Source organism: Ixodes scapularis, unplaced genomic scaffold, assembly GCF_016920785.2.
Source record: "Ixodes scapularis isolate PalLabHiFi unplaced genomic scaffold, ASM1692078v2 PGA_scaffold9__187_contigs__length_104089568, whole genome shotgun sequence".
Taxonomy (NCBI): domain Eukaryota; kingdom Metazoa; phylum Arthropoda; class Arachnida; order Ixodida; family Ixodidae; genus Ixodes; species Ixodes scapularis.
In genome coordinates, this window is record NW_024609884.1 from 788,831 (window position 1) to 860,586 (window position 71,756).

Genomic DNA, 71,756 nt, shown 5'->3' on the forward strand with positions numbered 1-71,756 from the left:
CGTCCAACACATTTCCCAGTTTGCTGAGGGTGCCAAACATTGGCGTCGAAGGTCCACTGCCCTCGAAGGGTATTTTTGAGAAATTTTTAAATCAAGACCAAGCATCTCAGTGAGAGCCAAGAAAGAAATTTGAGCATCATTAGGAGACAATGGCCAGAACAAGGGTTTGATCTGAGGATGCTTCTGTAGAATGGCACAACCTATATCCTGCCTTTTGGTTATCAAAAAAAGCCATTAGCCAAAAGAGTCAACACCCATACCTACTTTGTAAGGACAGCTCCAGTGTCTTTATTATTTCTAACTTTGGTCTCAGATAGATGACACCTGTTTGGTACAAAACAGATCAATTTAATGTTGCATCGGCAAAAGGGAACAGACGACGAGTGCGATTCTCCCATGCTGTCAGCTACTAGGACCGATCATTTGGTCGACTGAACTATGGAAGAAATTATAACTTTCTCTTACACTTTTGGACATTAGACTCGTTCCAACCGAGGGAGATTACAACTGGTCATCTGTACCTCTTGAATCCCACATGTTTCAAGCAGCCGTCTTCAGGTTCCTTCCAGATGTTTCACTTAGTAGTAGCAGGAGCGCACGCGGTGGAAAGGCACATGGTCCAAGTCTGCTGCCCGTTTGCGCCGGTAGTCCCAAAGGCAGAAGTCCACCAGAATTGAGTTGATCTCGCCAAGTGCTGCATCGCCCTGCAACCGCCGCTTCAGTTCCTCGCAGACAAGCTGAAAGTACAGCTGCAGGTCTTGTTCCAGCCTTTGCCAAAATCACCATCAAAGAGCCTCTCAGAAAGAACATCTCTGGTAAAAGAGACAGCTAGGCAGAGTGAGCCCCAACATTTGCTATGGTCTAGCTGCCATTGTTTATGAAGCTGTAGTTGCAGCAAAGCACCTCGTCAGTACAGTTCTTCCACTCTGCTCTGCAGGTGCTAGTTTAATGCTTTTATCTTCTGCTGCCAATTCACAACCTACTCGCTCAGAAACACTCGGAGAACATACATTATTGAGCTGGCGCTTTTATCTGCTGAACAATTAGAATAACACTTACCTCACAAGCATGAATGGTCGCACCTCGTATTTCCATTTCCTCCTTATCCCCATTTTGCAATAGGACACCTGGGGGGGGTTACAAAAAGGGAAAACAAATATGTATTCAATGGGGAAAATCTCTCGGGGTGCTTCATTGGTCCACAAACACCAAGCTTCCCACGCGTTCTTCAACAAATCCTAAAGAGCGGAAGAGAGGCACAACACAGCCCGTTTCTATGTGACCCGTTTCCTAGTGGCTACAGGCTCTGGGCCAACGAGACTTCTCCCAGTGTCTGGAGTGGTGGAGGACGACTTACCGCTTTGGAGCAGGCTCGAGAGCCGTTCCGAGTAGCGCAGTGCCCCAAAATGGGCTAGGACTTGCGGCACCCGGTAATCCGCAAACGCAGTCAGCGTTCCAATGTCTTCAAACTCCCCGAGCCCCTGTCCGCCAAAGCAAGCCCAGATGTCCGCCACAAGGATCTGGGCCCGCTTGTAGAAGGAAACTGCAATCAACCATACAACTTGTTTCCCTCATCCTTGCCAATGGTTCGTCCTAAATGGACAATTCAGACTAAAGTGCGGCATAAGCATAATTTAGAGTGCCTAAAAGAGAATGCCCTAGAGCAAATATGCAGGGGTCTCCTCTCGTCAGCTCTGGGTGCCCGCTGCTCTTGGTAGTGTGCGGATGAAATGTCAACTGTGCAACCAACATTTTATGCAAGGGGGGGGGGGGGGGGGGGCAAAGAGCCCCCACCCAACAAAATTCCAAATGTAGCCACTCATCTTTTATTTATTTAGAATACTACTGGCTCAAATCAAGGAGCCATAGTAGGAGTGGTTGCAACATAAATATAACAAAACGCTAGTCAAACCAAACAACAATCTAAAAAAATGCAAGTCAACTGCCGTAACAAACTGATCAAAAGTAGGTAAAATCACAATATCGTTAGAGAGTTCATTCCAATCGTGAATTGTCCGAGGAAAGAAAGAATATCAAAAACAGTTCCTTTTTTTCACCTGTACTGTGTCCTTGCCCTGGAATAGTTAAGTTAAGCTGTTGATGAGAATTTTAAATACAGTCTAAATTGCTTATAACAGACCTTGATAGCGACCAAGATTTCAGTCTGTTGTCAAAGGAGTATGCTGTATGCAGATACAAAGTGGAACCAATGGCACAGAACTAAAACTGCACAAAAAGCAGTATATGTTCTATCCAAATGTCTTTCTTGTAAACAGGTATGTTGCAACGAGTTCATACTGTAGTTGGAACTTTCTCCTTAAAGAGGGCCATTTAGAATATCATAGCCAATTTGTAATATATTAAATCTTTTCTCTCATTCCTAATGCAGTATGCAGCCCCGCTATTTCCATTACCGTAAAATACCGGGCAAATGCTTACTCAAAATTTGGAGATAATAGCAAAAAAAACTGGAAACGGGCACCTTATCCAGTTATCAATTTACATATAAATGTACTCTGCGCATTTTCTCAGATCTCACAAATTTCTGAATAGGCAGATGATTGGTATTCTACGGTAGCTCCGTGGCTGATGACTCGGTGCTGTAGTTATTAAAAATAAACAGAGCAGCAAGCTTTTGGAGCCTTTCTAGTTTATTAATGCCATCTTTCGTGACAAGGCACCACACCGAGTTTGCATATTCCAATATAGGTTTCAGCAAACTCTTATATGCAATAAGTTTAGTGTTCGAACCCACAAATTTTAATCTTCTTCTTAATGCAAACAATGTGCCTCTTGCTTTGGTTACTGTAGTTTCTAGATGTTGATTCCAGTTTAGTTTATTATTGAACAGAAGGCCTAAATACTTGTATTGTTCCACATGCTTGACATGTTACCGGTCTAGTGTATAATTAAAATGAATCGGGTTCTTTTTACATAAAATTGACATGGCAGCTGTTTTATCATAATTAAATTTCATCCAGGCCTTTCTTAAAAGGCAATGGAACTTCCGTAATGCCCACGCAAAGTGCTTATTGCAAAATCCCTATATCCAAGGGCCAGTGGTAGGCTGGAAAAAGGAAACTTCCTAATTATTAAATGAATGAGACCGTCTTGCTTGCACTAAATGCTTTTTTTTACTTACCCCTCAAGAAATGTTTTCATTTTTTGCCAGGCGATCCATTATGGTGCCAGAAGACTACCCAATCAATATTTTACTAAGGTGTCACAAATATTTTTAAAAAATTGAAAAAAAAAAATGCAATTGCTCGAAATTGAAACTGGATTGGGGAAGAAGGGGAAATAGGAGGGGGAGAAAGTTACTAAAATCACGTGGCTATGCAACTTTTTTCTTTTTTTTTCAATCAACATATTTGCAGTCTTTTAGAACCAGGAAAAAGTGAATATCATATTTTTCGCCTATTTTTAGCATTGACTGTGTGCCTTCGATGACCCGCAACTTTGATTATTCTTGGTGGTTGTGTCTAGACCATAGAAAACGGCATGTGACCACAAAGAAGAGAGTAAGCGCGATTCAAATCAGTCAGTTCTCGATTGGCGGTTTTCAGGCGGAAAGAAAACAAATTTTGAGCCGCAAATTGTCTTCTGCGTAGTTGGGCTCTCGTATGTCACGAACAAATAAAAACCTTGGCAAGCATAAATACCCTGTCAGTGTCCCTTTAAAGGGATACAGAAATTAAAATTTGAATCTACCTATCAAGTTCAGAAGTAAGTTAAACACAATTAGCAATATCTCCAAATAACAATTACACATTCATATTTTGAACAGATAACTAATTTTTATTTCTAGACGGCCCACTCTGGGGCAAGCACTCGGAGAGCAGCCATCGGAGAGCGTGATACATCACGGGATTTTCAACACGGCCAAGGCTACAGCAAGGCTGGCATGGCTACGAGCTTTGCAACTAGGTGGTGGCAACGCATTCTGGCCGTTTGAGATACACGAGGCCCAGGCTGGGTGACGCGAGGTGAAGAAGTGATTCCCCGGCATCTGAAAACTTCCTTGAGCTCCCCCCCTTGGCCTCTCCCCGTCCTCCTTTCTCCCAGCCGCAGGAGTTCTCAGGAGCGGGAGAGGAGGTCCCGCTCCAAGAAGCTTGGAGAACATCCACCAGGTGCAATTCGCTAATCCTTTGATTCATCTTAAATACAGCTTTCCTGTCTTTAGGAAAAAAACAATTGGTGTCTCTCTTGTGCTCCCTAGTCGCCATTCAAACATTTCCATAGACTGATGTCACTAAGCATTCAGCTTATGCATGACACTGCCATAACTCCCAGGAGGAAAAGGGCAGTGCACGAGAGAGCTCGTGCCATCTCGTGCATGCGCAGAGCTCCAGCGAGGTTGCCGCACATACACTTCCCTCAATGCATTGCGGCAACGTAGTTAAACTGGTTGCTCAGATTGGTCTATTGGTGCTAAGATTTTGTTGCCATACACCTTTAAACCCAGCAGTTGATAATAGTTTACGACATACACTTTAGTTTTTGCTCCAGGAGCTCACTGCTACGAAACACACGGAAGAAAATTGAGTAGCACTTTCCTCTGGCTTGTGGACAGAACAAGCAGCCGTGTGTTTTATTGCCCATTGGTGCCATCAATGCACTCGGGTTGGCAATGGTCGCAACGCATACTGCACCATGCACGTCTCAAAGTACAGCAATTTGTGTCACAGAACTGACTGACCACAAAGGTCAATCCCAATATCTGTCGACACATTGACCATGCCCAAGTGCGACCTGAATTGTGAGGCTCAGGTTTAATGCATCACCCAGACTCGGCTATCTATGTTGTCTCCTCGTTGGCTTCTACCCTTGTCTAGTTTTGTCATCCCATGCTGCTGAGAAAGCTTACTTTTGCTTCTTTCAACATTTCTTCTTTTTTTTTTTTTGGGGGGGGGGGGGGGGGGGGGGTTTGGGTAGTCATGAGGACACATTTAGATTTAATTGCTTTCGTGTAGAGCTCCAAAACTAGCGCTGGTTCTGGAGGCTGCCTGCAGGAGCTAGCTGGCAGAATACAAATGATCTGAAGCCTCAGGATGTTTTAGCATTTGAAAAGAGTCAAGTAATCCGGCTCACAAAATGCCACTACTCCAGTGACCATCTGTGACATCTACAGATCCTGAAATCCTTGAAACTAAAACAAGAGTACAGGTGAGCTAGTTCGAGAGACATATTATCTCAGGAGCAGGGGGAAAAAAAGGGCGACGGACAAAACTCCTTGGAATTGGATGTCATCCATCCCACTTTTTTTCCCTTACTCCTCGGATAAGATGTGCACATCCTTTACTAATTTTACATACATTTTCTTTGCAAAAGAGCGCTTTGTCCTGCTGTGTTCAAGCAGACTCCTCGACTAACTTCCGCAAAACAATTGAATGTAATTGCAGAGACAAGCTGGTGTACATTGAACATGACAAAATCCCCAAGACTGGAAAAAAAGCCCAGGCACTTTTGCTACCTTTTCAAATGCGGAAATAATCGAAGGAACCAAGCTGAAATTGAAACTCCCAGAAGCATGCCGTCAACAAAAGAGACGGTGTTTACTTCTCGCACTAGACCCGAGATTGAAGAACGCTGATTCCCATATGTTTCTGAAGACCAGTGGAGAAAAAAGAATGGTGCTAGCAGCACTAGGAGGCTTTCCCCACTTTGAAGGAGTCTCCAGGTGGGTCTGTCGGAATCCTGGTACCAAGGATTATCACCACACCAGACAACCAAAGTCCCGCTTGGGTCCACTAATTCCTGGGAGTTGTTCCCTTGTGAGGAGGAATGGCAGCAAGTGGAGAAGGTACCCACCTGGTACACCATTAAAAATTCCCTCGTCACGGAAGGATGGTACGTTGGTGACAAGCTCGTCCAAGAGCCTCTGGCAGCTCCGGTTGCTCCTCAAGATGCAGTTAGCAAATTCTCCGCCATAACTCTGGGCAAGGAGAAGCACAGAGTCTCAAGCACTGTGGCTGGCCCTAGACCTCCTTGCACCCTGTCCTAAGAACCGGTTACCAAGACACAAAACGGTTAAGACAAAGTAATCGATAGACTTGGAATAAGTGTCCAAGAGGTCAACTCACAGTGCACAGGACCTGACCACACTCCCTCAGTATCCGGTGGCGTTCTTCAAGGAGGGGAAACGGAACTGGCGTGCAAGACCGGAATATGTGCTCCACTTGCTCGTGCGAAATGTCCCGGCAAAACTGTGCATCAAGAAGCGGGATGCCTTCCTGCCACGTCAACCCGTGGTGCAATCAAAATGCGGAAATCTCCCATATCTGACAAACACTGGCGCCATCTATCGGGTAGCAGTGCAATCAATCCTTTCTTTATACATTGTAAGAGATCACAACTCACTGGTACACAAGTGTGTGAACCAGTCGTAACTGGGACTGCAGCTGGCCATGTGGGTGGCTTCATTTAGAGGAGGTTGTGAAAAGATTACAAAGAATACAACAGGTACTTGTGTGCACAAGGTACTATCAGCTGATTTGCAGTTTCAAGTCCGAGCCAGTGTCCAAGTCATCTGTTCTAAAGTGGAATGGGCTCAACTTGCCTGGATCGCTCGATTGACGGCAGCGCAGAGTGACCAGTAGCCGGTATGTCGCCTGCCATCAAACTCAATCTCACATTTTTCTTCACTATTCTGCGACCAGAAGCAGAAATTGAGTGCATCCACGAAAAATATCCATTGGACGGTTGAGTTGTCTAGTGCCTTGGGGTGCAGTGGGTGCTTCCGCCAGGAGTCCTTGCTAACTGTGCCCTGGCTGAAGCAATCCTGAACCTGGGAACACAAGTTGGCCCGCCAGGGTTTTTTGTTCCTTCAGTTGACTGCAATCTGGAAGACTTTTATGGCAGAGATCCTTCTACAAGCCAGGGCAAAGCAGAAAACACTGATTTGGTTTCAGGTAATGAAGCCAGCTTGGACGATTTCGACAAATACACCAAGTTAAGGTCTAGACGAAAACACTGTCACAACGCTTAGCTTTGTGTATTCATCTAAACTGTTCAAACTGTCCACATTAACGACGAAAGCAATAAAGCAACTAGCCCAACTAAAACCCATTGCATAAATCTTTTCTTGCTTCGAGAATGAGGGAAAGCACAGACCATGTACACGCTCTAAATAGGTGTTGCAGTTCAGGTATTCCGCAAGAAAACACTAATAAATGCATTCCAAATATTCGACTTGCAGACTGGTGAAGCAGATGGCCACCAAAAGCCACTGATAATCCAATTGGCATTAAGCTAGTATTGATCCCTGTCGATTCCTAGAATTTTTATGCAAGCACTATGTAGTTTGATATGAACACCGACATTAGACCTGTCCTTTCTGAGGACATGCAATCAGAAAGGCTTCACACATTCGATTCTGGAGCACTCTTGTCTGCCTAAGGTCTCTACGTGCTTTTATAGCTCACTTCATGCGTCATTATAGCCTCTGTACAGTGTTATACCTTACCAATCCTACCAAAAATAAATGATCAAGACCAGAAGCCCCAAAAAACATCATACATAAGATTCTATGTTATGGTTAATGATGGATTCCCTTGGTTTTAATGGGGCAAAGGCTGCCGAGGCCGTAGAATACCAGGAACTCTAAATTCTGCATTTTGAAAATTTGCTTAAAGGATATATGTAAAGGAAAAATTAATTTTGTTTTAAGCAGCCTAGATGGAAAAAGGATGTCATAAAACAAATTTACAACGAAGGAAAAAAATTTTTTTAGAGCTATATTTACGGCGCGAAAGCAATTTGTAGTTGGCACCTGCGGGAGCCTGCGGAAGTGTGGCCGCTATGGTCACAACAAGACTCAAAATTTCTGTTGGAGCATGTTGGTAAAATAAAGAATCAACAGGAAACTAGAAGCCATAAAAGATTTACTGTTTCTTCTTTCCTTCTGATGCATTGAGCTCTGCTGCAGTCGATTTTATGTTTTTAACTTAGGCACATTTGCTAACATATGTGCCATTAAAACTAAAAATATATCACTGGGAGTGAAAATTATTTGAGCGAAATTGCCGCAATACAATTATCAGCTGTATAATATGCTTTGAGAAAAGACAATTTTAAATGTGCAAGCAGAGCCACATTTCGCGAGGTCTGTTGATAAATTTCCTCAAATATATATTTTCTATGATTCTATTTTCCCTCCTTCTGCCCCAGCCTCAGGTAAAAAAAACCTGAGACTGGGGCACAAGGAGGGAAAAATATGCTTCCTGCTTCCCCCAGCTCGACTGCGCACTAACTTAATTTTTACAGTTGGCACTGCACATGTTCGTCTCCTCCTCCCCCCCCCTCCTCCCGGCGTCAACGTGTCCCGCATTTCGCTAGCAGGAAGGTGGTCACCCTACACAGAAGTGACGTAAGGACATCAGCACCGGTCGCTATGATACTGCCACATGGCGCCCGTTTTCGTTGCTCATGTGTCCCTGCTTAACTTGGCAGCGGCGGCGGCGCACAGGTCTACCACATGACCAGTGGCAGCTCCAGCGAGCACCAACTACAAATTCGTTTTGCAACATAAATATAGCTCTAAATTTTTTTTTGCTTGTTGTAAATTTATTTTATAGTGTCCTTTACCCGTACAGGCCGTTTAAAAATAAAAATTTTTTTTTCCTTTGCAGATGCCCTTTAGAAAGCTACTGAACCGAAAATTCGGGCTGCAATTATCTCGTCGTAGCAACTATAACGTATGTATATGCTGTACATGACGGTATTTCATAGAATAATGCATGAAAACAACACTTAAAGGCAAAAACCACAAAATATTGAATTGCGAGCTTCATGCATGTCGGTACGCGAAGGCTTACGCGCAGGATACGAAATACAAGGCCTGAAGGCAAGGAGGAAAGCAAACTTGCCTACATCACATCTCGAAGGCCGGCTGCAGGCCCAGCTCGATCACGATATTCTTTTCAAGAAATACAGGGTTTTGTTTGAGATACTGCAAGTGATTTTGCTTAAAAACATTTATTTATTAAGATATTAATGTTTAACAAGATCAAATGAAAGATCAGAGCTAAAATGAATAAAAAATCCCTAAGGTAAACTTGCAAGTTATAGCTTTGTTGCTTGTGGGCAACACCAGGCATAAAATAAGTCAAAGGTGGCTCCCTCGCGTAACCTCTGTGGATCATTATAAAATGTCCATAATAGCAATGCATGTGATAGCCTCAAGTAAACCTATCGCAAAACATTAGTGGCAAGAGAAAAACACTTTTTTCGCTTTTCTCAGTCGCTGCGTATTGCACGCCATCTTTTTCCTCGTCAACTATTTGTGTACCTTTTCAATAGATCGCACTGTAGTTTCTATCTTCAAGGCTGTTGCCAGACTACTAGACAAAAAAAGTGATAAAACAAACTATTCAACAATATTATGTTTGTTGCCCGTAGGCAAAAGTCGTCAAAAAAAAGCTAATAAACAGTTCCAACTAAAAAAAAAAAAAAATTAACCTTTTTTTTTTTATTTTTAGAATGAAAAGGTAGTTTTTAACCAGCTTGCCTGCAAACTTTTCTTTCTCGCTACCACTATTTGATTTTATGCTGATTTGTTGTGCATAGTTATGAGAGCAAATAGACACTTGAGCTCTATCAAAGCATTCTAATTCCTGGTCAGTTCTTTCTACAATTTTCACACACCACCTTCCTTGAAATTTTTTACTTTATGCCATGCCTCCCTTCCATGCTTGTTTTGACTCGAGACATCTGCTTTCGCTCATGAGACGATGGCAATCTTGCGTCACGTGGTTACTTATGCCAGCCAAAGGGTACAAAAGTCATTGAAAGATCTTTGAGACTTTGGCTTCGTACAGCCAAAAATGCATGTGACTTTTTCGATGAACTCAAGTACCGAAACAAGTTACTGGTGAGACAAAAGACGAACAGCATCACACTTGGAGACAAAGCATATTAGAAGGGCAGTGTGAGCAGAGCGAAGCCATCGTAACAAAACTCGAAAAGACATGTCCACTGTAGAGGGGAGGAGCAGAGGCCTGAATTTATATTTTTTTGCTCCAAGATCTCCCACTGGTTTGTGATTTCACCTAGAGCTACACCGGCTGAACACAACCCATCTGAGCCAAAGTAGACCGAGATATTACCCCAAGATTAGCTAGCATTTTCCACTCATGTTCTCCGAGTCTTCTGCTGCAGGGGGCAGTGACACTGGGTTTTGCAATGCTCCACGCTGCACATGTTGGCCTTTTCCAAGGGGTCCACCACCAATACTATGCTATCACTTGACAACCATGTAGGTATGTTTTTGACCAGGTCTGAGGAGGTATACGCCATGTACAACCGAAATTCGATGCCTTGAAGCTAGGCCTAATGCTCAGCGCTCCCCCTAACTGCCAAGAGCACCAAAGTGGATGCCACAACAAGCTTATCTACAGAATTTCTCCCCGTCCAACTGGAGACGAAATGAGCACAGATATGGCCACAAATGATTCAAACGGGTCAACCTCTCACTACAGTGACCTAGAATGGGGTAGTGGGCCCACCGCACCCACTTGCTGAGGTGGTTTCACGTCTAAATTTAGGGATGGCGCTCCGGTCGACTCCTCCTCAAGCTTTCCCGAGCGCTTCTGCGATCACGTGCATATGTGTGTCGGTGTTTTCTTTGTCAGATAGCTGGGAAGATTAGGAAGAATCGTAGGAACTGCATCTGCCGGAAGCATTGGCTTTTCACGCCGAGTGCGTACCTCTTCACCGTTGATGACGTGCACGTAACCTCTATTTATGTACTGAGGTTCAAAATGTAATTGGCACGCAGCAGAGGTTTCATCCAATGTCTTGTCCACTCGATGCAAGTTCTCATCCCACTGTTTTCGCCGCTCCTAGTCTTCGGGTACACCGAACAAAGGCAGATTAGGCATTCATATCACATGAGCGAATGACGTTTTAGCGAACAGCGCCCTTTGAGCGAATCGACGCTTATGCGAAGTAAGCGATTTAGCGAGCGACGAGAAGCGCCACGGAGATTTCTCACTGTCATTCGTCGCGTCGCTCGGTTTTTAGATTTCTAGAAAACGTCGCCCATCGTCTTGGTCGCTTGCTCCCGTCGCTTTTATGCGGTTTGCCTAGTCGCGCGGGTACCGAGCGACGGCGAAGCGGGTCACCATCGCTTGTCTCGTCGCTCGCCAAATCGCCTACATACGGTTCATACGGAGGTCACGTTAACCCACCCCCCGCGCTGCAATGCTCCACCGCGCGCAGTCTGCGGCGGCACGTTACAAAAATGTTAACCCACGTGGCCCACCCGAAAACGCCGCCTCGCGGTGGCCGACCATTCGCTAAAGGGTCTTTCGATGAGAAGTCGGCGTTCGCTAAAATGACGTTCGACCAACTGAGTGCCACCCCAACGATAAAAGATTGTCGCAGCTTTCCCCGATATTCTACGGTTTTGGTTCGCAGTTTTAGCGGTTTACCACTATGAAGTAAGAACGATTCATAAACGCACTTTCCACCCCAACTCACATGGTCCGCAACATTGCAAATTCCCACTGGATCAACAGTCACGTCCATCGCATTTTGAACGATAAATTCAGCTGATCTTCGTGGACTCAAGGCCTTCATGGTGGAACTTTTGGTCGGTGCGCTTATTAGACCGGGTAGTTGGTCCACTGGTTTTAGCGGTGCACACACCGCACACCAAGGAGGTTAGAAGCACACCACTGTTGCAATATTGATGAAGCCTAGTCATAAAAAGTTTAAACGATTTTGGGCCCAGCGTGACCGCAGATTTCTCTGGCGATTGGTGCGCGTGACATGTCACGTGTGAGATGGATGGTTGATTGTTGAAGGAGTCCTTGCAGGCTTGCGCGCGCTCCGTCCGGTAGGTTTTATCAGATCGAAGGCTAGACTGTGGTGTATTCTAGTACCCCACAGCAAGACGAAGGCGCGAGCGCCTATCCCACTGATCTCAATGACAATTGCTGGATCGCGTTTGCCCGCTCCGCGAATGCGGTCACTGGCGGCCATCTTTAGGTAGAGTTATATCACCTCTAGCCAATGTAAGCTGCTGCAGCCGCTATCATCCATCCATGGCAGATAGCGTTTTGGCAGGTGGGTTGGCAGGCTGCGGTCAAAATAGCGTGGGTGATATTGCGTGCTTGATTAAAATTATTTGACGAAACATGTTTTTGAAACCCGGCGTGAACAGTAGTCTGGTTTTTGAGGACCTGGTAAAAGTTTCACGAAATCGCAGCACCGGGAGAAAAGCAGCACAGCACGTATCGAAAGTCGCATCGAAAGGAGCATCGAAAGCAGACGACGGTACGGAGTCTGCTTTTGATGCGAGCTGCGCTGCTTTCCCCCGGTGCTGCGCTTTCGTAGAACTTTCGCCGGGTCCTCAAAGATGAGGCTACCGTTCACGCCGGGTTTCAAGAATCTGCTTCATCAAACAACTTCAATCAAGCACGAAATGTCACCCACGGTACAGTGTACTAGATCTACGGCTATTTTTATGGCAGCCTGCCGCCATTGCGCTGTCCGCCATATTACTATGATGGCTAGAGATGATATAACTCTACCTAAAGATGGCCGCCAGTGACCGCATTCCGGTCCATAGGAGGAGCTGGTCAAACGCGATCCAGCAAATAGACATAGAGATCAGTGGCCTATCCAGAGATCTGCCCGTGCCTAGATCTGGGGACAACGCCAGCGTAGGGAAAAGCGCCCGTAGGGAATCCGTTCGGGTGGTGGTGATGATGATGATAGCGTCACGTATGACTCGCACGCTGGCGCCGCCCTGGCCTCGCTGTTTTCAACGGTTCTCAGTTTGAACTTCGGATGTGGTTGCTCTGTTGCTTTTGTGAATGCTAGCGGCATAACGCCAACCCAGATAAGTACAAGTGCATGATTTGTGACAGGTGCTTCAAGAAAATCTACAACTTAAAGAGGCACCTAAAGGAGGTTGACTGCATTGACGGGACGCTGACACGAGCTGGATCACACTGTCCGCTGCCGCCTTGCATGCGATCTGTGTCCAACGGCTTTTGCGTTCCATTGGGGACTTGCTGCGCTACTTTGAAGCGAAACACGGGTTCGTCGCGAGGCGTGAGGAGTTAAAGTTCAATTTTTTGAAAGGTAAGTGCATTCGCTTACTTTTGTACAAAAGAAAAATCGATCACAATGTCTACCACTGTTACAAAACACGGTGTGGGCCGTGTTTTGTAACAGTGGTAAGGTGTCGGTAAGGTGGGTGTTTTGTAATTCAAGCTCTTGTTTAAAGACTAAAAAATCTGAAAAGAGACGACAATTCATTACCACAAATTTGCATCCGCACCAATGGTGACTATTGCGATTGCACAGAGGGATAAAATACACTCGTTCCTCTATTAGCACGAGTTGGCACATGAAATCCCAGCATATGTTGTCGTATAGGAAATTAATCAAAAGTATTGTTGGGCTAGTTTGATCATCTCGAAAACATTGCAAAATAAGAGGATAAGAACAGAAACGCAACGAGCGTTACCATCTAGTATCGGCCGACTGTTAAATGCGTGTTTAGAGAAGTACGAGAAGAAAGTTGGTCTGTTAATTTTCTTTCTTTCCTTTTTTTTCTTCTAGGGGGTTCGTTCATCTTTCTGGAGCATCAAAATGCTACATTGCCTTTCTTTGAATCTCAAAATGTTGCACTCTTTTCGATAGTAGCACTTGTCCTGTCCCTCTCGTCTTTTGTGCAAATTGTTTTCGAGATGCCTAAAACTTGCTGTGCGGTACGAGTTTATTCTTTCGTTCCCTTCTGAAAAGTGCTTTCAAAGTGGTAGTTTGTGACGTCGTATACAGAGCTCTTTTGTTCTGCAGGTGCACGGTCCTCAAAAAGTTTGCACACCAACTGCACTAATCAAGGCTATGCACGCTCAGCGTGCTCCCGGAGAGTTGGCAATCAGTTCATTGCATGACATTTCAGCGACACACGATGTTTCATCGACAGTTTAGATTAGCTTTTTTTCTGTAATAAGCTGCATGAGACTGTCGCCGCGACAGTCTCGTGCAGTGTCGGTAAGGTGGGTTAACATTTTTGTAATGAGCCGCTGCGAAGCGGCGTGAACGCAGGCAGGCAGGTGGGTGGGTGGGTTAATGCGTACCCCAGTGATACACGCAAGATGAAATGTCCCTACAGCGTGCAATTCGCATAACAAGCATCAATGAAACGATTGTGTCTACGAAACGCGTGTCCATGAAAAGTTGTCCACGAAACATAATTTTACGAAGCGAGTTTCAATGAAATGAAAGGGACCCCTTATGGAGTGGCATGCGCTGTGCAGAGCCGTATATTGAGAGAGTTTGGCCAGTGGGTGTGGCAACGAAGGCACCGAAAAGGAGAAAATTAAATGAAAGGAAGAGAGCGCCGAAGGAGCGAGAGAGAAAGAAGGGAGCAGAGAGGAGACCGCCATTTTTCCGCAACGCTGTCGGAGACTGCTCAGAGAAGAGCACTGCTGAGGCTATGCGTCGTCTGCTACGGGCCAACTTTTTCTTCTTCGCCTGAATAAACGTTTGTGGCCTTACGGTGAGAAAACTTCATTTATTAGCTTTTTAACCCACTGAGGAATAACAGTATATCATTTTCTTGCCAGAGCCAGCGATGTAAAAGGAAATAATCGTGATATAGATGCCGATCCCATGCATTCCGCCGGGAGATTGAACGAAAATGGCGGCCCTCCCCGCTCAGCTGGGAGCAGCCGGAAGTTCACATGCATGCGCTCATGCCTCTCGCTCTGCGCCGTGTGCTGATTGGCTCACTTGGGAGGAGGGCGTTACGGCGGCGAGATCATAGACTGACCAAACTCTCCCCATATACGGCTCTGACGCAGTGTAGCCGAAAACTTATATTTGACGTCGTAATTGGTGAATGGGAAACATGGGTATCTTGCATTTGCCAATAATTTTTCACCAAATAATTCTCATATTTGAATTCATGGGGTAAAACCAGGCGAGAATTCACCTCCAACTATATTTTTAGGAACCATTTCAGCTTTCTTTAAGCCATGTTACTTTACAAACACGACTTTCACATCAGGACATCAACAGGATCACCTCCTAAAGCACACCTGTGCATGGGAATAGCCATACTTCCAGCATATATACCTACCTTATAACGTCCTGGAGGAGGATTTTACCACATGCAATTGATTTAGCACTGAATTGTTTGTGCGGTAACATACTTCCTCGTTACGTTACGGTATGGTAGGTCAAGAAAGAGTTGAATGAACGTCTGAGCCCTTTCTAATACAAAATCTAATGTAAATTTTTATTCCTTCAGCTAGTGCATGTTCTCGTGCACCGACGCTAAAGCTTGTGGATAGGACATAAGCTTCAGCACAAACCTGGCACACCTGATTGTAGCGGCTTTGGCTGTTGCTACAGACATGTATGATGGAAGTATGGCTACCTGGGGAGTGGAGCAGAGGGGTCATAGTGTTACCCTAATATCCCGAGAGATAGCCCACCTAAAATCAATAAAAAATTGGCTCAAAATAAGGAGTGTGCTCACTTGCAGTGTGAAGCAATAATGGCTTTATTTGCCAGTCGGCAACGGTTCATTATGTCCCGCCATAGCTAACTCGACACTATAACTAGACACTTTATATCCCGCCATAGCTAACTAAAAGAAAAAAAGCAAATGAAGCCAAAAACTGGGGTGGCTTACCTTTCGGGGCCGGGGCATCTCAGAATTTTACGGTAAGCATATATCTCGCGTCTACAGTTTACATGGTACCAACATACTGGGGTTTTTCAGCTGCTCTTGTGACTGCCACTATGATGGGACTTGACTCTTTTCTAGGGGTGTATGAAAACTTTAATATTTGAATACAAATTGAATAGTAAGCTCTAGGATAATTCGATTCGCGAATAAAATTCGTAGTGTTTGGTTAACCGAAGATTTAATATGTTCTGTGAAAGATGCGCTGTCGACACGGAGCCAATGAAACTTGTGCTCCCTCTCCGTTGTAGTGCGCACTTGCATTGAACTTATGAATGTGCAAAACATTTTTTGTTTTGTTTTCCCGTCACTTGCATAGCAGGTGCACTTGCAAACACCACACATGTGGAGTGCAGTGAACTTGTTCTTGCAGACCGTAGTGTTTTGGAGTGCACCTACTATGTGGGCATTAAGAGCACGAAAAAACCATGGACCGCATGCTACAGCTAAAAGTCTGATCGGGATGTACATTTAGTGAAACAAACATGAAGATGTTTTAAAGCAGGGGAATATATGATGTGACTGACATACCACTCTTAATTCAGGCCATTTCATTTAAGCTTTCTTTCTTCTCTGCCTGCCAGAATTCAGTGACTGGAGGGAGGCTGAGGAAGGCAGAGAGCACGTTCACTTCGTTCTTCACGACGGGCCCAAGGGACGAGATGAGGGTGTCCTGAAAATGTATTGCTACTGCCACCGCTCTGGATCATTTCAGAGCAAGAGGTAAACGACAACTGAGAGCCCAGGGCACTTGTAAGACTAATGTGCAATGCTTAGCCACAATTCAAGCAACAGAGAAAGATGGCAAGGTGACAGTAGAGTACCAGGCAGAACACTACGGCCACTTGAAGGAACTGAAGCACCAGCGCCTCTTTACGACTGAGAAGGAGGCTTTAGCTGATAAACTAAAGCAAGGCATCCCCGCCCGTAAAGTTCTGGTAGACGCACATTCTTCCCCTGGCAGTGAGGTGGGCAGGCTACATTTGCTCTCAATGAAAGACATTGGCAACATCTCCGTCGAGCATGAAATTCTGACGAAAGAGCTACGGCACAAGAATCAGTGGAGGAACTGAACAAAGTCAGATTCCCCAGTCCTGTACTGACATGGAAGAAGGAAAACAAAGAGAGCTTTGAGCTTGCCCTGATGACTGTCCCTCAGAAAGAACTCTTCACAAAGCTTGGCTTGGCCCCAAGTTCCTGTGCATTGACTCTACTCATAATACAAATGGCCACAATCTGCAAATGAAGACTCATGACAGTTGCAGAAGATCAGTCAGGCATGCCATGCACATATTTGATCTCAATGTAACTAGGCACCAAGACTATGAAACGCTCCTTAAGGCCATAAAGGTAATGCATGGGAGGAAGTGATGGGCTGTGCCCAACATTGGATGCTCTGCTCCTGTCATGTAAGCCACAACTGGGCTCTGAAGTTGCAGTCGGTCCAAGATATAAGCAAACCCGTGACCGTCTTTGCGACGAGTTGTGGGCGCTGAGAAATTGCAAAGATGAGGGTCAATTCCAACGAGCTTTGACGGGCTTCCTCTGTCAGAAACTACTGTAAGTGGAGAGGCTGACCCAAAACTAATTCAACAAGTACAGGAGTCTGTTCAGTACTTTGGGCACTACCATGGTGGCAGAGCAGAACAGTGGGCGCTCTGCTTCAGAAAGGGCATTCCTTTTAATACTACCAACCACTTGGAGACAACGTACAAGGACCTGAAGTCACACTACCTGCATGGAACTCACAATCAGAGGCTCGACAAGCTGTTGATGACCCTCTTCGAACTGACCCAGTACCGCCTCTACAAGCGTCTCGAGTCGCTCGTAAAAGGAAAAACTGATTGGCATGATGCAGCCCTTTTTCGGAGGCACCAGGAGAGGATGAAAATTCCAGCATCAGATGTAGAGCAGCTGCAAAATGGCAATGGCCGGCTTGTAAAGTCTCAGTCCCAGGCAGAGAGAAGCTACCATGTTGAGAAGGGCGACCCCTGCCAGAGTTGCATGCTCCGTTGCAAGGACTGTGACATCTTTATCGACAGTTACAAGTGCACTTGCAATGACAGCCTGATTTCAACATCAATGTGCAAGCATATTCATGCTGTAGCTTACCTTGGGCTTCATGTGACGACAGTGAAGGAGGTTGACATTAAGCCAGGTGTAAAAATGCCAGTAACATCATGTGAAGCAACAGGCTTTACGTAAGATGATGAGCCACAGTCCCTCTTGGATGACATTCGGCAGGGTATTGAGGTAGGGATGAAGAAGACTCAACCAAATTCAGAGGACAACATATGTTTGGCAATGAGTGGACTGAACAAGTCCCTCTCCAGGAAGAAATTGACAAGCTCTTCAAGCTCCCTGGTGTTGAAATACCGTACCAAGGCCCAAGTACTTGACTCTGCTCCCGATGAGACTTCTCCAAAACCTAGGGTTGTACCCCACAACAAAAAGATGGAAGAACAACCACGGTGCTTTCCCACCAAAAAGAAACGCCCTGGTTCTGGTCCCATGCATGGCAAACCTCCCACCAGCTTGGAGCAGCAGCACATCATGGAGGGCCTTGTAGCCAGGTGAGTTCCTACAGAAGGAGCAGCATCCGCTCAGCCCCCTGTGGATGTTCCGAGCATGTCTGCTCGCCCTCAAGGAGCATGGCTACTTTGCAAATCAGTAGTTTTGACAATTGGACTACAAAAAAGGGGCAGTGTCCCTCTTGCAAAAAGGAATGGCGTGTTAGACAGCTTGGATTTCTTTCCACTTTGGAGAATGTCAAGAGATGCTCGAGCTAAAGGCAAGAGGGGCATCTCTTGCCATCCTCCAACAGGCTATGTTAGGCGAGACATTATATGCTGACCTTAATCATAACGCTTTTTTAACAACCAGGTATTGGCAATTTTATTTTAGTTGATGCAGAACGGTTGTCTCTAAATTAACGGGCAACCATAGCGCCTCGAAATGCTTGTTTATGAGCGTGCCCCTCGCTGAAACTGGCGCTTTTTTTAGATATTACTGTACGAGAATATGCAGCTTTTTCCAGAGGTGCTCGAGCTCGCCATTCTCCAACAGGTGGCTTATGTTATCAGCTGGTCTTAATTGGAAAAGTGTTTTAATGGCCAGAGCTTGCCAATTTAATTTCAATTATACAAGTTATTTCTAAGTTAATGTGTAACCATTTTACCTCAAGTTGCCTGTTACATGCTTATTTCTTATTTTGCATACTGCTGCACAAGAATGTAAAAGTTGCAGTTCCCGTGACATACCAAATTATTTTAGTATATGACTTATACGCTTTAGGATATAATGGTTTTCTTGCTAATAAGTGCCTATAATCACTGTTTCATTGTTTTGTGAGCCAAGAGGGAGTGACCACTGGCGACCACAAGCATGAGGATCTGCTACAGGAAGCATAATCATGTAAGTCATCCCTGTGTGCATGGGATAGTTTGTAACGGGCTAGGTGAGATTCAATTGCCAGCATTTTAAAAAGCGATATTTCAGAGGAGAGTAAAAGTACAGGCAAGCTGGTGAATTGCAGACGAAAACCTGAAACACCGGAAGGAAAAAGGATACTAAAAAGAGGATGACACACACACACCGTCTCGAACACAGCTGAAGGTTTATTCTAAAACCACACCCTTTTATAGCGGTATACTGCAGTCAACGCCAAGAACCCTTGCACCAAGTCACACACCCAGACTGTCAGCAAGGGCGAACAAAAGAAGAAATGCACTCGACGCTTCCACACATACCAAAGTCAACCAACTGACAACAAAAAAATTGCATTGGTCAAAAAGTTTGTACTTGCTTGTGAATCACCATCAACAAGACACTTACACAATTTCCAGCAGAACCAATACTAAGAGTTTCTTTTACCACACGTTTCAACTGATCTCGCTTGGCTTATCACCGTGGTGGCCATCCAATTCGGATGACAACTGTTGCAAACTTGTAAATGTACTAGTTTCTGAATTTGGGGACAGCAGGAGAACACACCTTTTATGCTCCATGATGCACTCATTAACATAACATCCACTTTAAACTATGTATGAAAACCCAGATGCCAAAGGAATATTATAAACACTACCTTCTTGACATTCAGTGGCAGGATTCCTATGCGTTTCCCTGCAACCTGTTCTACCTCTTGTAAAAGGAGTCGACCTACTTTATCTGAAGTCTTCAGAAGCACGTTATCATGGTCACTCTCGTCGTTCTGAGGCCGTCTTGTCTTCACAGGCAATGTGAGACTCACTCTGAAGACAAATTCGGGGTCTTCAGCATCGCTGCTGTCCGAACTGCTGCAAGAAACGGCTCTTTTTCTGGGGACCATCACCGCCATTAGCATTCCTCATGCGTGTCGCCATTTTTAAATCCATGTTGCCAGGCCAACAACTGCTGTCAGGCTAAACACATTGCAAAAGCTCAAAATACTTTTTTTTTTTTCTGGCGCCTTTTTAGGATGAAAACAAACCGAAACCAATTTTTGACCGTAACTTGTCTTTGACGAATGTGACTCGTCATTGGTGATATTTATACAAAGTAATAACGTGCACAGCTCGGACCAATGTAATTTAGCACACAGGTGGAATATAATTGAGACATTGCCTGTCCGTTTTTTCTATCTCTTCTAGTTTTTTTTTTTCTTTTTTTGACCATAGTTTTAGGTGTCAACCGTCAGCTTGCCTGCACGTGATCCATTTTTTTTTTTAAATAAAATTGGCCATTTTTAGCTATATTATTGAACAGAGCTCACCTTAGTGAACAAAAAAAAAAGAAAAAAAAAACTACTTTTTTTTGTAGTTTACGCATGAAAACCAAATTACATTTTAGGCCACTGTCTATTTTGGCAAAGGGAGGCAGAAAATACATAAGCCAAGTTTACTCCCTTCCCATTCCCTCAGTTTTTCAGTCGTAATAAATGCCACGGTGGCCCAAAAGGCTGTTTGATGATATTGCACAGAAAGGAGTAGGCATTCACCCATAAAAAGTGTTGTTTCCTTAAGTGTGGGGGGCTCAAACTTTTATATAATTAATGCACCATCTAGATCACTTCTGTAGTAAATCATACCACGATAGGTCAAGATAGCAATTTATGTTGTTCCTTCAAAGGGTTATGCCGCATTCATACTCCTGCAAGAGTTTTACAAATCAAGAGACTTGTATGACTGAATCATGCCGGTTGTGGACTAGCTTGTTGAAGGCGCCATATAAATGACGACATGAGCCATCGATTTTAGTGGCACCAACTTTTTGTCGAAGCGCCCATTAGAATTGTCAAAGGTAACGCTATCAACGCAGTTTGTCTGTGCAACGCCATCAATGCAGTTTGTCTGTATCACTGCCGTTCAAGGTCCGGTAGCTAGCCCAAATAGTCTAGCATCACATACGAGGTTCGTTGGCACAAAATGCCACAACAAATGAAGTTCAGGCACCTTGTGCAGCCTAACCAACAAACGTACACCCCATACTGCAACGGCAAAAACACAGAGCTCGGCCGCTTCTGTCCACATACCTTCTGCGCATGCGCAGGTTTCCTGCCCTGTTGGTAAACAGAACACGCCGCACGTCGGTGTATACACCTTGCCAATTTGTAATTTATGTGATGAAGATTTCTACAGAACTGAAACATATCGGCTGTTGCTGAATTGTGCCAAAAACATTAAGGGTGATTTCAAATAAGATCAACCAAGGGGTGGCTGGTCGACATTTCAGTTCAATTGATATTTTTATGTCATTGCCTAATATCCGGTATTTGCAACTCCAACGCCCCATACGTGGTGCGGTGGTAGTTCCAAGATGGCGGAAGAGACGAAGATAGATTCTTCAGGATTTCACATGCACCTGCTTGTTCACGCTTGTCAGTGCGCTAAAAATGATTCATTTGTCTACAAATGCGAAGCAGTTAGGGCAGGATTTAATTACAGGTGACGGAGATATTGATGCGTGGTAGAAAAACGAGCATAATGATATTTAAAAGTTGCAGAAACCCCAGCTTGCGAAGCTTTGTGGTTTGCGAGCGCGTTTAAGGCACCAACCACGTCACTGTTTGTGGCAACATATTTTTGAGGGTGATGAAGATAATGGTGGCCATTAGTGCTCTAAAAAGTGAGCCGTGCACGGTGACCATCAAGCTCCAGAAGAGCAGCGTTCACAGTATTGATCTCTTCGTGTCACAGGCTCGCAACTCGCTGCTCACCTTCTAGGTTTTAGTGCATTGCAACACGTGGATCAAACGGCTGTATGGTTATTGATAGGAAGTTTGTCGCCGCAGGCTACCGTGCGGTGTAGCATTGCAACCGGAAGCTCGCATTGTGTCTTTCAAGAACAATTTTCAGCTCACGCCTGGAGCGTTGCCGTGCTCACGGTAGCCTGCAGTAACGCTATGCTGAAACTGCCTATTAACATAATTGGCGTGTTTAGGGGTTTTATTTATTGCTCTTTAAAAAATATATATTTTAATATATCATACATTTTTTGTTGTGTGTTGCAACGTTGCTGTCCCTCGGCAAAACTGCCTGTCCTAAGCTCTTGTCAACGTTACTAGATTACCTCACTTGTGGAACGCTCGTAGAATGGGGTACCTCCCCTCACTCGCTTCAGTCCGCCTCCCGTCGTTCGAAGCGCCATCTAGATTTTCGTTTACGAACTGTGTGGTGCTTCATAGAGGGCTGTGGAACTCCATCTAGACGCTGAGCTTCAAAACACATGTATTCCATAAAATACACTGCAGTTACCATAGCAGCCGTGTGGCGCGTTGATCGACGAGAGGCGTGTCGTGGTGAGTGAGGGGAGGTACAGCTCATTCATACTGCGTCTATGAGCAGTTCCTTAACTGAGCTAATCTAATATCATTGGCTCTTGTCACAAACGGCTGGCTAACAGAGACACACTTAAAATTCTTTGAGCATTTCTTTATTTCCTTTGTAATTACTTGAAACCAAGTATGCATATCCTGTCTTTCAAGAGAGGCTTGAAACAAATTGTCATGTTCCTTGTAACGGACTTGAAACGCAAACCCATTCTTGATGTGTATTGCTTGACATACTGTTGCGTGACCAGATTTTTCCTACTTAGGGCAAAGAATAGACTTTTTGTAGACTGTATGCTGAAGCTCTGCACTAGTAGCGGGAGCGTTTGCAATCAGGTTGAGCATAGATTGAGCTGGCGGCCATGCACAAGACTAGAAATCCGCAGCGGATGCGATGTACGAAAAGTCCCTAACGAAACTAGACATTGCGGTTTTTTGTGCAATGTTGTTGCAAAGTGGAACACAAGAATTCCTATTTTAACATGCTCACTTTTTTCGTTACAACTGCTTCACACACGAAGGCCGACAGTCCCTGCCACCGTTTTTCCCGCCGCCGCCGCCGCTCCCGCTCCTCTGGTTCTCTGTTCATACGCAAGAGGGCGAGTGGCGGGCTGGCATTGCAAATAAATGAACCCACATTTATGTTTCTTCAAAAAAAAAAAAAAGCTGGGGTCACAAAAAAAAACCGTATTCATGTTGAGGTGGACAGTCGCATTCATGCATTCTATCGGAGCAGGCACCTTTGAAATAAAAGAACAATCTATGGGTACATGTTACTGGAAAGTTTAATAATATCAATTCATGGCAATACACTTTTTCTTCCAAAAAATGCTAAACAGGCCTGCTCGATCGATTGCCTGCGAAATATGGGAGCCTGTACCTTAAAGGAACACAAGTGGATTTTTAGATCGTCCACTTATTGTTGTAACTCAATCTATAGGCTCTAAGCATCCTAAAAAACCTGAAATCACATTCAAGAGCGGCCGATTTCCCTATTAAAAGTACAATCAAAAATTTTTCCGCGCCTCTCTTTCTGCATTGTGGCACAGAACACTAGGGGGTGCCACCAGACGGGAAGGCAGCAGGGGAGGGCACGTGACAGTAAATCACGAGTTACGGTTTCCCGGCGGACTGACTTTTCGAAAGTGCGCATATTCGAAAAATTTAGTTCGGCGGGAAGCCGTCACTTGTGACTGGCTGTCGCATGCCCTCCCCTGCTGCCTTCCAGTCTGGTGGCACCCCCTGGTGTTCTGCGCCACGGCGCAGGAAGAGGGGCATGGCACAATCTTTGATTCAACTTTCGATAGGGAAATCAGCCATCCTTGAATTCATTTCGGGTTTTTTAGGATGCTTACAGCCTATAGATTGAGTTACGACAATAAATAGACGGTGTCAGAATCCACTTGAGTGTCCCTTTAACAAAATAATTTGTAATGGTTACACCAACCATGTCAAAATAATTTTCTTTGTTTCTGATTGATTGTTTCTAAACAGTACTAGTCTTCTCTTAATGTTATTGTTTTAGTTATTTAATTTCAAAGATGCCTGCTCCAATAGTGCGCGTGAATGCGACCGTCTACCTTTATGTGATCTAAGATTTCTTGCGCGCCCAGATTCTTTTTCTAATGAAAAATAAACAGGTTTATTTACACTGGACATTAGGCAATGACATATAAAAATATCAATTGACTTGCAAATGTTGACCAGCCATCCTTCGGCCAATCTTACCCAAAATCACCCTTAAATTGCCCGAAACTGCACCAAAATACCTCCATAACTTTTTTTTTTTTTTTTACAATTTTTTTTTATATAATAAGTTTTTGCTGCGACATGTTTTACTTTAAATTTCGTAGCTCCAAATTATTATTTTTTTTTTTTTTTTTTTTTTTTTGTTTCTACGTTGCCTTAAAATGTGGACTTTTGTGCTCCTAAGCTGCTCCAAAATGTACATGTTCTGCTCCTGAACTGCTCCAAAAAATTTGTACAGAATTTGTTTTAACTGTCTTACCCAGTCATGGGCAGTACCTATACTCTCTTTTACTTTAAAGGGGTGGTGCAATGATTTTAACACTGGAGGAATGTGCAGCTTGTATTTTTTATATTGTTTACTTCGGCATAAGTAAGAGAAAAAGTGCTACCATACCCCAAAATACCTCTATTTCGCTGCGTAATCGCAAAACAAGAAACCCTTTTTTTCCCAACCCGCGGCCACATGGTGGCCGCAAATGGAACCTGTGGTGCGACGTCACTCGAAGTGGTTTTTGTAAGTGATAGTGTTAGGCAATTGTAAGCTTGATTTAAGGTTAAGTTTAAAAAATCTTGTTGTTTAGGCATGCAGAAACGCTTCAAAAGCCTAATATTGCCGCTAAAAGGGTATGAATTATTTGTGGCGTCATCTACCGCAAGTCAACAGAACCTGCCGTCGCCGTCATCCGTCGACGCCCGTGGCGCCTACGGCGGCTACACGAGCAACCCGGACGTTTTGTCTTTCCCTCGCTTGACGGAGTGCGTTGGTCGTGGTCCGTAGTATTGTGGTATCGTTATTGTTCCTGGTGTCTCGACCTCGACTTTGACATCGACTGCCCGCCGCGCCGCCATGTTGGTCGAGAATCGACGGGAGAGCGGCGAGCCGGCGAGCGCTGGGGAAACGGAAGCCAGAAGAACCCAACCGGAAACCAACGCCACTCCGAATGACGTCACTGGCGAAGCGGGTGCCGCTTCAATGTTGAGTTGAGGGGTGCCAGAGATACCAATTTCTTTTATTTTTTTTAATGAAAACTAGGGCAAGTAGGAAAGAATAGTTTTCGGTCTTTCGTTTTATATGTGGCCGGGATCAATTCCCGCAATTAATTAGCCAAAGTCCGCAAATTGTTGCACCGCCCCTTTAAAGGCACACTGACAACCCCCCCCCCCTCCCCCCATTTTTTTTTTTTTTTTACAATTTTTTGTTAGGCGTTGGAATACTATTTAATTAGTATTGTGCTACAGAGTCACATATTTTTATTAATAAAGCCAAAAAATGCAACTGCTCGAAACCAAAACCCCCGCATTACATGGAGAAGTCGAGAGGAGAAAGTGAGTGGCGGAAGTCACGTGGCTGCACCTGACCGTGCAATTTTTTTTTCTTTCTTCCACGCCCAGCAGACGAAATGCATTGCGGGATTTGTTTGCCGTGCGATTCCTTTGCAGTTGTGTTTGTTCCGCTCGCTGTTCTGTACTTCAAGATGAGTTGTTTTGTACATTTAAGTGTTGGCAATTAGTAGTGAGTGCCCGTGGTGTAGCATCCGCTGGTGGATTCTGTCACCTTTTGCTACAGCAATTATTGATTATGTGCAGGTGCCTGGACCTCGAGACCGGTGACCTTGGAGATGTCAGCAAGGCTACAGGGTGATTTGTTCACCGCAGGGCTGTGCAATTTAGTGGCATGGAACTAGTGTCTCACCTCGGAGATCTCCATGGCGAGTGAACAGTGTAAGGCTGGTGGGGCAAGAAGTTTATTGGAAGGTTTTCTCATGCCATGGGGATGAACATTTGTGACAGGTTCATCTCCCAAACCAGCTACGCAATAGACGCAAGCCTGCTAAGTCACTGGGACATGGATGCATTACAGTCATTAGTGTGTGGCACAGAGGACTTCTAGGGACAAGGCAGGAGACGAACATGCAATATTTATATTCTGCCCATATTCAGTGAACAACCCCCCCCCCCCCCCCCCCCCTCCCCCCGAGGTCACGTGACTCCCCCGGAGCATATTAAAGAATGAGGGGAGGAGGAGGGGTCTACCCTCCCCTCAGTACCCTCCTCCTCCTCCTCAAGAGCTGCGCTCCGATTCGGCGTTACAGGGAGTTGTAAATGGCTTTCACTTTTTAGAGCGCAGCTCTTAGGCGCCCGTTCCCGGCTCGAGCGGCGTCGGCGTAACCGCGAGTAACCCTCGTTACCTTCGTGAGGGTTACTAACCTTCGTAACCCTCACGAGGGTTAGTTACCCTCAAAAGGGTGACCCTCATGAGGGTCATGGTAGTTACTCTCACAAGGGTCACGAGAGTTGCCCTCAGAAGGGTTACTAAGGTTACCTCGCGAGGGTCACGATGGTTATCCAGGTCACGTGACCCGCCGATACCCCGTTGATGTCATCGCCACTGATGACGTCATCAGTGACTTTACTGATGACGTCACCGGCATCCCCATCGTCGTCATCAGTGACTTTACTGATGACGTCACCGGCATCCCCATCGTCATCATCAGTGATGACGTCATTAGTGACGTCACCGGCATCCACATTGTCATCATCATCAGCGATGACGTCATCAGTGACGTCACTGATGACACCATCGCTGATGATGACGATGCGGATGCCGGTGACCTCATCAGTAACGTCACTGATGACGTCATCAGTGGCGATGACGTCAACGGGGGGTCACGTAACCTCGGGGGGGGGGGGGGGGGGGTATCCGCAGGTCACGTGACCCCGGGGGGCTACGTGACCTGGATAACCATCGTGAACCTTGTGAGGGCAACTCTCGTGACCCTCATTAGGGTAACAAAGGTAACTGAAGAAGGTAATAGTGAAGGTCACTGATGACGTCATCAGCATTGTCGCATGACCCCCCCCCCCCCCCCCCCCCCCCCGACGTCATGTGACACCCCAAGGTCACGTGACCCCCCCCGCCACCCGAGGTCACTTGACACCCCCCAGTACCCTTCCTTCCTCCTCCTCAAGAGCTGCGCTCTAATTCGGCGTTACAGGGAGTTGTAAAAAAGTGTAGTTCTCTTTGTACAAAAAATAAGGCCAAGAAACATGCCAGGGTCTACGGCGGGCAGCGACCCAGACGACCAAGTCCACTAGCGGGTTGTGCTTGGCGTTTGTATTGATAGATGGCGTCTGGAGCAGCGTTCGAAAGTGCAGCCGACCAGTGAAAGAAAGCAGATGACACGTAGACAATATCCGTTGACTGCAAAAGAACCGTCGTTATGCAGACGCATTTTTTTCCCTTTTACTTTAAGTTTTGCTTTTATTATCGGCATTAATTTTTTAACCGAAGGTACATTTCAAAAAGGTTTTTAATTTTAATAAACCACGGTGGTCGCGAGCCGTCGCTATGAGGAGGTAGCGCCATCTGTCAACACGAACACCAAACACCCCCTACTGGACCCCTGTCGTCTGTGCCACTGCCTGCCGTAGACCCTAGCAAATTTCTTGGCTATGCTTTGTAATTTTCCAGGAAAAAACTGACCTGTGGAATACACCTTTGACGAAAAGTTTAGATTGCTACGTGCAGGCGTCGATTTTTACAGTCCATTTTAGATCGAGCCTGGCGACTTGGATTACCCTATATTTGTAAGAGGTTCATAAAATTGTTCACTGCAAACACATATCAGCAATCTTAATAATTAGTGAGTCATGTTTTATTTTCACTTGATTTGGGTATGTTTACGATAAATATTGAGCGAATAAAGTACAATTAAAAAATTGGGTTTGTAGAACAAGTAATAAATAATGGACGCTAGCAATTGACTCCGTAACTGTGACGTCATGAGTCCAAACAAACCATTGCTAGGGTTGATGTTGCGGACAAATACATGTGGCTAGGTTTTGCTACGGAAACCCGACTGTTCAAAAATCAGGAGTAGGATTTAAACTTCTAAAATTCACAGATACAGAAAGCTTGAATGTCTTATATGTCTAGACAGAAGTGTGCCAATAATTGCTTGTTTCTGAAATATTTACAACTGCAACTTCCAGTCCTCAAGATGCCTGCAGCGGACAACGAACACAAGAAGTATGCCGTCTGCCGCAAGCTGGCACCATCGTTGGAATCGTGTGAATAAAGACTATATTCTGAAGTTGTATTTGTTTGAAATATAATGACCTTCAGACGCTTATAAGAATTCATAGTGGGGTGCAATGCAAAATATAGTTCATTGAAAGTCCAGTCGTCGTTCGAGGTGATTGTCTGCTAAAAGGTTGCATTGCACCTGTGAGAAAAGCACTTCAGGCGATCGGTTGAGATCCCAAATTTTTTTTGCGGACTCACCCTATGTGAGAGTGCTTCATACCTGGTTGTAACCATCGCGTGAAGAGAGGTTCTTGCAATTTCTTCAGATTCCCGCAAGACCCCAAAGCGTGAGAGAACTGGATAAAAAAACAAGGTGAGTACATGTAGCACTGGCGGTTAGTTGCCTTGATGTAAAAAAAGGGCCAAACACAACCAAGAGCACGTAAAACCCATATTCTGTTCGGTCATATTGTTTGAAAATCTGGCAGTATATTTATATTTTATTACTATAATATTGATAAAGTAGTTGCATGCAAGTAGTAGTGAGAGTAATATCCAGATCAAACTTTTGGTAGTCTTAAAGGCCCATTCACACTCTTGCGGCCCCAAGAGAGACCAGACCGGTTTTTAAGCCTCTTGCGATCTCTTGGGACCAGCTCTGCTGTAGCGCATCCGATTCTAAGAGATTGCAAGAGGCTCAAAAGCCGGTCTAGTCTTACTCGGCCACAAGACTGTGAATGGCGCTTAAGGCCCGTTCACTCTTGCAACCGAGTACGACTGAGAAAGACGAGACTTTGTTAAAGCCTCTCAAAATTTCTTGGGGCGAGAGAAGACGCTGGCGCCATCTATGCAGCGACCCTGGAACTGCATTTAACAAGAGCGAAGGTTTTGCGGTATTTCCGAGCTCAAATGTGCGTAATACCTGCGGTGCCGTCCACAGCTGCGGTGGCGCTGTGGACGGCACTGCGCGTGCGCAGACGCTTCAAGTCACGCGGATTCAGTTTCTGCGCACGCGCAGTGCCCACACCTGGTGTGGGCAAATGCGGGCTTGTTTGTAAACAGCGTGTCGGTCTATCAGAAAGGCTTGTTTATAACGTTGACAAAGCTTTTCGAGCCAAGAAAGAAAGGATAATGCGCGACAAATAGAAAATATGCCGGGCTGTCAAGTTTACACTGCTACCCAATAGATGGCGCGAGTGTGTCCTCTCGTGAGAGGTTTTAAGAAACTCAGTTTTAAGAGGTCGCAAAAGTGTGAATGCGCCTTAATATTTTTATGGTAAAACGGCGTTCAGAAGTATGCCTGTGTCCATACGCTATCCGGTTATTTTGTTTATTCATCTTTAATGATTTCTTTTCATTGTGCTCTTCATATGTTCTTCTGTTTGGACTAGCTTTTTAATTTAGTATTTAGTACAAGCCTCAATAATAATAATAAAAACGACTTACCTCGAAGGCGTAAGATTTGTTTCTCATGGTGGCCTGCACTACGCCGGTAATGCACCTTGGGTCGTTGTCGTAACTGATTTGCATGAGGTAGGTTGATTTTACGGCATTTTTGCCCCTCCGAACAAAGCTATATTCTTCACAAGGAAAAAAAAAAAGGCACATTGCGGAGGTTTTTACGGTCATGATGATGCACTTGTTTTTGTTATGGTTTACAGAAGCAATTCAATGAAGACGCCCGCTGCAACAGAGTTAGGCCAGCAAATCTATTGTGTCGTCTGCTATCAAAGCAAAGCGGAGTGTCATACTTTAGAAATGGTTTTCCTCGTTGCAATACGACACAGAGACGACAAGAACATCATAATTAGATATCAAGAAGTTAGATTGCTTACAAAAAATTATTGACTTACTTGTAAGCAAAAATCTAGCCTCATGGGGAGCCTCCATGCATTAGCCCATAGCAACGCCCTTAGCAACGATTTGTTTGAAGAGTATTTGTTTGAACCCAGACGACATGTTGTGACAGTTTCCCCGCAGACGCTGGAGGCCTTTCAAACGAAACAAAAAAAAAAAACGGTCGTTTTCACAGACTTTCAGCTCGCTGAGGTGTCGTCCAACGTGGAGCTGTTGCACTGGAGCTTTCTGATCGCCTTGGAAATTGATTAAAAGTATTGCTACGTCTCACGAGTCAATCAGGTTGAAAACACGGTAGGCACTGGGAATAACGTGTCGGAACGCTTAAACGTCTGTCTCCCGTCGTACCTAAGTAACTGAAAAAGAACAGTGATCATGTTCAACTCGTCTGCGTCCTAATAGGCGCCCAACTCGGTCAGAAAGTCTCAGCGCACCTCCCGCACTTGGTAGCTACGACCAACGTGATAAGCGAAGCACTTTCACGTAGCCGTATCGAGGTAACAGAGATCTTCGCTATCTTCAGTTTCAATTGAACGTTTCGAATAACCATGTTCCTTGCACACGACGCAGATGCTATCTCGAGCTCCGAGGCCTGTACGCGCGGAATGCCCAACCATTCGGCTTCTTGACACTGTAGTTCCATACCACGGTGTAGATGTTATTTTACAACGCCTACACACATGTAGATGTTACATGCTCACTGCATTCGCGGTACACAGATCTACTTACCCATCTCTGAGGGCTGTAGGTGCGACGACGAAGATAACAGCGGGGAAAGGCGTCATCAAAACTTAGAACGCAAGGAAAAAATCGACGGAGAACCGTTACAACATGGCGCCGGAATGTTTGTAAACATACTCTCGTTACCGTGCTCAGGTTCCCCGGTTTCGAAACAAAATTGCGCTTAGCATATTTAAAATTATTTTCTCAACGTAGATAGCTTGATCAATTGAGTATATATATTCCCATTTTTTCTTTAAGTTAAATTGAGAGCTTAATGACTTCGCAATGAAGCACACTCTCATACTCTCGCAGATCAGCATAGGTTTGCTTCACCGAAAGACACCGCTGTATTGCAGGAAAAGGTGCTCGCTGGCATTGGCACAGGTGAAAATGTCCTGTCCAAATTCCCCTTCCGACAATACAGTACATATGCACTGTTAAGGTATTGGTTGTGGGGGTGGCTTGTCTGTGGCCAGGAAGGCACACAGAGTCAGTTAAAAATGATTATTATGGAATAAAAATACTGGAAAGCAGCCTCAGACACAAGGATGAAGTAAAGGCACTAACACAACAAAACAATGGATGACCTTCAAGTGTAGTTTATTTTATGAAAAGGAAGCATTTTAGTCTTATTACATTAACGCAAACACCCATGCCAACCAGGCAGCTGGCAATCGGAGGGATAGAGCCTTACAATGAGGCAGTGCTAAACTCCAATTTATGAATAAAGATTTTTTTTTTTTTTTTTTCACTTTGTTTTGTAAGAGAGGTTGTTTTCCATCATGATTAGTTTCGCTCTTACTAACTATCCCAATCTACCACCCTACTTCAGCTCATTATGGGGGGCTAGTTACACTTGAAAAATCTGCAATGGCAAGAGGAATGCTAGCGAGTTCATTTCATTGCCAGAAAATTGATGGCGTTGTCTCACATGGTAAGAACAATGCACGCTCATGAATGGACTGTGTGAGACCATCAAAGTGCAGGCAGTGACTCTACTTGATATTCTGGGGACTGAACACAACTGCCTCAGGCTATTCTTAGAGAGAACCATAGCGGTGGTCAAGGAACCGGTACAGCAACACAAGCCCAGTTTACCTATGATATGTAGGTCTTCCATTCCCTTTGTAACAATATACAGGACACCAGATTGTGGGTTAGTACTTGAATTTCAGCATAGAAATACACGTGAAAATATATTCCTGGTCTCACAACATTCAAGGGAATAATGTATCTCGTTACATTTTCAACTGGGCTTGCCATGTCATCGTCCCAACTACCGAAATAGTTACCTATCTTCTCCAAATGCTTCATCAGCTTGCACAAGCAGCTGACACCAGTTGAGAACAAGCTAAAAGATCATGAGGAGATACTTTGTAAAATGGCAGGACGGCAGCTTCTGTGATACTACAAAGCCAGTTTCCTTTAGACAATATAACATAAGATTATCATATCAACCAAGTATGCCTCCACGGCGTAGCCCTCGAGCTCGGTCGGGGATGCCAAGCTTCTTTGCTTTGCACTGCGCGCTCGCACAAAGCTCCACCGCTTCACCCGACATGCTTGCATGAAGCTTCACACTTTACACGACAGCACTATGGCAAAGCATCTTAATTTTTGCGGGAGGTGGGGGGGGGGAGGCTCAATATTTTGCAGACCTATTTTCAGACTTCGAAAATATTCAAAATTACCGAATAGTCCTATTCGATTCAAAGTATGAATCGATTACGGCATTATTCGCTTCAATATTTAAAAGTTATGAATATTTGCACAACCGTTGTCTTCATCATTATTTACAATTTACAAGGAAGCTGCTATCATGTCTACCTTTCAAGGGATCTTCCGAATCTTTTGTTCAAATCGTGATTATAAACTTTTGGACTTCGACCCAACGGAAACTATCCATCTGCACACTCCGCAAGGACAATTCACTGAGGCGGTCATTGGCCATCATTGATCGAAGTCTGTGTTATGTCAATCTGGGCCTACAAAGAGATTGTTCACCCCTGCAGTTTGTAAACATAAAAAAATAAAAATCTAGAATGGGTACATGAACACCTAGAAATGAGCCTTGAAGCTTTTCTCAGACTACAGTTTTGGAATGTTTCTTACAGAAGCCTTCCTTTTCGGAAAATAAAAGGAACTGTTCTAGTTCATCGGGGAAATCGTCCGACAGACCAGATTTATCCATTGCCTGGAATCACCACTGTTTCAACGAAAGTGTGCCGCAGTCGGCAATAAAAAGTAAACTGTAGGCAGACTTTGCTGCAAGCAGTGAAACGAGTTTTAAGTGAATGCGGAAGGTTGTCAATCATGCCAATATTGGTATCACAGTGCAAGTTCAGTGAGGCATCTTGAGGGTGAAGGTTGCCATTTGTGCCGATCGGTTTGCTTTCTTATGATTGTTGCTTTGTACGCAGTTCCCGATGTTTCCTTCGCTGCCTGTTTCATTTCACTGAATCTTTTCCTTAGACCGGATACATAATCACTCAATGATTTCGTCAGGTTTACAGCTTCATTCAATGTGAGCGTCTGATTATGTAGCGTTCTGATGGCATTGAAGCATTGCAACACTCTATCCCTGAATTAAGCTACGACTGTTGCAGTCATACCCATAGTCTCCAACCATAACCCATGTCTCTGCTAGTTCTTTCTAACCTTCAGACCCTCAAGGCAACCCTAATTTCTTGAGCGAACAGAGCTTCATAGCATCCGCTCGGGCTGACCACCACGAGTCTTGGAGTCGCATGGGCATGAATACCGTATCACTGTTTCAAATCAAGCCTGCAGAATATTCCGGCGAAGGGTAGACGCAGAAAAAAAATTTATGTATGCTGTACGCAACGGTTAACACAGACCACTGTGCGTGTTCTGTGTCGAGTGCTCTCGTGCCAACGCCAGCTGCCATTGATTCAGCAATGGCCAGCGGTTGTGATCAACCTGGCCGTGTTCCGAAATTTACCCAATCTCACTCTAGAGTAACAGTTTCATACCTTGGTGTTTGAAAACCTTTTTGCGTCTGGCGTTGCTCAGCTTGAAATGTCACGTGATATGACCCGCAGGAGTAGCTGGGATCCAGTCAAGTAAGGTTTGGAACACGCCCCCTGTCAGGGGGGGATACCCTCACAGAGGGCCCTATTCATTTGAGCAGTTAAATATGGGTAATCTGGCCCTGCGCCTGGGCGACAAGAGCAACATGGTGAAATGCTGGCCTGTTACATGGAGGCCCCAATTGTATTGCCGGATAATGCATTATCCGACACCTTGACTCAACCTTTACAAGCAAGTGTTCTCGAATCTTCTGGTGACAAGGAATCCTAGCAACCTTCAAAAGGTGCTATGGAACCCACCTTTCCCTTGCGCCCCTTCCACACTCCTTGATACTGCAGCATTCATGCTGCACCAGGCACGTCATGCTTTACCGCTTTGCACCATCGTGCTCACAAAAGTCTCAGTGCTTTGCTCCGCCACGCATGCATCACGCTTCACCGCTATACACCGGTGCGTTGCGGCAGTGTATAGCAGTGAAGAAATACTTTGAAAATATTTGAAGTTGCCGAATACTCCTCACCAATTCAAAGTGCGAGTAGAATACGGCGTCATTCGCTTCAATATTCTGAATTTTAGAATATTTGTACGACCCTAAAATATGTCATAAAGTAACGCTCAGGCACCTCTACAAATCCGGAGATCATTGCAAAAAAGTGGGAGATGGGCACTTGATATGCTATCAATGTTATCTATATTTCCACTGTCCATATTTTTTTAGATGTTACAACATTTAGGGGTGGGCGCTTAGTGTACAATCGGCGGATGCTGGGTATTTCATGGTATACATAGCATTTGAGTAGAAATATGCAGTTCCTCACTTTCCCATAAAAAAATGAAATATATATATTTGGGTGCTTGCGGAATTCAGAAGACCAGCCTATGAAACCTGGTTTGGGAACCCTGGGTGTATAATGTTCACCTGTCTGTAAAAAGCTTCTCAAAGCAATTTTTAAGAAAATAAAACTGAACCATCTAGAATGGCCCAAGCTGAAAAAGGCTTCCAAATATTCCGTTTGTAGCATTCATAATTAGGCACTGAACTTTTCGCTTGATGCTTTGATTGATTTTGTTTCTTTTTATGGGAAAAAGTGCACATCAACAATGGAAATCAGCGACATGGTTTGCAAGCCACCCAACCAATGGTGTGTGAGCCCCCCTATGGCTGAAAAAGGCGAAGAGAACAGAGACACAGCGCTCACTTACGACTGAAAATTTTACTTCTGCATGGTACAGTAAGTAAACATAAAAAGAAGCAGACAGATACCATTTCAAAATGACCAACCAACTATCCCAACTACACAATTTGTTGCAGTTCTTCTATGGCCCTGAATTCGTTCCTTACCACGAGAAAAGTGATGATTTTTCAAGCATCTCTGCAGATCCCTTCATTTTTAAAGCTATTTGGCACATACCATAAACTCCCGAGGTATGTACTTCCCAATCAGCAACATTCACTTGTATCCCACCACAGCTAACTAGCCGCATTTGTGTCGAGGCCATCACTGATCCCAACACTACTATTACTAGAAGTAGTCTATCTTTCGGTGTTTAAAAAGTAAAGCAAATCAAGCCAAAAATAGGGGTGGACTACCTTTTGAGATCTTAGAGTAGAGTATTATGACACATCAAAATGCAGGCACTGAGATGCTCTTTAGAAATAAACAAACTTTGAAATAATGGATTAGAAAGGTTCTTGTAGGAAAGCTCTTCATTCTAGCTCATAATGGCTGGGATTGCACATAGGGGAAAAGAGACACTAACTGCCAAATTCACAAACCTTTATTCCAATTGAGGCACCCCCCCCCCCCACTTCCTCAAGGAAGGCACGAGGGACGGCACTGGCCAATCGCGAGGACGGCTAAGCAGCCTAGGCCGCCTATTTGTCGTCGCGACTGGCCCCCCCCCCCAGCACCGGCCCTCACACCTTCCTTGAGGAAGTGGAGGGGCGCCTCAATTGAAATGAGGTTTGTGAATTCGGCGGTAACTTAGCTACTGCTAGGGTCCGGCAAATTGGAGACATACACCTCCTCACTGGCCACAGGCTCCACATCTTAAACACCTGTGGACTTCGAAAGGTTAGTGTTGTGTTTCTAAGACCATGGAGTACTCGCAGCCGTTACGAATAAACCTTTAGTACATATAGAACAACTATTTACAATCAGGGTGATTCCGGTATCGGCAGACGGCAGCGTTCGGCTGGCTCGCTGGCTCGCGTCGGTCGCTCGAGCTCGCTTCTTCCTCGTCGTTCCGTGTGTCTACTTCTGGACACAACACTCCCTCAGACTAATCACAGTCCGTACCGAGACACCGGCTTGCGTGCTCTCGAGGGGTATCGGCGTTCCGCGCTTTCAGACGTTGTTCGGGCACCCGGAGAAGGGACAGTTGCTTTTAAATCTGGTTTCCCACGTTCCGCTGATGTACTTTCCTCCGGTTCGGGATTGAACAGAGTATCTGACTCGGATTCCCCGGTGCCTGCAACTTGGCTTGGTCGGCGAAGAAGTTGGTTGACGTGTCGTTTCCAAACTCCGTTGGACACCTTGACCTTGTAGTGCGCTCTCCCAAGACACTTCAGAATCGTGCCTGGAATCCAACTTCTCTTTGCCTTTCGGTAGTCTCGCACCAAAACCCCGTCTCCCTCTTCAAACTTCCTTTTCGGTTCTTTCTGAGCTTGAAACTCCGATAACTTCTCTGGGTGAAGTAGATCCAATCTCGTTCTAAATCTCCGCTTGAACAACAGTTCTGATGGTGCGAAACCAGTGGATGTGTGTGGTGTGCAACGATAAGCCATCAGAACTCGGGAAAGCTTCGTTTGTAATGACCCTTCGGTCTGTTTCCGCAGTCCTTGCTTGAGCACTTGTACTGCTCGTTCGGCTGCACCATTCGTTGCGGGATGAAACGGAGCACAAAACTTGTGTTGGATTCCATTTCCCCTCAAAAATTCTTCGAAAACCTCAGAATGAAAGGGTGGTCCATTGTCCGAGACAATAGTTCGCGGTAGTCCATGCAGTGCGAACAACTTCCGCAAAGCTTCCACGACTTTCTCCGCAATCGTGCTCGACATTATTTCCACTTCTAGCCACTTAGAAAAGGCGTCGGTGACAACTAGAAACCTTTCCCCTAGGAACGGGCCAGCAAAATCAATATGCAGTCTTTCCCAGGGTTGTTCGGGTGTCGGCCAGTGGAAATACTCTTGAACTGGTTGGTTCCGAAACTTCTGACACAGAGAACACTCTTCGACTGTTCTGACAATGTCATTGTCTATGTTGGGCCACCAAGCATGCAGTCTTGCCAGACTCTTCATGCGCACAATGCCGTCATGTACCGCATGAAGCTCGTGCAGTACTCTTTCTCGGCATGCCTCTGGAATAACAACTCTTCGGCCCCACAATAAGCATTCTTCCTCCACCGTAAGTTCCAACTTCCTCTTGAAGTATACTTCCATATCTGGACTTACGTTCTCAGGCCATCCGGTTTGAGTGAATTTCAGTGCCTTGGTGTACAGTTGGTCTTTCTCTCCTGCCTCCTGCAGGGTCTTCGTGTCTACTGGACACAGGTCTAGCTGTCCCATGTAAAAACTTGTGGCATAGTCGTTCACCTTTTCTTCTTGTCCATCAATTGGCAGGCGAGATAGGGCATCGGCGTTGAGATTGTCTTCTGATTTCTTGCAGACCATTGTATATTGGTATGCTGACAAAAGCATTGCCCAACGTTGCAATCTTGCAGCTGCTATTGTTGGAATGCCTTTCTTGGGTCCAAGGATGGTTGCCAACGGCTTGTTGTCGGTTACCAAGATGAAGTTACGTCCATATATGTAGTCATGGAATCTCTTCACTCCAAAGACGATCGCTAGAGCTTCCTTCTCCAGTTGAGCATAATTTTCCTCTGCTCGAGCAAGTGTCCTTGATGCATAAGCAATAGGACGCTCTGTCTTGTCCGGATACACGTGCGCTAACACGGCTCCAACTCCTACTGGGGAAGCGTCGCAAGACAAAATCAGTGGTAGCTCTGGATCATAGTGAGCCAACACTGGGGCTCTGCTCAAGATTCCCTCGAGTTCCTGGAATCTCCTGTCGCACTCTGGTGACCAGTTCCACGGCATGTCTTCATGCAGCAGAAGCGTGAGCGGCTTTAGAATCGTAGACAACTTGGGCACGAAACGTCCGTAGTAGTTTACAAGTCCCAAGAACGATCGTAGCTCGCTCACATTCTTGGGAACCGGTGCTTCCTGTACAGCCTGGACCTTTTTCCTCATTGTGCTTATTCCAGAACCGCTAACTGTATGTCCCAGGTAGTCCACCTTGTCTTTCATGAACAGGCACTTCTTTTTCGCTAGCCGAAGTCCACGATCCTTCATGCGCGTTAGTACTTCGTGCAGTCTCTCTAAGTGCGTTGTATCGTCCTCTGCGGTTACCAAAACGTCGTCCAGGAACACGCAGACACCTGGAATCCCTCCCAATAGTATCTCCATTTGTTTCTGGAAGATAGCAGGGGCGGAGGCGATCCCATAAGGTAGACGCTTGTATCTGTAGAGTCCCTTATGCGTGTGTATGGTGACGTACTGGCGAGACTTCTCATTCAACACCAGTTGCTCGTAGGCGTGTCTTAAATCCAACTTAGTGAACTTCTGCCCACCGTTCAAAGTCGTGAACAAGTCACTGGCTGTTGGCAGAGTGTACTGGTCCACTTCAAGTTGTGGATTTACCGTGAGCTTGTAGTCGCCACAGATCCGGACCTCTTTTTCTCCTTTTGGAATGTTGACTGTAGGCGTTGCCCATTCACTGTAGTTTATTGGCTCGATGACGTCTCTTTTTACCATGTCATCTAACTGTGTTTCGATCAGATGCTGGAGTGCATAGGGAACTTTCCGGCTTTTCATGAACTTTGGTTGGGCGTCTGGCTTCAGCTGCAGATTGACTTCAACTCCTTTGAAGCACCCTAGTTCCTCTTTGAAAAGTTCTTGACACTCGGCCAGGATGCCTTCCAAGCAATGCGCATCTTTCACAGTATTCACCTGGAGTGCTGGCATCCATGTCTCGTCCAGGACTTGTATCCAATTTCTTCCCAACAGTGGTGGCACCTCTGCATTAATCACGACTAGTGGCAGCGTCCAGGTCTTCTGATTGCTTGTGACCTGGACATCCGCAGTACCACAGACGTTCAAGCTTTGTCCTGAGCAAGTGCGAAGCTTGGTCCTGAAAGGCTCCAGCGTGCGAATCTTCAGTTTTCCTTGCAGCCGCTTTGGAATCACTGTCACCGTAGCTCCGGTGTCCACCTCCATCTCCAGAGTCACTTCATTAATAAAGACGCTTTTCTTGAGGGGTGGTACAGTCAGTATTTCCGCGTTTGTTCGCAGGACTAAATATTCGTCCGCTCTCTCTTCCTTTTTCAACTGTTGCACCGCTCCTTTTCCTTTCTCGGCTGGTCCCTTGCGTTTGCCTTTTCCACGCTGATTTGACGTTTTCCCTCTTTGTTGCACGCTGCTGTTTTTGCAGGCTTTCCGCAGGTGACCCTTTTGTCCACATGCGTCACAGTCGTAGCCCTTGTAGCGGCAATCTTGAGGAGTGTGGTTGGTTTTGAGACAACGCCAGCAGGCAGCGCTTGTACTTGCTAGTTGTTTCACCTCGTCTTCAGCGGTGGCGCGCGCATCCTTGAGAATTTTCATTTGATCCTCAGCCGCTTCCAATCCCGCTACTAATTCCACAGCTCGTGTCAGAGTCAGATTTTCAATTGTCAGGCACTGCTTCTGGGCCATCGTGTGATTGAGACCACAAACAAATCGGTCGCGCAGTTGCTCCTCGAGTTTGTCTCCAAATTGACAGGTCTCCGCCAGCCGTCTTAGTTCTGCCAAATACGTGGTTGAAGGTTCACCTGATCTTTGATCCCACTTTCCAAATTTGAAGCGCTCGGCTATCACTAACCGCTTAGGCGAGTAGAATCGACTTAGGAGTTGTACTGCTCGGTTGCTCGGTTGCTCAGGAGACGAAAGATCCCGAAGTCTGGAGTAAGTTTTCTGTCCGATGGCAGTGATCAAAACAGAAACTTTCATCCGACTGGTCTTGATATTTTCTTTTTGCAACTCGAAATACTCTTGAAGGCGTTCCTCGTACTCGTCCCAGCTTGTTCCTTCCTCATAAGGTCCAATCGAACGCGATAGGTCGTCCATGATGCACAGTACCTGGTTCGGTCGATTCTTGCCCTGGTAGATCAGGTCTAGGTTGATTCCTCGTCGCCACTTTGTTGTGTTTCTAAGACCATGGAGTACTCGCAGCCGTTACGAATAAACCTTTAGTACATATAGAACAACTATTTACAATCAGGGTGATTCCGGTATCGGCAGACGGCAGCGTTCGGCTGGCTCGCTGGCTCGCGTCGGTCGCTCGAGCTCGCTTCTTCCTCGTCGTTCCGTGTGTCTACTTCTGGACACAACAGTTAGAATGGGGCACAGCACCCACCAAAGATAGAATTACCTTAAAGTTTTGCGAGTGCCTTGCCGAGCGCAAATGCAAGACGCTGGATGCCGCGGACACGGCACACGTGGTACTGGTCGGTAGCCAGCTTGTCGAGGTTGACCATGTTGCCTCGGTTGAGAAGAGGTACTGAAACATCAGCGAATGAATTAATTCATAGCATAAAACAAAGCTGGGTTGTGACCACTCCTTGGAACCACACAGGACACACGTGTCTAACTTGGAAGCAGCCAATGAACATTATAGGTTTAGGTAGGGGTCAGTATTTTAGAACTAATTGTGCAGCTATATTTTTTCGTGTGTGGGTGTGTACGTGCAGGGAGTGGGGGTTGTTAACTCATTGCAAATGTTTTATGGGGCTGGTTGCTTATTATTGGGGTCCACTTTCGTTTAGTCAGGGGAGGATCTAACTGTAAACACAGACATCAAGGTGCAGTACTCGGGCTCACCTTCTGAGTTAAATTTCTGTTCTCCTTGGGGACCGGTCCTCGTGTGCCAAGTTCACTGTGATTTTAAGAAGTGATTTGAATAGTTTCTTATCAAAAATGTTTCAGAACTTCCCAATGCATAGAGGCAGTTTCAAACTCTGTCAGAGTTTAAAACTGCCTTCTATACATGTTACTTTCACAAATGGTATACTCTTTTTTTAATCTATCTTGTTATATTCCTGACATAATTACCTATTTTTTTGGATTTTCGAACTTTCAAGGAACTTACTGACCTAAACACATGCTTTTTTGACCTGTCTACAACTGTATCCATCGCTGAGTGCTTATAAAAGAACAGGTGTAATAGGATACATTTCACTGAAAAAGAAAAAAGATAAATTTTATGGCGTATATTAACTGATAAAAACCAAATATTGGATTTCGAAATAAAAACCAATAAATGTATGCCGAATTCAAAAAAAAAATAAATAAGAACCGAAAACGCTGATCTTGTTCAGTGTTTTCGGAGTTAACTTTTTTTGCTCGAATTCGGGGGTATTTCTTTTTCGATGTTTAATTTTTTCCAAAGATTCTGTGTTTTTGTGTAAATTGGTTGAAGTCATAACCAATTTACACAAAAAACACTGAATCTGCACAAAAAATTACCACCCCCCCAAAAAAAACAAGTACCCTCAAATTCGAGAAAAAAAATACTCAGAAAACACAGAACCCAAGTTATCGGTAGGTTGTGACTTTCCAGTTTTAACCTAAAAATACTGAGAAACATCAGCCGATGACGAAAATGCAAAATCGGTTATAACAGAAAAACACCGTTTTTGGGGACGATTTGGCGCTAGGCGATTACTATTTTGGTTGAAACCCCTAATTCTAGGCATTTGCTGAGCCTGTTTTGCTACCAAGAATTAAGCAAACTGGGGTCTCCAATCAGTGGGATCGCTGACCTTGGAGCACAAGGGCCCGAGAGGTGGGTTAGACGGTTACTACCAACAGTCACAACGCCCTTGTTGGTTCATGTCAGAGGACGGCAGATAAAAAAGCAACTTGTCCCAAACCAATTTTTTTTTTCACCGATCATCGCTGTTTTTAGAGTCTACATCATACAACAAGTCGAAAGCAGGGTTGTGCAGTATCGCAATACAAATGTATTGCAATAGTATTTCAGAAATACATTTAGTGTCTGTAGTTCTGTATTGCAACACTTTTTTTTTTCACCACTATCTGTACTTCTGTATCGAAATGCATTTGGGATGTTTCTCAGTACCGCAATACAATCAAGATGGGATGTATTTCGTTACATTTCTTGAGAAATAACCCCCACCTCTGGATAAAGAAGATGACAACTTTTTTTGTTTTGCTAGAGAAGGCCAGAGGGCGTTATGAGGGGTATGCTGTGCATTTGCTATCATGCGAACCTAGGTTTGTTCGGAACTATTTGCGTCGGATCTTAGCAACCCCCTTCTTTATTCTGCAAAACTGAAGAATGTTTTCCACCATGCTTCTGCCACCCCCCCCACCCCCCCCAAAAAAAAATCTTGACTTTTTTTTTTTTTTTTTTTTTTTTTTTTTTTTAAGGGGACGCTGGGGCATTGTTACTATGCTGACCAACGTTCATTCCAATTCCCAGAAATATTTGTCTATGCGACCTCTTTCTATTCTGCGAAGATAAGAAATGTGCTGTGAGCGGCGCATTTCTTAGTGAAGAAATGTGGTTCCCAGCTGTGAAAGTAATGTTTCTTTGATTTAATATAAACCAACTGTTGAGCAGCTATTTTTTTTTTGCCAACATGATGTTGCGTTTGAATGGGCAATGGCTCACAGGTGGGCTATTTGAGAAGCTCCTGCTCCTCAAGTGTAATCGAGTTTGGCACTTGCATGTCTTTCTTTTGTATCGCTTCAGTGTAAAACAACAGACAAAGCAAGAATGATTTTCATTGCACCTCCTGGCTAATTTGTTGCCTATGATATGACAGTTGGCACCTCAAGCAAATTGGAAAAATGTATTTCAGTATCTGTATTTCTGCCATCTCTAAGAGGTATTCCTGCATTTGTATTTCCAAATACATTTTGCTCCTTGTTAAAATGTATTTCCGATGCATATCACAATACATTTTTACAGATATATATAAGTATCACTATTTTAGCTATTTTGATGTATCCCAGCATTTGTATTCCCAAGTACATTAAGTACTTTGGCCCAACTCTGGTCAAAAGACACCAATGCTTGAAAAATAAATAAACAATGAAAAACATCCGCCGATTTTTCTCATAAATAAACACCGGAGGATATACGGCCTAGTTATAGGTTACAGTAAAACCTCGTTATAACAAAACGGGATATAACAAACTAATGGATATAACAAAGCAATCATAATTCCCCTTGCTTGCTAATACTGGGAAGAAATGGACATTGGCTATAACAAACTAATGGTTATAACGAAACAATTACGACCGCTCCTTCAACTTTGTTATAACGAGGTTTTACTGTATTTATATTTACTAAGTAAAATTCATTTTGGGTGCGTTTGTGGTATAAAAGTACAATCAAAACTCAATGTAGCTCCTTAATGTTTTCAATTAATCAATAAACTGGAAACTAAAAATAAAGCCTTTTTTTTGCTTTAGATGAGTGGAGACTGTTGTGAAGAGGCCACCGAGGCTTTGTTACCTTGCAGACCAGGATCTGATCAGAACATTCTGTCTTTGTACATGAGGACCCTCAGGGTATAATTAATTGATTACGCAAAATCTTAACGGCTTATGATAAGCGCAGCTTGCCATGAGTATCTGCCATTTTGTGGTTTATGACGAGTGCACCTCATCACATACTGTTTTGTTCCTTTTGCAAGGTTTGCAACAAGGTCAGTGAATAAAAACAGTGTGAATTATCTTTATGATAGAATAATAAATATAAGAAACTGTTTCATATAAGGTCTGCTTAAAAAATGTAAAGCATTATAAGGTTAATCAACAGGAGATGCTATTTTCTATTTTAAAAGAATAACAAATGTTTTCCATGAAACTTCATCTAGATTCTGAACATCTAAGGCACTGCAAGCACAAGCTTTACAGGTGTGCTCTGCACTTTCGTGCCATATCGATGCAGGGGAGCAGAGTTTATGCTTTCAAATACTATCAATAGATAAGAGAACAGCGATTCCTTCCATCGTGACGTCACAGATCATTACTGAAAAGGCAACTTCACCATATCAGAGCATGGAGACACCTCAAGATAATTTAGGAGGACCAAAAACTGATGTGGAGATGAAGTTAGCATTGACAATTGTGCACGCTGGTTGACCATAGTAAAAGAAGCAATGCGTAAAGCATGGACAAAGATTAGAAGACAAACAAACCACAGAACACCATTTTTATCGGCAACTGTCGAGAGCGTATTTACAGGCGCTAACATAATGCTCCACGGCCCTCCGCCCAAATCGACAGGTGCTAACTGATTGGACATCATTTGAAAAGCTCATCCACAAATGCAAGTGAGTGTAGCAATTGTTCTTTTGGTCTGTGTTGCTTGCATACTATATGTAAAAAAGTAATATATATGGCTGGAGTGATCTTTCTTGGTATCATGAATACCTGGTTGTCAATAACACAGAATATGACATTTAGAATATCTCAAAGTATGCATAATGTGATACCAGTAGCGGAGCTAGCTGTAGAATTCTCTGGAAAGAGTAACACCTGCACAAGGCAAGCTTGAAGGTTCTGTCAAACTACATTAGTGATGGGTGTTACCTTGTGGAATCGAAAGGTGCAGCTTTGTTTTTGCAAAGCATCAGCAACCTGCGTCAGGACGCAGATGGCCGAAAGCAGTGTTTGGTGCTTCTGTTGGGAGATGGAGCAACGTGCTGCAATTAGAAAAACCCGTGATGGCGAGTCCGACGAGGCTGAAGATAATCTTGCTGTAACACAGCTTTCTTCTAATATTGCCACGCACGTCGCTGAGCAAGCGTGTACGTGGCCAAATGGTTACTGCACTTGATTGTAGCGCAGAAGATTTGGGTTTGATTCCAGGCAGCGGAATGTTCTTTTATTTATTCTTTCTACTTGGCGTTCTCGCAAATTCGAGAAATTTCTTTTCTGATCAAGCTACGAATGTTCTACGCACCGAAATGTCTAGGCCGAATGTTCCAGAGGCCCACGCGACTACAAAAGGGACTCCGCATGGCGAGCGAAGTCAGTCTCTTCCTAGCGCTCAATCCTGCTGCTTCGACGCCTGCGACACTAGCCTTTCTCTATATTGTTTTGGGCACAAGTTTGCCCCGTTAAACGTTTGGTTTTGTCAGTTATTCGCCGCCTCACCATTTGTTATTTGTGACAATATAGCCATGCACGCAGACATGAAAGCCACAACAGAAAAACGCAATTGGGGTCGAGACACCCTGCCATAGACCCGTTGCTCCACAGTGCGGTCTACTTTCCGTGATGTGCTGTGCCATCTCTCAACATGAGAACGAAACACAACCCTCGACCGATAACTGAAAATCTTGCATATATTCTTCCAATTTTTTGCACAAACAAATCAGTGCCTTTAACTTTCACATGGTAACATCCACCACTGCAACACACCTGTGACAAAATATGAAGCTCGCTGCACCCAGACTATTATTTTTTGCTTCATTTTACAGCAAACCCCGCTACTGTGGCAACCTACATTTTGGGATCTGTTTTGTTTCATTGACAGACATCTCATCGACAACTTTTAATCAAACGACATATTGACATACATTTCGTCGACACTGACATGCCATCGACAATCGTTCCACTAATTGTACGGTGTTCTGATGTTTCGTTGTGCATGTCACTGGGGCACGCATTAACTTACCCGGCCCGCCCGTCTACGTCATTTCGCAGCGACCGTCTGTGACGGCTCACTACAGAAATATTAACATACCTGGCCCACCCACTGATCTCCACTACGGGGGGCTGGATGGTGCATTGAGCAAACAAGTATGAAGCCACCAGAGGTGAGCGGCTTGTCCCAGAAGTGAGCGCTTGGCAGGCTTTGTAACCCTTCCGAGTGCTGGTTCGAAAAGCGTCAAGGGCGCTGGATTTTCGCTTGTTCCCTCAAGAGAGCCTGCTTGTTGCGCATTAAGAGCGCATGCAGACCCGAGAAGCATCATGGGAAGCCATTCAATGTAAACATTTTGAGATTCTAGTTGATAAAGTTGTGAATATGTCTCAAGTTCAAATGCCTCATTCTCGGAATTTAATCCAGAACGGGAGTATTAAAACCCAATCAAAGACACAAAAAAGCATGGTCCAAAATATCGACTGAATGCACTAGGAAGACCAGCGCACGCCCGACTTTTGGGACAAGAATCAAACTTCCGGTGGCTTCACTTGCGCCAGGCTCGGACAGCAGCTAAGCGCCATCCAGCCCCCTATAGTAGAGATCAGTGGGGCCACCCACTCAAGCTGCTTAGCGGCAACATTCTGCGGGGAGTCACTACAGAAAAAAAGCTTATCTGAGCTGTCGATGTAACAAACTGTCGATGAAATGAACTGTCAATGAAACGTCGTTCAATGAACTGACTGCCCCCCATATTTCAGTATCAGGATTTCTCCTTCAAATAAAACGTATTTAAAGATACCTTGTCACCTATTTTTTTGGTCACACATATTTGAGTTGTTTTGCAATGCTCTTTTTATAAATGTATTTTAGTATCAGTACTTTAGCTGTCACTGCTGTGTATTCCAGTATTCATCATTTCAAATGCTTTTTAGGTTATATCTGCCCAACCTTGTTACTCAATGAACAGCATTCCAGAGGCATCATGAATGCCTGGCTACCAATAACACGGAAGATCACATCTCGTCACAAGGGGCATGTCACATGTAACTCAAAAGGACAGTGCACCAGGGGTGAAAGTTCCATGCACTTACGTCGACATTCACGATGGTAACGCCGAGGGCAACACCTTCCGTACTAGTAGGCGGTTCAGGGACAGCCTCTCCTCCTCCCTGGCATGCCCGAAAGGCCCACCTCGTGGCACCAGCTTGAATACGAGCACGTGGCTCGTCAGGCTTTTCAGGGTGGACACAAGCTCCTGAAAAGTGGAAAGGACATTGACTTATGCATAGGGCAAAGCAAAACTACCGTAAAATCCCGTAAGGATGCCCACCCAAAATGAAGAGATAAATTGGGAAAAACATGGGGTGGGCTAGCCTTGGGAATACGACAGCAAAATGTATTTAAAAAAACGCGATAAGCCACTGGGCTATCCGCTACAAACCAGATAAAACGGGAACTGATACCGCGGATTGCGGACACGGCACATTTGCATTTATGATGCGATAAACACACAAGACTTTGCTAAGACATCCAGTGTCACGGTAAAAGGAGTTGAGGACGCAGCAGATTCGCTTTGCCGTGTTTTCACGATTTTAACGCGCAGGCTGATTTAGCTTTCAGATATTGGCCGGTTCTACCGCGCAGGTAAAATAATGAAGATTGAACACATACCTTATAGAACGGGTTTTATGAAACGAACGCCAACAAAGTTGTCACAGTGCGACGATGTTTCTTCGCTGTCCACAGAGGTGATCGCTTGCGCATGTACGTGCGAGTGCGCGTCGTCGGCTTTGGGAGGGTCGTTTTCCAAGCACCACTTCGCGAGCTCGTCGGGTCGCTGGGATTGCGAGGCCACGCAGTGCTGCTCCGTCCGTTATCTTTTCCCGCCAGCGGGACTTTGGTTTAAATAAGCCTCCAAGTGGATTTGCCATGATTCCCGTTGAAACAGTTCAAACCTGTGGTTCAAACAGTTCAAACAAGCCGCCCCGGCAACCTGAGAACCGTCGAAAACAGCGAGGCCAGTGTGGCGCCAGTGGGCAAGTCATTCGTGAAGCTATCATGATATAGGATGGTCGAGAAATAAACCAGTTAGCTGGGTTTGAGACGTCCCTTTTTGTGTCCGATCTTTCTACTAAAATGTTTCCAATTTCTTCAACCACAGTCTCAGGTGTTATATGACATAATTATCATCATCATCACCACCACCCGAACGGATTCCCTACGGGCGGTTTTCCCTACGCTGGCGTTGTCCCCAGATCTAGGCACGGGCAGATCTCTGGATAGGCGCTCGCGACGAAGGCTAGCTACGGTCACGTGATGTGGTCACGTTGGCATGGTAAGTGATGAGAGGAGAAAAATGAGAAAGAGGCGAGGCGTCAAGAGAGCATGGCTTGTGGAGACTACGCGGCCGACGTCATGCATGCCCTCTCCTACCCTTCTATCCTCCTTGCCCACTGATCTCTGACAGTGTCCTTGCCACTGTCCCTTCTGGATGAATGGATGGATGTTAATGGCTATTCCCTTTGTAACGGGCGGTAGCTTGCGCCACCTAGCCTAAGTCTAAAAAGACAAAAACGTGATTCGTCCCGCCCTTTTAAAACCAATTTTTCTCCCCCTAACTATCACCAGGCAGTGTGGGATATCACCAGGATGACCTTCGGGGGGATCGGGCAAAAAAAAAACTAAAAAACATCACCCCCCTGCCTCTTCCCCCCGGCGAGGGAGTCGCCAATTTTCCTCTGGTCAAACCTTTTCGGCGTTACCCCAGCACCGGACCCACTGAGAGACAGTGTTGAGACTTTGGGCCGAAGCCAAGCGAAAGGGAGTCCCAATTTTCCTCTGTCCCGCCTGTTCCCAGCTGAGCTAGTTAGTTGCCCATCATTTAATTTTCCCTAGATAATTTCCACCAATTTTCTAATCGTCTCTTTGTCACTGTAATCTTTTTCTCTACCGTCCTTCCATCGTCGCCAGTGGAACCCAGGGCCCGGCCAAATCCGTTACCCCTTCAGGGAGGACAGGACGAAGCTCCGTGCACTTCAAAACCAAGTGCACCAGTGTCTCGCTATCATTATGGCAGGCGGCACATAATGTGTCGGTCTCCTGAAATTTAGCCCTATACGTCCTCAAAACTCCCGTTCTTGCCTCGAACAGCAAAGCACTTCCCAGTGAATTGTCAAATAGATTTTCCTTTCTTATCTCCTGCGTTCGTGACCTGTACACTGCTAAAGCTGATTTCTCCTGCATTCTCCCCTCCCACATTTTCCTCTCCGCCTCTTTCACCTTCTTTTTCACTGATGTAGTCTGTTCAGCCCCATCACCAGTGTGTAGATATTTAAATGTAAGCTTTCGGGTTCGGTTTGTCCATTTTGTGTTTAAACTTTTCATGTATGTATAAATACTTGAATACCTCACGTGCCCACCGCGTATTATCCATTTCAGTCAACCTTTGTTCAAATTTCAACTTACTAATTGCCTCCCTGCTCTCGAAAGACAACCATCCCATGTCCCCTTGTACTCCCTCATTTGGTGTTTTTCCATGTGCTCCCAGCGCCAATCTGCCTACGCTTCTTTGTCGAATTTCTAACCCTGATTGAACCTCAGATTTCATGCACAGTATTGCATTGCCAAAAGACAGTCCTGGCACCATCACTCCCTTCCATATACCTCTGGCCACTTCATATCTGTTATAGTTCCATATATTATGAAGCTCCATATATTATGAAGCTCAGTTTCATCTATTATGAAGCTCAAGGCACTATAGTGCCTTGAGCTTCATAATAGATGAATTTCTTTTCCCTTTTCTAATTGTATTCTCCTCGTGTTCTTCTAGATATTTCCTTCCCTCATTGAGCCAGACCCCTAGATATTTGTACTTTTCTACGTGTTCTATTACTGTGTCCTGTATCTCCAGGGGTTCCCCCTTCTCATTGTTGAAAACTATTATACCCGACTTGTCCCTACTGAACTGTCCCCTTCCCTGCTGCAAATCCTAATCAGTTCCTGTATTGTCTCACGGCTTTCTGATACGAGTACAATGCCATCTGCATACATTAACCCTGGCAATAGTTGATTTACCTTACGTCCTTCCTCCATCTGATTCAGGTCAAAACCTATACTCGGTTACAAGTCAAGAAGGTAGGAGAAGCTCCTCCCACAAGTGTGATGCGCCCGTTTCAAATCTCTCCGCAGTCGAAAGAAGAGTTCACTGGAAACGCTCCGTGTTCCGCTTCAATGGATTCCCACTTGTCTCCGATCCCACTTTTTAAGACAGCGACCTTTGTATTCATCGGAGAGGGAACCGAGCCCCTGAAAGCAGCCTTTGTATCCATCGGGGGGGAAGCTAATCCCCGAAAGTCGTATTTCTTTCCGTCGGTGGGGGAGAACTCTAATCTCCCTCTCGTGGCTTCCACAATGCCAAGTCAAAGCCGAAAGATAAAGCAAATATGTACAAAAAGGCAAGACCCTCCTCGCGCGTTGGCCGCGACGTCACGGGAACGGTGGGACGCTATTGGATGCGGAGGTGGCGGAGGGATATTTGATTCCCTTTGAGGGGCATTTGCCGCTACCTTCTTAACCTGTAACTGACTATAGGTTGCACTGTTCTAATCTTTTTTTCCATCTCACTGAGGTATATCATAAAGAGCAGGGAAGACAATGGGCAACCCTGTCTAAGTCCTCTCCCGTCCGCTCTAGGGAGCCTCCATGTGCGCTTTACTATAGTCGGTTACAAGTCAAGAAGGTCGGAGAAGCTCCTCCCACAAGTGTGATGCGCCCGTTTCAAATCTCTCCGCAGTCGAAAGAAGAGTTCACTGGAAACGCTCCTTGTTCCGCTTCAATGGATTCCCACTTGTCTCCGATCCCACTTTTTAAGAAAGCGACCTTTGTATTCATCGGAGAGGGAACCGAGCCCCTGAAAGCAGCCTTTGTATCCATCGGGGGGGAAGCTAATCCCCGAAAGTCGTATTTGTTTCCGTCGGTGGGGGAGAACTCTAATCTCCCTCTCGTGGCTTCCACAATGCTAAGTCAAAGTGGAAAGATAAAGCAAATATGTACAGAAAGGCAAGACACTCCTCGCGCGCTGGCCGCGACGTCACGGAAACGGTGGGACACTATTGGATGCGGAGGTGGCGGAGGGATATCTGATTCCCTTTGAGGGGCATTTGCCGCTACCTTCTTAACCTGTAACTGACTATAGGGTGGTGCCATCCTTTGTAATACCACTCGCCGACAAACCAGCAGCCATTTTGGTCTCGGCGATAATCCGCGGGGCTTATAACCCTCGCGGAAACAAGCGCCTTATCTCACAAGTTCGGAGCAGCGTTGTCGAACCTACGGGGGAGGATTAGCATTTCCCTCCTCGGATGGGGGGACCGATGGACACAAAGGCCACTTTCCGGCTCACGGGAAACAAAGAGGAACAAAATGGCGGCGGGGGAAAGGGAACCAGGCAGTTGGCATCACTCTATGCGAAGCGCACATGAAGGCACCCTAGTCCGCTCCACTCAACTCGTTGGCTCCACTGCAGTGTTGCCACAGTGCCACTTCAGTTTTTCCCTCGTCGAGCGGCAAATATTCCCTTTCTTTCCCACACCACCATTTTAGATACAGAAGTCGTTATGCGCATGACGCCAAGTATATTTAAGTGCAGCAACACCTCCCGTATATTTTTGTTTTGGCGAAGTTTGCATTCCATAAATTACGAAATGTAGAAGTTGACATTAGGCAAACTGGTCTCCCTACCGGACGGAGCGCGCGCAAGCCTGCAAGGAGTCCTTCTACAATCAACCATATTGCCAAAGAGATCTACGGTCACGTTGGCCACAACGGCCACAACATCGTTTAAACTTTTTATGACTAGACTTCACCAATATTGCAACGTGCCCCCTCCTAGCACTTATAACCTCCTTGCGGCTCTGAACCATGCCGAGCTCTCCGATTGGTTGTTCATGCTGCCGAGACGCCGTTCCCATAGGCTCCTTGCATTGACGTCACATCGCACACATTTGCACACCAAGGAAAAGGAGGAGAGGGAAGCTGCTTTTGTAAGAATTTTGAGTGACGGGTTAATCTTCTATAATCTTCTGGGAGGAGAATAGCGACGCCTGTGCAAATCCGGAAGGCACAAAGGAGGGTCCTGATAAGAGGGGAGCTCCTTCTCCCCCTCTTCTCTGGAGGGTATCGGAAATGACGTCATGTGCAAGGAGCCTATAGCAACAGCACCGGTAAGTTCTAGTTCTTCCGTACGAGAACGTCGCTTTCCTCCTCTCACTTAAGAACGTGTTCGTGAATACCGATTTCTCCTCTTCTTACGATGTTCTTATGGCGAATTCGAGTGGTCAATCGCCGGCGAGACCGAGCCGGCGGAACCGGCAACCAGAAACGCGCCGGCGGCACACCACGTGACCCTTACCACCCGAACACCAAACGCCAGACGGTGGCAGTTTACCTCGCCTCTTGCACGCGCGACAGCGCTAGCGAGGTCGCCACCTATTTCCCAACGCCTTGGATTGACTCGAGTAGTGGCTGCAGAAGTGACTTCAGATCAGTTTCGTTTTTTCGTCCATTTTTTCTCACTGACCTTCTCTCCCATTTCGGAAGTGACGACACCGGATACAGTCTGGCGCCTGCTCGCCCGGCCGTTTGGAGCTCGGGCGGAAAAAGCGCCGGAAAGTTGCCGGTGCTTGCCGGAGAACCACCACCCGAACGGTGCGCGCCGGCCGGAAACTGACCACGCGAACGCTATTGCCGGTTTTCCGGCAAAATAAGTTGCCGGCGATTGACCACCCGAATTCGCCATTAAAGGGGTCATGAAACGCTTTTCCAACTTTTGCCTGTTTAGCTTTCCTCCTCAACTCGTAAATCGCGCATTCCACCAAATAGTTCAAGAAGACGAAAAGAAGGGAGGCCCCTCTCGCTCGGAATCTGGATTGTGTACCCGGACAGAGCCATTGTCCCCCTAGAAGATTAGCCCGTCGCTCAAAATTCAGACAAAAGTTGCTTTCCCCAACCCGTTCACCCCGAAGCTGACAGTACTGTGGAAGCTACGTGCTCGTTGGGCCAGCCACACTTGCCGCGTGAGCGCGGCAAATGTGGCTGCAGAGAACGAGGTCAGGTGATGAAAGGGAGGCGGCTGATTGGTCCGGCAAGCGCGTAGCTTCCACCACAATGTCAGCTTAGGGGTGAAGGGAATAAGTGAGGTCCGGTTGCGTGTGACGTCAGTTTGGACCCGACGACGCGCTTTTGGGACCGCGGATGTATCACAGCGAAAAGGCAGAGAGCTTACGAAGGGGAGGAGGTACGAAATAGTCCGCTGTGTTTTCAAATTTTCGCACTGAAGGCCAGGCTTTTGACTTCATACCTTTTTTCTTTTGGCCCACTGAACGATGTGCTATTAGTAATATCCCAATCGAAAATGATTTATCCCAACCCAAAAATCGTTTCATGGGCCCTTTAACTTACGAACTTCTTAGCTAAGTTGGCGTAAGCCAAGAAGCTCTTCGTGAATCTGGCCTCAGGATTTTATCACTTTAGGGCCGTCTTTGCCAACTCCCTTTAAGGAAAACTTAAGTGTGTTGTACATCCCTTGTTTTCCAACTATTTCTGAGCTTTCTAATATCTCTAGTAACACTCTCCTTGTATAGGTTAATAATTAACCGTTCAATTCTTTTGTTCCTTTGACGCTTTGTACATAATGTAAATTGTTTATAGTGTGTATATCCCCATGTAAATAAACACTTCTGAAAAAAAAAAGAAAAAAGTGTAGAGTAGATCAGTGGTGAGGTGCTTGCCTCATACGCAGCAGGACCCTGGTTCGATCCACCGTGTCCTTTATTTTTTTCCCTTTTTTTGTTGAAATTTTTTGTTTTGTAGAGGCATTTGGCAATATTTACAACATATATTCTTTTTTTTCTTTTTAGGATTAACACTGAAAAAAATAGTAAATAAATAAAACGAATGTTGTTGACGAAGCTTCGCTATGGACTCCCCTTCCGGGAGTGAATGGAGGACAGCGGGGCTTGGACCGCCGGCGGGGCGCCGCGAAGCGGCGTGTACTGGTAGGCCAATTGGGTCAATATTTTTATAATGAGCAGCCGCAAACTGTCGCCGCGAAGCGGCGTGAACGCAGGCGGGGGGATGTGTTAACGGGCCCCCGGTGATACACGCGCCGTCCGAAACTGCCGGTATTTTTTTTTCCCCGGGCTATTTTGCCGGCATGACCGCTATCGCAGCGCGTTCACTGTCGAAAACGCGATGAGTTGACAACTCTTTCGAAGCATTGGCTTTCGTTCTGTTCTGCAAAAATCAAAGGTTTTTATTAATTTGTTTTTTTGTACATGCCGATGCGTAAAACAATTTACGTCACAACCGTTCTTTCATCACGTTGCGTGCGTAAAGTTTTCTCAGTCGTCCACCGTACGCTGTAAATTTTTTTTAATGCAATATTAAAATTAAGCTGTTTTACTTCCATGACTGGTCTGAGAATCTCGGAGAGCTCTGAGGCCAGCAGTTGTGATCGGCTCAAAAGGATCCCGAGTAGCTCTGGAGGCGAGGAGGGGGCGCTCTGCTGAATAGAGGTCAGAGGAGAGAGGCGACCACCCGAATTCACCATAAGGCACCCCTCTCGAAACGGTTCTTGCAGGTTTCCTGTACCAGCATGCCCAAAACATAACGGAGGACCAGGAGAGGGCATCGAGGACCAGCTTCTCCCTGACCTGCTGGCACCAATGAGGAAAAATTCTTTATCCATGAAGTTTCCTGGGTTACATTTTGTTGTTTTCATTGTGGACGCCAAATGTTTGCTCAGCTTTTCCACTTGTGAAGGTCGAGCAATCAAAGCTTGAACCAAGGAATATTAGAGCACCCTCTTTATGATAGGTGCTGCTCGGATGTTTCTACGTAAACAATTTCTGTATGCTAAGTTACCTCGTTCTTAGAAAAAAACATTTCCTCTATTCAGTGATATGTTCTCATTATTTGTATTTTTCGTCGTGTTTCTCAACTCGTAGAAAAACGAAAATTCATGGGTGAATTAAAGTTCTTTGTGAAATAAACTACTTGCTCAATCTTCATTTGCTTGCAGCGTTTTTGTCAGTGACAATTGCTTGCCTTGCCTGCCAATTTCGAAAGCCATCCTGCTGAGTGTGACAAGAAAATACTGCGCAATAAATTTATCAATGAAGCAAGCTGGTTAATTAGGGGAAAAGGTGATGTTCCCAATGTGCAGATTTCTTGCAGTAAATGTAAACTTGGCGGAGGCTCGCTTCCTTGCAGTGCACAGTAAGGTGAAGCGACGGGCCTCGCACTTTCCTGCAGTGCCCAACCTCCTAAGTGAAGCTCAAGGGCGAGGGAGAGGAGAGGAGGAGGCTTCCCCTCTCCAGCACTTGCGGTCTCCTAGCGCACTTGCCGGCTTCTAGATTCCACACAGTGCTCAATATCGTACGCTAAAGCGCACTTGCGGGCAGCTCGCTTCCCTGGAGTGCAGAATATCGTCAGGTGAAGCGCACTTAACGGGCTTATCACTTTCCTGCAGTGCAAGGCAACCTGGGGTGAGGCGCACTTCTAATATTTTCATTTTTTCGCCAAACGCATCATGAGGAGAAGCGCGCTTGTAAAGCGCGAGGCACACGGACGGCAGAATCGTGCGATCCGACGTCCGATCCGACAGTCCGAAGGCCGCTCCGAAATGCCGCACGCGACAGTTTGAGACACACGCTTCTGACCTTGCATGCGACACGACAATCCGTTCGGCTCCGCCCGGGAGATCCAAGCACTCCAGCGGAGGTCCGCGTTCATAGATCTCTGGTCCCAGGTTGACGGTTTAGCTCGCACGAGCCAAGTTAGGAGCTCGTTAACTCTCGTTAGCGCGTGCATTCTTGACCGGGGCCATCTTTCTCGAATGGGTCAGCGGGATCCACACGTTCGGCTTCCCGTCGCCCGTCCCGTTTTCTTATTCGTCCCGCCAGACCCAGTAAGTCATCATGACGTTCGCGCAAGCTGTGCTGTCATTGGCTGGACGCTCCCGACAATCCGTCCGCCGTGCGTTGGACGCACGCCGGACCGCCGATCCGACGTCTGAAGCGACCAAATTTTTCGGATCAGACAGTCGTACTGCCAGATCGGACGTCGGATAGGATGGATTTTTTTCGCGCATGTGTCTCGCGCTTAAGTTGGGGGTAAAGCGCGTTTTTCTATCCCTCAACTCCCTGCCAGATACACTCTTGTACGCTGTGAAACCACAACTGCCACATTGCAACCGCTGCGGAAATGTGACAGTCCATTCCAATCTCTTTGAAAACAGCTTCATTTACCCGGTGCTCCCCGCATGGCTCGATCGGGCCAGCTCCACATGCCACACCCTGTACAAGTTTGATGCTCCATGGTTTGTCACAAATAAAGTCTTGGCGTATTTCTCATTCTCGTCCAGTTTCTTGCACAGCAAAGGTAAAATCGGTAAACAATTCTAAAATACACTCACATTAAGTCAGTTCAACATCATTTTAAGCTGTGCTTAGAGGATACACAAAACTCTGCTCATAACACTAGGAAAAAACTTTAATGCTTGATGTAACAATTACATAGTCTCCTGTCATCGAAACGAAATGACACAAATAAATAATAAAATGCTACTCAGTTCTGCATTTCAATGCAATGGAGCCCTTGACACAGAATATTCAGGAACTCAAAATATTTTACGAATGTAAGCCATTGTAGTTCATCTACATGTTATATTTTCTGAGCACTTTCACTTCATACACATGAATACCCGGTGTCTTTTTTTTTTTTTTATTCTTGCAGATTTGTTTAAATAAAAAAAGCCACAAAAGCTACACTCATCCGGTTTGTGCAAGTGAGTTATACGCCCAGGGGGACAGTATGTGGGTGGCTAATCTTTGCGATAAATCGGCTAATTAATTAAAATCTGTTAATTAACTTTTTAATTAGTGAAAATAGACATATGGTACCAATTAGAAACTTGCTGAGCGTCGTCCCAAACCCCTAAATCAGTAATTTTTAGATTTTGAGCGCGTGAGAAGCGCAGTAGTGCGCTGAAGGTACCACTCGTGGACCAGGTGCAAGGCTGGGGCTAGATAAGAGACGGAAAAATTGGGCGGGCGCATTACCGAAACCGCTAGCCTTGTACCTGCTCCACGAGTGGTAACTTTAATGCACTACTACGCTTCTCACGCGCTAAAAGTCTTTCTGAAAATCACTGACATAGTGGTTTCCGATAATGCTCAGCAAGTTTCTAATTGAAACCATATGTCTATTTTCACTAATTAAAAAGTTAATTAGTGAATTTTAATTAATTAGCCGACTTATCGCAAAGATTAGCCACCCACATAATGTCCCCCTGGGCGTATAACTCACTCGCACAAACCGCGTAAGTGTAGCTTTCGTGGCTTTTTTTTTAACAAATCTGCAAAAAAAAAAAAAAAAGCATTTGGTATCTATATCGAGAGTTCCATTTTAATTTGAACAGATTTATAACAAAAAATCCGTAAAAGATGCACTAATCAGTTTGGACATGCGAGTTACACGGCCAGCTTTGCAATGATGCAGCAGTGGTAGCTTTGGTGCACCCCCGAGTTTCCCACGAGCTTCAAGTCATTCTAAAATTGACTCGTATAGTGGTTTTATATTATGCTCAGCATGTTCCTAATTGAAACCATGATTATTTTTACTAATTAAAAAGTTAATTAAAGAAGTTTAGTTAATTATCCGACTTAATGCAAAATATTAGCGGCCTATATGATGTCCCCCTGGCCGTATAACCCGCATGTCCAAACTGATTAGTGCATCTATTACGGATTTTTTTGTAATAAATCAGTTCAAATTAAAATTGAACACCTAGTACATATTGGGTATTTCACGAAAAGTGGACAACTTCGATATACCGAAAAGTACCCGTCGCAAAAAAAAGAAAAAAAGGCTTATGTTGTTTTGCACCTGGGCCAGGGGTCCATTTCGGAAAATTATTAAAGTTTGGGATAATTAAGTTAATTATTTTTGCGTAATTAACTTTTTATTATTATGTTTAAGGGCATGGTTTCAATTAGAAAATTGCTCAGCCTCATCGAAAAGCACTAAATCAACAGATTGGAGAACGATAGAAGGCACGCGCGGCATTTTACGGCTTTCTGAAAAACCACACAATTTCGACGGGTTTGTAAGTTTCGGTTTGCTATCGGAGCGCTTCCCGGCCCCGACGGCACCGCGCCCCGTGGAGAAATAGTGCAACCAGCCTCTGCTGCGTTGCACGAGGAAAGCGCAGCAGAGAACACTACCCAGAAAGAAAAAGAAAGTTTTGTAAAAAAAAGTTGATTTTGGAAAATGCCATATTTACACCGACCAACATCTAGAGAGAATTCCCCTCCCATTAAATTTCATTTGTTTACACGGGAGAGTTATTTTTTTATCAATTATTTTTGGTCCACCGATGCTAAAGAAAACGTAGAAGCTTCGAACACCGTCTTTCTCCATTTCACTTTCTGGCATAAATATTACTTTAAGAAAATTTGGTAATGGGACGAAAGGCTCACTCATTGTTTTTCCGAACTGGAGTTTATGCAACTGTGACACTTTTTTTTTTTTTACTTTTGTGGATGTCTTTTATAAAAGATGGTGACATATTGTCTTTACAAGACTTTATACTTTTGTATCAAGTATATACTTTTGTAAAGACAAAAGTAAACTTTTGTCTTTAGAATATATTAAAATGTTTTGAAATGCGATTTTTTCAACAACATAAAGGGCAAAAATATTCTTAGATTTTTCAGTACGATGTTAGCACAAAATAAATTACATGTTTGGAAATTTTGTTTTTACAGTTGCACTCTCTCCACCTCACCTCCCCCCCCTCACCACCCCCCCCCCCCCCCCCCCCCCCAAGAAGCTCGTCCCCACTACGCGAAAGAGTGGGGACGAACTTTTTCCCCAGATTCAGGCCGAGAGGGTCCCCAGCGGCCCTACGCAACACCACCTAGTCAAGGCCGGAGTGCTCCTCCCGTGACGTCACCGACTAGACCTGTGCGCCGGTCAGAAATCGCCGGCGGCGGCGCGCCGGTGTTTGTACCTCCGGCGGCGGCGTGTTGGTTGACGGCGCGGGGATCAACGGATCGGCGGCGGCGCGGCGCGGAAGAGGGAGGGGGGTGTAAATTAGAGTGCGAGGGGGAAAGAGGAAGGAGTCGTTTGAGTTTAGAAAACAAGATACAAATACCATAAAAAGGAACACGCTTTTTTTTTTTTCTTGAGAGTTACGTTGCTTTCGCTGTGAAGAGTGCGTCCGTTAGAAGAATCAGGTACTCCGGCGTCTTGTTTATTCTCTTTTGTAAGAGAATATGCCGCCGGCCGCAGCCGAGGCGCAAGATCCTCCGCAAGACTACACTGTTCCAAGACGAGGAGTGACGACAACAGGTACTTTATCACCGCGTTCGACCTCACCACTCGCTTGTCGCGCGCCCCGTGCCTGACAAGTCGACCGAGCACGTCTTCCGATTTTTAGAACTCGTACTCTCATTCGGTACGCCGCAAGCCGTCATCACCGAAAATGACAGGGTCCTAACCCCACGTTTGGTTTCGCGGTACTTCACTGACAGGCACATTCAGAACATCCTAAAAGTACCTTACGCTCCCGAAGTTAACGGCTTTGTCGAACGCGCCAACGGAGAAATCCTCTCATGTCTGCGAAAGAACGTCTACGGCGACATCGACCATTGGAGCGTCTATAACCAGCTTTCAAGTGAACGAGCAGCCGCACGCCGGACTCCAGACGTACCGTTCGACTTTGTCCCACGTCGACCAATGGAATTTTCCCGGCTTCCCGACCAGGTCGGCGACGTCCACGCGAACCACGACGCTGCAAACGCGAACCTCGCTTACTACCTTCACGGCATGAAGCGTCCTACGATGCTAAACATCGACCAGCTCCATACAACGTCAAGGATAGGGTATGGTACACGAACGGCCTTCGTACCTTGAAACTTGGCCCGCCTTTCCACGGACCGTACGTTATCACCACCAACGTGGACAAGCAAATTTACCTACACCAATTTCCAGGTTTAACCCGAAAGGCACACCGGATTGCCGCCAAGCTGCCGCACGATAGCTCTTTTTTTTTTTTTCACGAACCTGCAGCGATTGACGTCGATTTCAGCGCAACTCGCTTTGCGCCGCGCAGATCCTCCGGTTACACGCGCTTCACGCCGACGGCGCCCTCCACGATGGCTAGACGCATAACAGAGGATCACAACAACATTAACAAAAATATGCGAGGACGCAAAGATTATGAGCTCGGGAGTGTAAGCTAATACGCTGGCGGCAAAGACCGGTAAGGATCGAGAGCCTCCCCGCATCGACCGGATGGGAGCCCGACTGCAGCTCGACTTCGACCCCCGATGCTGCATCCCGGCGTGGGAAAGAGCAAGGAGAACCCTTAGGTGCACAAGATACGGAACGATAAAAATAACGGACAAGACAAGATGTCTCAAATACAGCTACTATACCCGTTTTCACGTCAAGAACCCTAGTAAAAACAAATTTAAAAAAAGTCCGACTTCTCGCGAACCATTACTATTTTCCACCTTTATGTGAAGAATTAAGATATATGTAGGTGAATTCTACTATATATATTATCAAGACGTACACGTTCCAGCGCCAAAATCATCGCTTTTTTCCTCCGACAACCAAATCTCGTAAGACTTCGTGTCGCGTATATGAACAATGCTCAAAACTTTCTTTTTTTCTTGAAAAAAACGGGTATAGTTTATTTGAACAACGAACGCTCTTATATATACGTCAAAATCCTCGCCACAAAAAAAAAAAAAAAGCTCCACTACAATCTAAAAAAAAAAAAAGGGTATCACCTTACACCCTTTTGTCCCATATAATGCACCCCAAAACTTTAGTTCGACGTACAGCGCACTATAGTCGAACAGACGGCCTCAAATTTTACGAGGGGCTTGATAAGGGTGTCATATAACTTATTGAATAACTAAAGTACGTATCAAAGACCACACAATAAAAACACTGGGGTTTTGCAGTAAAGCTAAAAAAAAACCGAGGTTTCTTTTTTTTTTTTTTGTAGTCAGTAACAGTGCATTAGCTATTTTAATAAGTTGTACGCCACGGCTATCAAGCCTCTCGTGAAAGTTAGTACCCAAATCGACGTCAGTGCGCTGTACGTCGAACTGAAGATTTGGGGTGCATTCTATGGGACACATAGAATGCACCCCAAAATAAATAAATAAAGGGTTTGCCCTTTATTTATTTATAACATTTAACCCAACCAGGCAGACGTCTGCCGAAATGTTCACCTTCATTCTATGGGACACATTTTTTTTTTTCGAGTGTAGGTCACTGAAAGCCGGACACTCAGACACATACAAATGATTCATGGTCACATCAACCAGCCACCCTGACGACCTCGCTTGATGAGTGACCAGACACATGCGATAACAGGCAACTCCATCAGAACCCTTACTAATATGATACACGCGTGACGAGATGTCCCTACAGCGTGCAATTCGCTTAACGAGTGTCGATGAAACGATCGTGTCGACAAAACGTGTTTCCGGGAAACGTCTGCCCATGAAAAGTTGTCCACGATACGTAATTCCACGAAACGAGTTTCGACGAAATGAGAGGGTCCCGTACACCACTCCTGCCTGAAAAGTTACATCTGGGTTCTTATGTTTATTTCTGGCAGCCCTGAGGACCACCAGAAAGGGGGTTAACCTTTCTAATTTGTGCTGAGCATTCAAAACTAAATTTACACCGAACCTCTTTGCCGCTGATATAAAGTTATGAGAGATTCCATGGTTGTAAGGCACACACACAGCATTCTTCACAACCGTTTTTTCCACAGGAGCCGGATTAAACTTTCAGCACCTTGAGCACGACTCTAACAATTACATCGTGGTGGTGGCCCGCTTCCAAACGACGCATCTTTTGCAACTCAACTGGCTCTCCAACCTAAAGCATACGAGATTTTTTACAGGCGTTATCTTTCGCAGACGCAATTACACCACTCTTAACTATTTTTAAGTGACAGCTGTCAACTTCTAACATAGACGCTGCCAACAGAGGCTTTGCTGATTCCTTGCCCCACCTCCAGCACAGGTCCTTTTCCGTGTGAAACAGGAGGCCTATAAGCACTCAATTCGACTGTTGCAACCGCAGGGTTGTGCGGTCCAATCTACAAGGACCGCACAACCGTGTCAACGTGAACATCAATCTCGTTTTAAAAAATCTCGGACAACATTGGAGCAATTCACGACCCGATGCACACTCCCTCTTTGTGAATAAAAAGAGAACCATCAAAGTCTACGGCAGTGGACTCTAAATAAAACTCTATAATGCTCATAAAACTATCTATATCAATCCCAGAGGCAGACTGCAACTTTACTAGATTATCATCACACCACCTCCTGACCCTTATTAACAGCTCCGACTTATCCATAGAGTAATGGCCTAGATGTCTACAGGTGTCCCATCACACCTTCTCCCATGATACGGATTCAATATTTCAATCAATTGCTCAGAGTTTTTGAGTGACAATGGACTGTTGCTCCGCTCCTATCAGGCATCTCTGGATAAAAATCGACAACACCTTCTGCCAAGCTCCATTTTGGTTCACAACTATTCTAACAATTACACGAGGATATGTGATTGTTAGAGTTGTGCTCAAGGTGTTAGGAACGTTTAATCCGGCTCCTGTGGAAAAACCGGTTGTAAAGAATGGTGTGTGTGTGCCTTACTATACCTTGGAACCTAGCTCTCTTAACTTTATATCAGTGGCAGAGAGGTTCGGTGTAAATTTAGTTTCCAAAGCTCAGCACAAATTAGAAAGGTTAACCTCCTTTTCGGGTGGTCCTCAGGGGTGCCACAAAAAACACGTTACAACACGTGCCGGAACTATTGATGGCGTCCGCCTAAGTGCCTAGCGAGAACACTGGAAGAAGCAAATAATGGTTTGCACACGCAGTCATGCGTGGCTTCAATTGACTTGGCATAAAAAGAGACAGTGTATTTGCGGCCTACGGCGGGGCCACGGATTGGTTGAGATGTGGTGCGGTGACGCAGTGTGTATCTACAGTGAGGCTCTTGGATTAAATCAGTTGAAAGTAAGCGCTCTGTGGTGTTCTTCCTCTGACTATGTCTTAAAGCGCAATAATGTTTTCTCACGTACAATACCAACTCGCCCAACAATCAGCAATGGTAGGAGAGTTCTAAGGGAGACCATGCGTATTTCGACCTCTGGTAATTGTATAAGCACATTGTCCTTGGCATTGGACGGTGATATGAAGCGTATTTTGTGTCTCTTGTTTTGTGGGTTTTCCAAAAATTGTAAGGGCTCTGCTGGAGCTGGAGTTGCCTGTTATCGCATGTGGCTGGTCAGCCCCCAAGCGAGGTCATCAGGGTAGCTGGTTGGTGTGAATCATTTGGATCTGTCTGAATCATGAACCATATGGGTTCTGTGAGTGTCCGGTTCTCGGTGACCTAGTGAAGAGGAGGTGTTTCTTTTTTGGAGGTGAGGGTCTTGAGCTACATATAAGAGCGTTCGTTGTTTAAATAAACTAGCAACTGTGTTCGAGACTTGTTGTTTTGTCCATTTCTTTTATCGTTCCGCGTAAAGGAGTAAAAATGAAAGGGAAAAAACACACAGACACCGGTGTATTTATTCATTTTTTTTATGCATAATATAGTAGGTGAGACTGTTACAGAAGCAGAAAAAAAGAAACACCAATGCTACGCACCCCTCCACACCCCCCCCCCCCCCCCCCCCTAAAAAAAAAAAAAAAAAAATCCGGCGGCGCCGGCGGCGCGCCGGATTTTTTGCTCGGCGGCGGCGGCGGCGTGCTGGCTCTGGGGAGTCCGGCGGCGGCGCAGGGCGGCGAGAGCAAAACAGGCGGCGGCGGCGGCGCGGCGCGGCGGCGCACAGGTCTATCACCGACGGAGGCGAATGAGTCGGGCGGGGCGCCTCTAGCGCTGATATGAAGGCAACGTGCGTGAATATGCCGCCGTAAAAACAAGTTTTTATTGATACAAACATGTTTTATGATATATAGAGTAGTTTAGAAATAGCAGATGGTCTAGTAAACAAATATTGTTGCACGGGAAGCGATCGGGCGCCGCGGAACAACTCTCACATGTAAGCATTGCGAGCAAATTTAATAATAATAATATCTTTATTTCCATCAATTTTGATGGGGGAGCCCGAGGAAAAAAGCTGCGATATGCAGCTTGACTGGTCCTCGGTCCCCTTACAGTGGTCAGCGGCAAGCATCAGGAAACAAAGATGAAAATCACGTCAACTAGCAGCTGCAGGTATTGTTAACAGAAAAACAAAACATATAACGCTTTATGAAAGGAATGCATTATGTACAAAAATATTCACGCAAGTCTTTGAAAGTCAAGTTTTCAAGAGAAACATTACTACTGCAAAAAGTATTTAACAAATTTGGAAGAGTAAATTGGAGCATCTGAGAGCCATAGTTCGTTCGCTGGGTGACCATCCTCCACTTCTCCGCATGACGAGTAGAATACACTGGTGAATTTTCCTCTAATAATGCAAGATTTTCTAGGAAACATGTGCCCTTTAATCTTTCACTCTTAAAACTGGTACAAAGTCGATATGAATACAATTTATGAACATCAATTATCCTATAGGTTCTAAATAATTCGGCAGTGTGAAAATCAAAAGGCACATTACCTATACCTCTGAGTATTTTCTTTTGTAGTATGAACAGTTTTTCAATATTAGTTAACGTTGATGTACCCCAAACGAGGTAGCAGTAGGCTAAGTGGGAGTAAAACAAGGAATTATAGATCAAGAGTTTCACATTTGTTGGCAATATGTAACGGTAGCGATTTACAATCCCTACCACGCGAGCTAGTTTTGGAATAATATAATTTATATGGCTATCCCAGGACATATTTTCACTAAAAAATACTCCGAGAGTTTTAAAACAATTGACTATTTCAATTAGAGACGAATTAAAACGGAGATGCTTAGACACCACCACATGTTTATTTTTTGGACGAAAAATAACAGCTTTTGTTTTGCTACTATTTACTATCAACGAGTTACTATCACCCCAAGATTTAATTCTAGACAGAGTTAAGTTAGCCATATCGATTAGGTCATCAGCGTTTTCGGAGGAAAAGAATATGCTTGCATCATCAGCATACATTACAAATTTTGCCTCCTTATTGACGTTAATTATATCATTTATGTACAAATTAAAAAGGAATGGCCCTAAAGTTCGGCCACATAGTGCGAAATGCGAGATATTCTTCACTGAAGGACGGCATTTGCTTGGTAGGAGCACCAGAACGGCACTCGCCTGAGGTCTGAACGCTCCCGCTCCGCTATGGGAACGTAAACATTAGGGAGTTTTCGTAAACCGCGTTTCCCCCTCCGCTAAGCTCTCCGCAACGAACAAGTTGCTACTGCGCCTGCGCGCCGATAGCCTTGACTGTGGAGTTCCCGCTATCGTAGCGGGTTGCGGAGGGCATTGCGGGACGGCGAAAACGATCTACGAAAACTCCCTATTATGATTTGTCCGGTTGGCTAAAGCTCCAAACGTTAGGTTAAAAGGGAGAGGAAAAAAAAATCGAAACGTTGGGCTGTACTTGGTCGAAGATAAAGAGACACGGGCGCGTGACGTTTTTCGCATAGCGTCCCATACGACAAGAGAAAATGACAGAGTTCTTACCTCTTTACAGGTACCCAAGCAGCCAAGCCCGTAAGTAAATTTGGATACTACCACCTCAGACAACGGCCGATTGATGCCTCCCGACATCACTCGTGAGACTTCGTGCAGACTCTCGAGCCACAGCCGAAACAAAACACGAAAATCGTAAAAGAGAGAGAAAAAAAAAAAAAAAAAAAACACAGAAAAAGCAAGCTACAACGCTGCACGACGAAAAGCACTTTCGGAAGCCGGCAGCCCGTCCCGTAACCGAAGACGTCGTCGTCGTGTTTGAGCTCGCCGGTGACTTTTCTGCATATCCCCCTCTTCTGCAGCGTCTCGACGTTCTTCCTCGACACTCAGAAACACACGAAAGGGCGCCGAGAAAGGAACGATTGAATACGCCAAGTCAACACCCACTCGATGTCAACTTTCGAGCCCAATGGCGGCAACCGAGAGTCGGCCTCTGGGTCAAGGCGGTAGTTTCGTTTTTTTTGTTTCCCAACCTCAGACATAAAATAAAAATATAGCACGATTTTTATTATACAAATGCTAAATTTTAGAAACGGGTGAATTAAAAATTAGATTTAGCAACATTTTAAATACGGCTACTACGGCAGAAAAGTGGAAAACTAAAAACCCAAGGAGAGGGAGAGGCCTAAGGAGAAGCCCAACCTCCAGGATTGCCTTCTGAAGTTGGTGACGTCATGCCCCGAGGCGCTTCGGCCTTGACTCTAGGTGGTGTTGACCCACGTCGGAGCGGTCTTGAAGTTTGGAGGGTTTGGAGTTGTCCGCCCTTCCCCGTTTCCCTAGAGCCGAAGCAAGATGGCGGCCCCCAGCGCTGTGCCCAGCGGAGCCGGCGGAGTCGACCTTGCGCAACCAGCGGTGCACGGAGGAGGAAAAATAAAGGGCGGCGTCACGTGACTCGCACGTACAATAACCTGTGAGTCAGGCTGAGGGGGTGAACGTCCGGCAGTCACCTGTAAACAGTGGCGATCCGTCGGCGTTGGGGGCCCGGCGCTCGGCGATCCCGTCCGTCGGCCCCGGAATCCATGGACGTCCCAGCGGGGCCGCCCCCGGAGTCCAGGGGTACGCGGTGCGACGGCCGGACCGCGCTGACCCCGTTTGCCCGCTAGCCCGGCGCCATGGCGCTCAACTTCACCACCTGCGCCCTGCAGCTGTCTGCGTGCGACGAGTACGGCGCTTACCGGGGCCGCCTGGGCCGCGGCTGCTCGTGGACCCGCGAGGAGACCATGCTGCTGCTCGACCTGTACGAGAAGGAGCGGCTGTCGGACGAGCGCAGCGTCGAGTTTCCGCCGCGCAACACGCCCAAGTACCAGAAGGTGCACCAGGCCATCTCGGGCTTCCTCGGGGCCCACGGCTACACGCGGAGTCCCATGCAGGTGCGCGAGAGGCTGAAGCGCCTCAAGCGCGACTTCCGCGAGAATAGGCACGGCGAGTTCACCGACCGCGTCGGCGCCATCCTGGCCAAGCGGGGGGCCTCGCCGCCGCTCGCCGCCACCACCAACGGTGCTCCACACCAGCAGGGCTCGTCTCCTGACCACGAAGCCTGCTACCCCGTGGTACTGGTCAAGACCGAGGTCGGCTCGCCCGATGCGCGCGACGCCTCCCCGGGTAAGGAACCGCTCGCCACCCTCGCTGCCTCGGTCCTGTCTATTTTCCCACCTTGGTAATAAGGGATTTATTTGCACAAAAACGTGTGTCAGGCAAAGCAGAGAGGTGCTTGCTTTCCACCGATGAAACACCGAAACTTTGCTCCCCCCCCCCCCCCCCCCCCCCCCCCCAAGTTCCATTACCTGTGTTCAGGCCATTTGTGCAGCAAGCTAGGAAATTAATTATGACAATTGGTAGCGGCCAGATGTCTCTTCGGCATATCGGAATAAAATTGAAGCAGGAAACGTGTTCCTTTGAAACTTTTGGTGTATGTAGTCAGTGGCGTAGCCAGAAATTTTTTTCAGGGTATGTGTGGTCTCGGGGTTTGTGTTATGTTTAATGTTCACCAGCTTATGTTTGCTCCAACTTTCTGTTGTTCCCTTGCTTTCATCTAATATGATACTCGTGCTGTAGTCTAGGGTGACAGTTGTACCGTAAAATACTGCGGGTACGCCCACTATTCCCATTTCCCAAACTTGGGAATTCTGGAAATTATACGTTAAGTGCCCACCCCTCTCAAAGTGCTCGCATCGGACAACAATATTCAGTGCACTGCTCCGGCCCCAAGACTGCCAGTGGCAGGAAGATTGTGTGAAAATAAATGTGCTTTCTTCAATTCCATTCACCCTGCCTTCAAAGCAGTCATGGGCATGTTACCAGTAAAAAGTAACAGTGTTACAGTTACTGCAAAAACTGTAACACCGTTACTTTCTCGTTACACTACAAAAATTGAACACAAGAAATCACTAGCCAAAACAATATTATTTTATTTGTTACGCTATAGCGAGAAGAGAGGTAAACTGAGAAATTAGAAAAATCTAAACCCAAAGGGTGTTTCTCTTTTTGCGTCATTCGCCGTTTCAGCATTTTGATGTACATAATTTATTTGCAATAATTGTTACAACTTAGAATGAACTGTTTTTCAAAATTGTCATCGGCCCGCGTTGGTGAATGTTTTAGTTTATTTTTCACTCCGAAAGGAATGAGGACACAGATGGTCGCATAATTACCTTATGGGATATACTCGCAAGCAGGCCTAAACATATCAGGTCAAACAGCTTCGAAAGAATATAGGGAGAAAGGAGGGAGGCCTTCTGGTGCTCTACGAGTGTACGACGACCACCACGGCGTCTGTGTCCGCAAGCTTTAAGTACAACTGTTTCTCTCACTTAAGACATTTTCTGGGAAATCGTTTTAACTGGAGCACTGCATAGGTTCCCCAACAGAGTTTCCGTCCATTGAGGTGTTTCTTGAGGCTACGGACGAAAAAGGTAATTACACTCCAGCCTGCCTTCGTGTTTACTCGATTGGCTCCGAAGAGAATGAACAAGTTAAACAAGCGCCGGCTTTCTGTAAAAATGGGGACGGCTTCTTTGAAAACTAATAGGGAAGAGGAAACAACGACCAGCTGGGTGTACAAACGACAGCACAAACATATGCGACAAAGGGGAAGAGAGACGTGGGAGGGGAAGCGGTGCAGACAAAGACACCCAGACGGAATACTCGGAGACGTGTCGCATGACCACCGACGCCCACAGATGCTCCCCAGGAGAAAAGAGCGAGCCAAAGTCGGTGAAACAGACAGATTCCTTGCCGGCCTTAGGCACCTGCTATTTTTATCTCCCGGTTTTGTGCTGACTCGTCCGTCGTTCATTGTCGGTCATGGGCTGAACCAGGCAATTTTTGTTTGGTTAATGCGTGGCCACGCTTCTTTTTTTTTTTTTTTGTCAGCGAAGAGTTTTGAGAAAAATACTTCAAAATGGCGATTTCACCATGTCTGCGGCAGTGGGTTCTAATTAATTTAGTAAAAAAAAGTAACTAACTGCCTAAAATGTTAGTTACCCAATAAAAAAGTAACAGTGTTACAGTTACAAGTTACCAGTATTAAAGAGTAATGTGTTCCAGGTAAAAGTTGCCGAAAAAAAGTAACTAGTTACCGGTAACGCGTTACTATCAATGAATCGGCGTTTATTTCAGCTTCAAAACAGAGACTGAGAAGGGGGGAAAAAAGCAGTGTCATCCGCTGCTTGACGGGCCTCACCACCCTTACGAGTCAGCAGTGTAAACGTGGTAAAAAATAATATAACTGCCCAAGACTGCTTCAAAGCTCTTTATTGGCCACCATCTTGGTTTCTACTGGTTGAATCGGACAAATGCCCATGTCAGCCCAGTTTTCAGTGTAAGTGGGGTAGGCGCTTCCCCAGTACTGGACGGCAGGCATTATTGAACTGCCATTTTTTGGGGGTCAGACAGCAATAATTAGCCCCCTTTGTGGGCTGGGAGTAAGCCCTTATGGGGAGTAACCTTGCTGGGGGTGTGAAAGAGTAGCACCCTGGAAGGAGTTGATGAAGGAAGGCCATGCATGGACCATACATGTGTAAGAAGAGGTGCTGGACCTTGCAGACGAGAACGTGCCACAGCCTGCACCGCCTGTGGGCCCAGAATTGCGCTCGCCCGTCCAGGCGGAAGAAGACAGCGAGCCACGCCCCGTACTGCACCCGCAGCGGCCTCGGCGGTTCTCGCCCAGCCACGGTGATGCCAACGGCCGGCCGGTCGGGACGGGCGTGCGGGCACAGCAGCGGGTGGTGCGCCTCCTCGGTCAGCTGGTGGCCGAGAACCGGCGCCAGGCACAGGCCACCGAGGCCTTCCACCAGCAGGTCCTCTACCAGATGCACCTCATCTCCTGCTCGCTCCAGGTGCTGGCCGCAGGGCGCACTCACGAGGCCAGACCGCAGGACGCCAGCAGGCTCGACGCCCACAACTCCAGCTGACCGGGTCCTTCGCTCCGAGGGCTGTCGGACTCTGTGAGCCGAAATCTCTCGGTGTCGGCCCCCTCGCTGCTGTCCTAGGCTCCGGCCTTAGACCACTTTGCTTCCCAGTCGAGTGTACATTTTGAGATGCTGTTTTCTTCACACAGTGATTGATTGCGTTCGATTCGCTGTAAAAGTATTCATAGGCCCTAAAATTGATGCAGTTTGAACCTTAAGCTGTGTCAACACCCGAAACAAAGTCTAGTTTTCCTATGTGCCTTCGAAAACGAGGGACCTCTAACCAGAAGCAACAAGATACCGGTGCCGTCCAGCTGTCACAAATCCCCCTTCAGAGAGTCGGGTCATCTGCAGAGGTTTCCTTCCGTCCCAGATGTTTAAGATTGTTGCTTTTCTATGGAGAGTATTATCGAGGATATGGGTGGCAAGCTAAGCCATTTGTCAGTATGCTGTGCCATCTCTTATAGAAAGTCAATTGGGCCAGATCATTTATCCTCATGTTCAGGTGCAAAAGTTGCGGGGGATTGGTGTGTTTATACGTTTATCATGATGCGTGATTTGTACTGTCCGACCGGTGCCCGAGTGTAGTTGGCCCCAAACCGAGGCCTGGAATATGCCCGGCACTTTGAGTGCGATGCATCCCCCGGAAAAGATTTCTCACTTCACATTATGGATCTATGTACTTCCCACGAGTCTTCCATAACTTGCAGTTCTCTGCATCTGATTGTGTTGCACGAGCCTTAAGGTGTGTTGGGAAAATGTGATTCAGCAAATTTCACTGGAGGCTCTTTGTAGGTTCATCTTTACATCCCTCTATTACCCCTGCAGAGTCCTTGATGATCCAGAACTGCTTAACCGAGGCATTTTTGGAGCTTGTAAATGTTTGTAAATGTGTATGAGCACTCTTGCCAGGGTACTTTTCCAAGTTATATTTATGACTAGCTATCTGTCCAGACTAATATACTATATTTATTGAGGGGCAATACTAGGAGATGCAATATATGGCTGCGGCATCTGTTTTATATTTTTATATTTTGGTACGGTGGTGTAGACAAGCGTGCACACAAAGAACCATCTACAACAGACCCTTCTAAGGCCTTTATAGCTCTAAGTTTAGGTTATAATTCGAGGAGAGAGGCGCATTCATTTTTTTTTCTTGGGAAGTTTTAAAGGGCATTGAGGCATTTATGCTGGGGATGTGCGAATAGTGGTTCCAATCGAATAGCGCCGCTTCATTCATAGCCTTCACAGTCCAAAGAAAGTAACTGGTTTTGTCCACTGTTCCAGCTATCCCATTCAAACCACTTTTTGCACACTCCTAATTTATGCATGTCTTCTTTTTCTTTCTTTTACGAAAGTATGACCAGAAGGACCCAACAACCAAAAAGAAAATATTTGCCACTCCAGATGGAACTTAAAGCCGTCGGGGCTTCCCCAACTCTTCCCAGTGATTAAATAAAAATACACAAAAAGGATGTTTCACTTTACAATCCGATGAAAGCGATCAAGCAGTGCCAAAAGTGCTTTGTCATGGCGCTCCTTGTCTTTGTGCTCTCTTTGGCTGAACCAATTGTTGAATGATACTTTTTTATTTGCTTTGCCTGGTGAAAAGCAACAAGTGCCATGAGGATACTCTTGGTGCTGATTGATTGCCACCATCAGATGTTCGGTCGCACTTAAGAAAAAAACAATATCTGCAAAAAATGCTCATTTTGAAAAATGCCATATTTACATCCACCATCATCTAGAGAGTATTCCCAGAAAGTTTTATTGGTTTACACTGCATAGTTAATTTTTTATAATTTATTTTTGTCCACCAATGCTAAAGAAAAGGTAGGAGTTGCAGCACTTCAAAGGCATCCTTCTCCATTCCACCTTTTGGCATAAATTTCACTTAGCCTTTTGTTATTACGTAACTTGGATTCATTTTTATGAGTTTTTCTGGGGTAAAATTTTAAGGAGAAGATAGCTATGAA

General features: G+C 45.6%; 2 protein-coding genes and 2 long non-coding RNA genes across 4 annotated transcripts; 2 read left to right on the forward strand and 2 right to left on the reverse strand.

The window, feature by feature from the left end:
- Nucleotides 1–259: 259 nt before the first annotated feature.
- LOC8023965 (queuosine salvage protein) lies at nt 260–11,870 on the reverse strand. Its single transcript, XM_029977120.4, has 7 exons — nt 11,482–11,870; nt 6,560–6,787; nt 6,084–6,233; nt 5,812–5,935; nt 1,358–1,543; nt 1,060–1,127; nt 260–737 (listed from the first exon to the last, which is right to left on the reverse strand). Exons 1-7 carry the CDS (start codon nt 11,578–11,580, stop codon nt 579–581), a joined length of 1,014 nt encoding a protein of 337 aa, XP_029832980.1. The 5' UTR covers nt 11,581–11,870; the 3' UTR covers nt 260–578.
- An 823-nt stretch (nt 11,871–12,693) lies between these two features.
- LOC121833695 lies at nt 12,694–28,360 on the forward strand. Its single transcript, XR_006076777.1, has 4 exons — nt 12,694–13,092; nt 16,297–19,126; nt 25,854–25,988; nt 28,260–28,360. It is a non-coding gene; the product is annotated as an uncharacterized LOC121833695 (long non-coding RNA).
- An 11,965-nt stretch (nt 28,361–40,325) lies between these two features.
- LOC115311821 lies at nt 40,326–47,810 on the reverse strand. Its single transcript, XR_003917106.4, has 3 exons — nt 47,319–47,810; nt 46,739–46,902; nt 40,326–40,520 (listed from the first exon to the last, which is right to left on the reverse strand). It is a non-coding gene; the product is annotated as an uncharacterized LOC115311821 (long non-coding RNA).
- An 18,357-nt stretch (nt 47,811–66,167) lies between these two features.
- On the forward strand, nt 66,168–71,255 carry LOC8032429. The gene is made up of 2 exons (XM_040221299.3): nt 66,168–66,973; nt 69,416–71,255. The coding sequence occupies exons 1-2, from the start codon at nt 66,484–66,486 to the stop codon at nt 69,781–69,783; spliced, it is 858 nt and encodes a 285-aa protein (XP_040077233.1). The 5' UTR covers nt 66,168–66,483; the 3' UTR covers nt 69,784–71,255.
- The last annotated feature ends 501 nt before the right edge of the window (nt 71,256–71,756 follow it).

Coding starts and splice junctions, on each gene's coding strand:
- LOC8023965 (XM_029977120.4), bottom strand. CDS start 11,580: ATGAAGGCCTTGAGTCCACGAAGATCAGCTGAATTTATCGTTCAAAAT. Junction 6,788..11,481: donor TTTGCAATGTTGCGGACCAT/GTGAGTTGGGGT, acceptor TTGTGTTCCCAG/GTTCAGGATTGCTTCAGCCA. Junction 5,936..6,083: donor GTGGTCAGGTCCTGTGCACT/GTGAGTTGACCT, acceptor CTCCTTGCCCAG/AGTTATGGCGGAGAATTTGC.
- LOC8032429 (XM_040221299.3), top strand. CDS start 66,484: ATGGCGCTCAACTTCACCACCTGCGCCCTGCAGCTGTCTGCGTGCGAC. Junction 66,974..69,415: donor TGCGCGCGACGCCTCCCCGG/GTAAGGAACCGC, acceptor TGGACCTTGCAG/ACGAGAACGTGCCACAGCCT.